The sequence below is a fragment of the Blennius ocellaris genome, assembly GCF_963422515.1.
Source record: "Blennius ocellaris genome assembly, chromosome: 14".
NCBI lineage: Eukaryota > Metazoa > Chordata > Actinopteri > Blenniiformes > Blenniidae > Blennius > Blennius ocellaris.
Window position 1 is genome coordinate 18,315,265 of NC_137663.1, and position 71,908 is coordinate 18,387,172.

Genomic DNA, 71,908 nt, shown 5'->3' on the forward strand with positions numbered 1-71,908 from the left:
CAAACAGTCAAAATCAAATGCACATGTTCACATTCTCACATTCCCAGTAGAGTCACCCATCAACTGAACTGAACACACCATGTATTTTGATTCTGGGTGTGGTGGAAAGAACATGCACCTTGGCCTGAATTTGAACGCCGTCTATTGGTTTCTCGAAACAGGCTAGTTCTTAGAACCATGTTGAACCAATGTGGAACCCAAATTAAGTCCAAAAATGCTTTAGTGTGTTGAAGGGGTGTCATGTGTGCATGCAAATTCAGTTTATGCAAACGGAGCTCTTTTATATCCAAATTACAAGCAAACAAAAAACCGTGTCGCCTGGAGGACACAGGCTGCACTGATGCATCTGGCTCTTTATACAAGGGTAGAGTGTGTAATCAGAGGGACCGTTTCAGGTGTGTCGGCCAGCCGCAGCTCCAGCATGCAGCTTTAGTGCTCATGATGAGACAGGAAGGACAGCAGTGGTCTATCCACCTGAGGCCTCTGACAGAAGTTGAGGAATCGATATAATAACAAGCCTGTGAGAAGCTTAGGATTTTTGTTAAGAAGAAACAAAGTTGCAGGTATTAAACACTATCGGATTCAGAATCTGATCGGGTTATTAGTCAGAATTTACTTTATTCAGGTTAGTGAAGGTTTGTAGAAAGGCATTTTCCCGACTCCCAGAGAAATATCACCGGAGAAATGTGCTCTGCCTCCCAGGATATTTATAGGAGTCATTATATAAACCTGATCACTGACAGCAGCCCTATGGATACTAGTAAATCATCATCCTCCACCATGCACCTGCAAGTTGTCAAATCAGCCTAAGCATTATGAAACCATCAGCATCACTCTTGATATTTAGAATTTTAACAGAAGCTAGCATGATCGAGTGCATCAGTGAGGACTGAAGGGGATATTGGATCAGTAATCGAGATATACAAGAAGAGATATAGGTAGTGGGCCACTATGAATGCAAATTAGATCCCCCCCTATATTGCTGTCTGGTGTGCAAGTCCTAATTAAGATGGTTCACACATTCTCATCTATTGTGACTTACAATGAGGTCTGTGTTCTGAACGCTAAAGGGCAAACCAACAACACACATGGCTGCGAACTGAACATGCAGGATTTTCGTGGCGAGCCGGTGCCCTTTCTAATCATTGTTGCCATCACAGTTTGCTTCTTCCTGAGCAGAAAAGGCCCACTCTGCTTTCAGACCACTCCCTGTGCATCAACTCAGGTGAGATGGCTAACCTTCTGTCCATTTTACTTATCAAATCCAGTTAAATGGAGAAAATGAAGGTAAAAGAAAACGAGATAAGTGCCGTTCACATAAACAGGTGTGATCTCATTCCTTTGTTGGATATTAGAATGTTTTGTTGTGGATAAAAACTTAATCTAAACATCGGTCCATTAATGTTCTCCTTTAGCCCTTTACAGGACAAACGCATATCGACAAACACTCACTGTCAACTTCCATCCATCCATCCACCCATGCTTTGAGGCGACAGTTCTAAGCACCACATGATGAGTCACTCTTAATTTCACATCCCAACGAATTGTGCTACAATAACCAACTAAAATCTGTGAATTGTTCGATGAAAGGGAAAAAATATATAGATAATTCAAAGCAGGAAATTCAGTGTGGTGGTGCATTGGTGCTTTAGTGTTTCGCACTGACATCTCAGACTGAGTGAATCTTCTCATAGTTTAAATTCCTCTTTGTGTAAGTGGTTAAGACAGGTGAGTGAGCTCACAGCAACTCAGTGAAATGCTTCGATGTTTGAGATTGTGTGAGACCTGTAACTGACAGCGGCCTGGTCCAGGACGACAATGGGGTACGTTTCTAATTATGGCCTCATCGACATAAGTCATCTGCATTGGGACAATATTGAATCAACTGATGAAGTCGTCTTAAACATGTATTGTGATTGAGTTGGAAAGATTTGAATGTCTCCGTCTGTGTATCTTCCTGCAAGTATCCTTGGCTTGTAAAGCTAAAATTCTTATCTGTAGTTGTTGCTTCATATGTTCCTCTTTTTTCATTATGATGTAAAATGCCTTGAGGCAACAATGTCGTAATGTTGTTAAAACATCCAGTCCCGCCCATACGGGCCAAACGTGATAGCGCTGCATTTTAAAAACTTTGTTCCGCTGATTGTCTCAGGTCGAGGAGTGTTTTTTAGCTTTTGCCTCTCAGCCGTTCTGTTAATTCACAATGTGGCACTGCTGAAACCAACTCGCATTACCTCTTTTCTCTTTTGTCATAGCTGGCAGTGTTTGATCAGGTTTCAATATATCCAAACATTTATGCATACAAAGTAAAAAAAATGTTTTATATGCATTAGATCAGTGTTTTTCAACCACTATGCCGCGGCACACTGGTGTTCCGCAAGATGTAGTCAGATGTGCCATGGGAAATTATCCAATGTCACATTTTTTCTGAAAAACATTTGCTCTCACAGCCGCTGTCAGCTGTGAGAGCAGTGTGCAGAGTGATCGTGTATAAATACTGTGGCGAGCGCCGAGGAAGAATTGCTCTGAGGTGAAATTATTTTCTGCCAGCTGATCACCAGAAGCTTTTATTTTGACATGAACTCACACAACCGGAACTTCATAACAGGATGACACTCCACACAACACATTTCTCACTCATGGTTGCACACCAACATCCAACAAACCAAACCAAACTAGACAAAATAATTAACTATCTGAACCGAGGAACAAAAACACAACACAATTACAAATCAACACACAAAACAACCCCAACAGTAACCCTCGATAACCTCCGGCAACACATAACCTGAACTCCCATCATGCCCTGCAGTGACCAACTCCATGATCGCCACAATACTCTTCGCCACTAGATGGCAGCACAGAATTTTACCAGTGAAATCGAAACTTTTAGTGCGGTGGAAACGGGGCTTTAACTGACAGTGATGGAGAAGTTTTTGAAAAGGGAGGATTTAAACTCCGAACTAGACATGTTGGTGTTTGTCTGTCTTCTATTCCTGCCAGGATATCAGCTCTGTGTTCATCCATCAGGCCCAGGTTTCACACTGAGTGAGTGAAAATTAAAAAAAGAAATTGGGAAATACTCTTTTCTGTAATTATTTGATCAAGCATTGATGATAATGACTTTATATTGTTAATATAGGCTACAGAGTTTAAAATTTTACCATTTTTAGGTGGAGGTGTGCCTCGAGATTTTTCCAAAGAAAAAACTGTGCCTTGGCTCAAAAAATGTTGAAAAACACTGCATTAGATTATCACTTAATTCAAAATATACTGTATACATTAAGACATAAATAATAATAATAATATGTCCCATTTGGTATAACCCAAATTGTTTACATCTTGACTCACATTTCTCCCGCTTCTAATTATTTGTTATTTAATATATAATAAAGTGCAATTTATTTCCGAGATCTCAAGAGCCACGGTCTGGTGTGACTCAAAGACTGAAGAGTGATGTCGTCTTCCTCTTATCATCAGGTCCTCCATCGGAGGGAGCGGTGTCACAGAACAGCCATATTACTCTCCAGCGAGGAATCGACATTACAGGGGTTGTCAGGACAACCAGCCATGATTCACAGAGCCTCAGATCAGCCTCCACCTTGGGCAAGAAGCACTAGCCATGAGACTGAGCAGATGCTGTGCCAGGCAGCCAATCACAGGTGAGCTAGAGGAAAAAGATGACATCATAGGCAAATTAGGGCAAACGCACTGAGCTTTTCGTTTGTCGTCTCCGCCTGCTCACAAGAGCAAATGTGGAAATCACATGTGGGAGTAAAACTAAAAGCTTATAAAGCAGCAGTATTCCTGCAAATCTGTATATGAAACAAACGACTTTATTTTTTTTTGCTCGGACGTTAAAAAATACATTTGAAAATTAAAAAGGACATTAACTACATCAAGCACAGATGTGGGCCCGAAAGGCACAAAGCAACACCCGAGTGACAGGCACAAATATACTTATTGATTACTTTATGGTAATAGTCTCTGCTCCTTCGACCCAATAATTCAATAATTTACTCATTTCAAGATATAAGTCACCATTTAGTTTAGCTTTTGCACAAATAGCAAATAACTTAAAAGGAAAGCATGATAGTACAAAAATAGGTGTAACCATCTATTTAACAGAGAAAAATGTGTACACAAAGGATATTTTATCTGGCCTGTATTATTTCACTGGAATACATCCCTTAAAAGGAAAAATTTTTTTTGCATAAAAACCCACTTATATCAACTTTGGTTTTGGGAAATATGTGCAAAGTAGCAAGTAGCTACTATAGTAGTTCAATTACTTTAGTAGTCAAATAAAAATCATAATAACAGCAATACACTAGACCAGGATCCAACAAAGTGAAGTGAGTTAAGAAGAGAATTGGAATTAAAAAGTGGTGCAGACATATTGTGTACCATTGTATTGTTTTTATTTTTTACTTTTCATTGGCATTCGGAGAGAAGCATAGGCACAAGTATTCATTTATGTTACAGTTTAATTAATACAGGTTCCCCAGGATGTGTTTTCCCCTTTTCTGAATAAAGAAAAAGGGAAAAAAGAAAAAGTAGAGACAAACACTGCATAATATGGACATGAACCTATAGGGTGTGGTCTTCTGACATTTATTCATTTTCCTATTTGTATACACATATCTACACGTACTGTCATATTCTAGAATATTCTAGGTTTGCAAAACAAAAGTCTGTCCTGTGTGGTGTTACATAAATGCACACAATAACATATAATTTTGCCTTTCTTGAGGTTGACATACACTGTTATCGTCTCTATCTTGTTCATGCTCATTGTAATGTCCTTCCACATCTTTAAAGTTAGGCCCTCCTGTGAAAGCCATTTTGTGTGATGGCCTTTTTATTATTGTGTTGAATTGTATGTATACTCTTGTACTTCTACCGTATCTTATTAAGAGGTTATAAACTCTCCTGAAACAGGCGTGTGAGTGAAATCCTCCCTGCCTCCCCACTCTGCAGGTTTTGCCTGTTACACAGAAAACCAACCACGTCTACCCGTTGGCTGCCTCCTCCCCTAGACCTGCTGCCTGCATTAATATTCACCCTCTCCACCAATCGGCAGAGCAGGGTGGATGACATCAGGGGCTAGGGAACAGTGAGCAGCCAGTGAAGCATCCAGCCAGCCGAACAAGCTTGCTTTTAGGGTCAGGAACTGGTCTGACAAGAGAATGGCAATCCTGCCTTTAAACTGTCACTAGGACTGTACGGCTGACGATGAATCCACCGCAACTGGAGGCCCAAAGGCGAAATGCTGAGGAAGAGAATGTGAAGACATATTTCAGGTAATTCCCTCTCTGTGTATGCAATAAGGGATGCAAAAGGGGGAGGCAGAGGAGGGAGGAGAAGAGAGGAGGAGGAGGAGGAGGAGGGGGAAGCTGTGTATGTAGGGGTGCTTTGTAGCCTTTTTTTTTTTTTCTCTCCCTTGCTCCACTCTGCATTCTGCTCTGCTAAGGAGGCAGCTGTTTCATCAGCAGTCTCTCCAGGAAGGCGAGATGCAAATGGATGCCTGCATCGGATGGGCTGGACATGTTTAATGTTATCATATACCCTCCTGTGCATCACATCATCTCTCAATACACTCCCTTGTGCCTCACAGATAGCATCTGTATTGATGGGGAGGTGTTAGAATCAATGGTGGCATTTGTATGGGCCTTGTGTGTGTGTGTGTGTGTGTGTGTGTGTGTGTGTGTGTGTGTGTGTGTGTGTGTGTGTGTGTGTGTGTGTGTGTGTGTGTGTGTGTGTGTGTGTGTGTGTGTGTGTGTGTGTGTGTGTGTGTGTGTGTGTGTGTGTGTGTGTGTGTGTGTGTGTGTCTTAGTCCTGGAGAAATGCAGCAGCTGCAGTGGCAACACAAGAACAAAAAACAAGCAGTGCTATTTTGGGTTTGAAGACCTGGGGCTGAGGGATGGGTCTGAGCTGCACATGCAGTGGATGGTGAGGTGATGGATGCTTAATATGCCGATGGATGCTCTTTTGTTATCTCTGCACCGCCTCACGTATGGCCTTGGTAGACTGAGCTTCGTGAAGAAGTGGGCTTCATCTCCATTTTTTTGTCTTTTTTTTTTTTTTTTTTAAACGGTCACATTCACATATTCCCATTGAGCTAAGACGTGCCGCCGTGCCCCGGCATTAACATGGACGTGTGTGTGTAGCGGCTTCATGGCGGCTGTAGTGACAGAGAGATATACAACATCTGGTCACCTGACTTCATTGGGGATCGGAGTGGGGGTGGGGGCCGGTCCTCTGAGAGCTGAGCCATTCTATCTCGTCTTCTTCAACAGCCCACAGTGGTGGAGGAGGATGGTGGAGTTGGCTCTGGCACCAGCTGGATGTGTGCTGCACCTCTGCTCATTTCAGTCGCCGTGTCGGAGCCAACGCGCAGGGAGTGAGAGATTCCTCTCTGAGGCGGCCGGCGCACTCTTCCTCTGAGCAGCAGAACCTGATGGGAGACCTGTTGTCTGGCCGCTGTAGGAAAGAGGGATGTGAGGGAGTCATGTCAGTGATTGAGGGAGGGCGAGATGATTGTAGAGGTGAATTGGGGGATGGGTTAGTGAAGGTGCTGCTCCCTAGGAGCCTTGGCTTGGTTATTTGGAGATGTGATGCATCTCTTTCTATTCACCACAGATCTTTCTGTCCAAGCCTCTAAACACCACGGCTGCCATCCATTTTTACTGTGGTCATCCTGTCTCGTGACTGCTCAATTTAAAAAATATATATATATCTTTGTCCCATTCTCAATCAATCCACATCATAACCTAAAAGAAGGTAAGCCAGATGTCACTTGGAAACTCATTAGGAAATAGTTTGAGCCAGTTCAGCACAATAAGCAACACTGAGCCTGACACAAAAGACATCACAAATATCCAGATGTTGTGTCACAGGCAGAAAGCTCAGAGACAGTAATACTTATATGCTCTGATAGTGTTTGGTATTTATGCACCCTGCTGTTCGACTCATCCATGAAACTATCGCCGGATAATCAGTCTGCATTGCTCTCCTGGTTTTAGACTCCCAATGCCAAGTTCATTATCTATTCATCACACTTCTAGTGACAGAGATCTCACAGGCAAATTTATAAGGTTCAGCTCTGCATTTTGTTCCTCTGTGTGACTGCTTACCATGGAGAGATGCATACCTCTTTTATTTATGTGACTTGCATGCACATTGATATGTGAAGGGAAAGAACTGAGGGTGTTGCCAGGTAAATTCACAGCTCAGGTTTGAGATGCACACTCCATGTCCTTTGTTGCAGAAAATCAAATTATAATTGCGCCTTTCAGCATAGATTGTTGGTGACATAGAAACATAGATTGTGCAGGCAGAATTTCGACACGGAGTCGCTGGTCTTTGAAGGCAACTTGTTGAAGACCAGCACACCCAAAACTACCATTAATGCTGTTTTTTTTTTTTTGTAATCACTCATTTGTTTGTGGAGAAATCAAACTGACTTCGCTAAATCCCTCCAATCATTGTCTGTATCAATGTGTGTTTGCTATGTACTAGAGTCTTTACAAAATGCTACAAAAGTTTGGATAAATGCCTCATTAGTTGTTCATGTTTTTAATGGAAACATCTTTCGAAAACCTTTAGCCAAATTAAAGTCACCAGTTTCCAGTGGATCAACACTCAGACATAAATCATGCTCCACTTATAGGGTCATCGTCAACATGAGGGCACAAGCTGCACTTCATCTGAACACTCGAAACAATTTGAAACATTGCTTTTTGTCCCCTGCACCCGCCTGTTTGTCTCCATGTGTATTAGTGAGCTGTTCTGGGCTTCCCCATGTTTTCCATTGGCCGCTGTAACCCAACACACACAGCTTCCCTTACCTCACCTCGGCTAACAAAAGCAGTGGACACAGAACCTCATCTTGGCCTATAGCCTGCAAACTGGGCTGCCTGAAACATGATAGTACCACACACACACACACACGCAACTCATACAACTCGGCCTCCCATCTGTTGACGATTTGGCCTGGGTGAGTTATGGCGCTATTGTTGCGTGGAGATATCGTTTGGGACGCATGTTGACGCCCCGTGTGTCGTGGCCTCATGTGCGACGTGCATGCCTCCTGTGTGTTTAAGGGCATCGATTTCTGAAGTGGAGTAGGTAGTCCTGTGGTAGGTGTGTCACAGCTACAGTCTGTGTGTTGTGGATTAGCATGTAGGATTGGAAGCCATCTGGCCATTTTGTCTCAGAAAGGGGAGGGGGGGGGGCAGTAAGTGAGAGAGATGGATGGAGAGAGACAGAGGAAACACTCACACACTGACACATTGACACAGCTCCCTCGGTAATCTCCCTACTTGATGTCTGTTGCTACTTAGAATGAGGTTCACTTGCATGTGTGTCTAGTGTTTAACTGTTGTCTGTCTGTGAACACTATAAATACAGACAGTGCTGAGGATTTAAGCGCTCTCCTTCTCGTGCGTTAAACAAAAATGGCAAGCGTGGCTTCGAGATGGTCGAGAGGAAATATTTGAGGGAGATTTAAGGTGCCAGAAAGTGGGAGGTGTTAAATCTTTACGGTGAGATGATGATTCCAGATGGAAGGAGGCCGTGGTGAATAGAAGGATGATATGTAGCCGAGGAGCAGGAGGGTGGAGAGATTAAGCAGTTTCACTGGGTCAAGAGTTTGCAGAGGGCTGCAGGAGGCAGCACGAACTTGAATTTGTTTGAAGATGAACAGGGCGAGGAATGCAACGTGTTGACAACTATTAAGTGGGAAGAGTTTCAGGGAACGGAGACGCTGCAGATGCATTGCAGATGCTATCGGTGTCTGTTTCTGCCGTAACAGCAAAATTATTTGGTTACGCATTACCCAATTTTTTTCTGTTCTGTTTTGTATGCGCTGTGTGTGCAGCGCTGAAGCTTTCACATCTGCTGCTATCCATATTGGCTTCAGTCGTGAGGCATCCACTTCGATGGCAGCGTGCTTGATACTTGGATTAAGATTTGTCAATAACGTAATTGGATTATACTTAAAAGACGTAACAAAAAAGCTGAATTACTGCAGGAAAAAAAACCAACCCTGGCAAACATTGGTGCAATATCAGTGGAAAATCTGTATTCATTCTAGCAATCCTGGTTGTAATGCAGTTATAAGGGAATTACACTTACGCTACCAGTAAATAACACCTTCGAACTGAGGATCCGATCCTCAAGAGCAGAGTTGATGTGCTGTTCCTTTGCCTCCAAAGAAACTACAAACTGTTCAGTGTGTTTTCTCAGCTGCCTGGAGGTGCAACTACTGTGTCTGGCAACATGCTCCCTCTCAGTAGTCCACTTATTTAAGCAAATATTCCCCCGATGCTTCTATATGCAAAACGAGCAAGCAGCTTTACATGTCAGGTGAGAAACGTTGGTATATGAAAGCACAATGAGCTGTAAGGTTGAAGCAGTATGACTGTTTCGTGCAGATTTACTTGCAAAGCGTGCCACAGAAGCACACCTGATTATTCTTGCTTTAATTCTAACCCCCCCCCCCCCCCATTGCCACAACAGAAAGAAAAGAGCTTGTGATATCTACAAGCTCTTTTTTTTAAATGACATTGGTGAATTTGAACTCTCACAACTTGAATTAGTGCAGGTGCACCAGCTGGCATGGCAGGAGGGAATCCACTCCCCTCTCTGCCTCCAGCTGGCACTCAGACATGCCCACCCATGCCACACGAACACAAAAACCAAGGGGAAAAAAACAAAAAAACCCACGAAAGCTGACAATACGAAAGAGAGGCACTTACCTGACCATGCAGAAGGTGAGCACAAGAGACAAGAAGCACAACATTCGGAGAAAGACTCCCGACTGTGGTTCGATCTAAGAGCGAGATGTTTTAATTATTAATATTATGAAATTCAACTCATTTAATTGTGAGTGACCATACATTTATAGTTTTGGACCTCATGGTGAGATATAATAACCTTAAAGTCAAGCTGCCTCGTTTTAGTTGTAAGCAATGTTAAATTGCTCGTTCGTGTCTCAGTTCGCCTTGAAAATAAACATAATTTGATTAAACAGATGGATTGATGGATTACAATGCTTAACCATGTGAGGTTTTCTTAAGTCGTTGCTGTACTTAGAATTCACTTTGAGTGTAAATGTAACATTGTTGGTTTGATTATTCATCTGTTTCCTTCAGGTGGTCATCTTTATTCATTAAAATGAATCATTATGTGAAATCGTAACAGTCATAATCTGTCATTTGTAATTGATTTTTCACCCAAAACTGTCTATGGGTCTCCAATGAAAGTTTCACAAATGTTAAGTCAAGGTTTTATTCAGGTGAAAGGAAAAATGTTAAAAATAAATCAAAGCACCTGATGTGAATGTTTATGAGATATAATCTGTTTTATGCCAGTATTTTTTTAGTTAAGAGGCGCTCATTGTTGTTATTTCCTAGGAACCTGTATAGAGAAGTGTTTTTTTTTCCTTTACACAAACAATGATTAAAGCATACATTTTAGAGCTGAATGTAATGTAAATATAATGGAGATGAGTTGCGATTGGTGGGTATTTACATAAAATTGTTCCACTGACTGGCCCCAAAAGCACTTTACAATGTTTGTCACGTTCACCCATCTGCACCTTCACACATGGTGACAGCTGCCATGCAATGTTCTCTCCATTCATTGGAAGCAATTTGGGTTTCACTGTCTTGCTCTAGGACACTTCTGCAGATATGGACAGGTGGAATTGGAGGATGGAACCTGCAACCTTATATTATTTCTACCACAGCACCCCAGTTTGTTGGAAATATGTCAGATTTTTTACAATGAACTCTTGCCTCCCACGGTCCTCTTCATTCTGTGTGTAACTTTAAGCCCAGTCCTCTATTTTGATAAGAGAGGAAGTCCTGTAATTCAGATAATTCTCGCTCCTGTGAGTTTAGAGTTAATTTAGTGAGTAATGGCTGTAATCACAATGACGCAGCAATACATTCTATTCCTCTGTGTAATAGTAATAACTATAGCAGAAGTGGGAATATGTAGGTAGTTTCAGATTCTGATCATGTATTGTAGAATGCAGCTCAAACTTCAAAGAGAAGTAACTCTGATCAAAGCACTTTTGTGATTGAACCGGGACTTTTAATATTTCAGTAAACCTGTCAAGGACAACTGCACATTCATAAATGAGCTTTGTCAACCCATAGGAGGAAGAAGAAAAAAAAAAAACACTATCAGAAATTTGCGTTGAATTAAATCGGGTCTTTCTTGTAAGAACCAAACAACACAACCGGTCATGAGTAAAAGCTTAAGATTGGGGTGGCTAATTTCTACATGTGCTTGATAGGTTTTGTTATCTTGACAGACAGAGCTGCTTTATTTTATTTTTTTTATCACACCGATGCCACTGGTGGTCCTGATGGAAATTTACCACCTGACAGAATAAACTGCTTCAATTAAAGAGTGTTTTTATTCATCCGGTCGCTCATCCATGCCGAGCAGCTCAAACTGCCGGGGCGTGCTGCGAAGCAGCTCTGTCAGCTCTGACTTCTCAATAGTTTTTACCTCGTGTCTTTAATTTAATGCTGTTTACTTTTGCTGCTGACATGTCATAATGGGAGAAAAAAAATCCCCAGCTCATTAAGTTTCTAAAGAACATAGACACAAACAAATGTCTTTAAATGTCGATATAAAACGAGACTGTGTACACGCCGGTATGTCTGCCTTTCCACCCGCATGGGAGCGCGGCAGTGGAGCAGGTTCACCATAACTAAATATTAAATGACAGAGCAAGCACACAAACCTCCCCAGCAGGGGCATTTGAGAAAGGATGATTCCTAGTAAAATGAGAACGTAGGCTGCAGGGATTAAACGGGTCCACTCCTGAGTGCCTACTAACCTGTTTTGTTTTTTCTTCTTTCTGCTTTGTCTTGAATATGAGGAACATTATACTTGCAGCCTGTGAGCAGAACGATACTGAATAGAAACTAAGGCAACCAGGGCGTATATTGTGTGGTAAAACCACTGAATCCTCTTTAAGTATAAGGGTAATTAGCCACTGAAAAAGAAAATAAGGCAGGTATTTACCATCATACTTCACTCTGGGGTTGTGTTAATTAACACCAGACGAGATCAATGTGGGACAAAAGGTGCACTGCAGTGACCTAATTAAACTCGGTTTGAAAGCAACATCACAACTTCAGTCTGTCAACGTGAACATTCTATTCTCTGACTTTAGGATCAAGAAAGAACTATTTCTCATGGAGAAAATAATTTTATCATTATGTAATCAGGTCTGTTATTACTTTGAAAAGTGCATTTGTGACACAAAAAAGTACATATTAGCTGTGTACTGTAGAAGCAACTCTGGAGTCTTCTGTGGATTTTGAATTGCGTAACAGGCGAAGAAGCAGCAATAAACTTCTGAGGGTCAAACTGAATCTACAGTAGCAGTGTTACTGAAGTCACATTTTAAGGATTAAACTTACTTTGAATGCACTGGAAATGAAATGTACAGTTTTGACTGTATGTAAAAAGTTATTTTGATCTCTCTGATGTGGAAATAACATTAACAGGTCCACACGATTTTGTTAAAAATGGCACAGTCATGTACAGACAGACTGTTTTGCGCATTCAAATAAAAGAACTGAGCAGTGTGCACTATTAAAGGATGTCGATTTGTTTGTTCTTTTTACCTTTTTTTTTCACTTTAATTCATCAAATAATTATTTTGTGCCTCTTTCACTTTTCACATTTTCTCTGTGAATCAGCAGTTTTTCTTTCACCGGTGGACCTAATGGGTCAGTGTGAATGGACTTTAGAAGTGGGAGGGCAGCCATTGCATTCATTTAGATTTGCCTTTGATATTGTGTGAGCATGCTCTAGTTGGCATATTATGAACGGATACAAGCCTTTTATAGTAACACGATTAAAAGATGTTCATGGCTTTCCCCCAAGGCGTGTGTATCGCTTAAAAATAGGAGCTGGAAATAAAAGCTTCACTTTTAAATTTAGGCTCTTTTTTTTTTGTTTCTTGCGATGAAACATGTGATTCCGCTGCTTTATCAAGGGACAACTGAGTCATTATATCAGAATAAACAACAAAGCTGTTATCAAGCTCATCTCAAAGCATCATTAATCATTTTTTTTTGAACAACTGCATAGATTTGTTTTTATAAGCAGACTTTCTACCAAGAAATATGAAGCAGGAACTCTTGCACTGCGAGTGAACTCAACCAAGCTTGAGATGAATGAATTGTTAGAGCACTGCCTCGCCTAACACCTGTTACAGTCCAGTGGAGGAGGGATCTGCAACTTTACCTTTTATGAACAAAATGTTTGCGCCTGTATACACAGCAGAGTAACCGAGTGTGGCAGGAGGCTCCATCAAACCATAGAGGTGGAGCCTGTAATGATACAAATCAAGGGGCGACAGGTCATGTGATCAAGCCCTGCACCCCAGCCCTGCACCCCCCCACTCACCCAGTACTGGGGGTTGTTTTTGTTTATTTGCATTTTTTAAGTTAACTTTGAGGATGGCCATGAACGTGAACAAAATTCTTGTACAAGATGACATTTTACTATTTGCTTTTTGCTGAGCTCAATGATTCAACTTTTTGCTCTCTTAAACATACTTTGTATACATATTCAGGTATATAATAAGATGAGGCCCCCCGGCGCCACGGGGCCATAAAGCTCCACCCATGGGTTTAGCCTCCTTTCGCCAAAGCTGATAAAACGGGAATCTTTAATATTGTACGCAACACCAACGCTTGTGCTGTTTTTGGGCCTGGAGTTTAGTCACATTTTGTGCTGGGTTTTTCTTATTCGGCATCGTCTTTGTCAGTGCAAAGGCAACATATAGCAACAAATAGATAAAAGTAGATATAAGTTGTTATCATTAAAATGTTAGTTTTATCGGTGGTGGTGGTGTTCATATTGTGTGACTTACAGATAGAGCCATGTAACCTGCTGCCCCAGCTTTGGATTGATCTTAATCAGTTAAAATGCAAGACCGATATCGGACGTAGAATTTCGATGTGCCTTCTTGATCATTTACTTCCTGGGGGATTGGTGCATATCCGTTCACACATGGTGTCTGTGACCATAAATCTGTGTTGTTTTCCTGGAGAAAACCCCAGTTCTAATTGTAGTTGGAGGCAGATGCGGCATGATGGCAGTGCCTTTGTTGTGACAACTGTGTAAAATGTTCACGTCTGAGTGTCATTGTCTTGTACTGTTTTGATGTTTGAGTGAAGGGTCTCTATTGTGTTTCCGGTTTTCCTTGTGTTGTATCTGTTGTATAGAGATCGTCCCAAATGAAGTTGACTTATCTTTTTAAATCTGCGTGTTCGTAAAACACTGCTGGGGCGTGTAGAAATCCTGTACAGACATCAGCGAGATAAAGAAGATAACAATGGTCAACTGCAGCTTTGGAGTTTCCCTCCTCCTTCCCCCTCATCCTTTGAATGTCCTCTAGCTGTCTGTCCCATCCAAGTAATCAGCATCCTTCAAAGAAGCACGGCCAAAGCTAAAGCCAAGTCAAACAGAGACCGTGTCCTAATCAGGGGCATGGCGAGCCGAGCTTATGGAGCCCTCCCCCACTGCGGGGCCATTACTGGGCTGCCATGGGCTCAAGATTAGAGCCTCTTCCTGTGTTAGCCATTCAAATTCTGCATTAATGTTTGAAAGAGCAGAGAAAATGCCTGCTCTTCATGGATAGATTAATATTTTATGGCGGAGAAATGTGAAAACATATCCAGTAATATCTCAGTAGACCCGGTGTGTCTGGTTTTGTGTTTCTTTTTAGACACTTGTACCTTCCTGTGTTGCTCTCAAAAATCATATTGTACCAGAACAAGTGAAACCAAAGGGATCTGAGGTTTCGTTCAAGATAACAGCTGCGGTTTTATACGTTATAAAGTGAGATGACAGACGCGAGCCTCAGAGGAGTGTTTTTGTTTTACTTGTCCGCTGTTGAAGTTCTCCCTGAAAAGAGTAACTCTGATATCGGGCAAAGACAGACCTGCAGTTGATTTATAATGTTAAGAGAGGAGCCTGTGTGTGTTTTAGAAAGAGGAGCAGCTCCTCTTTTTCTTTTTCTTTTTTTCAGGGACAGTGCACTCAGTGACTGCCTGTCAGACTGCACAGTAAATAGGTCAGTGTTTTATGTGAGTGAAGAATCAGTAATGTCTAGGCCTTCATGAATCTGCCATCCTTAGCTGTCTGACAGCTCAGCGAAGCCGCGATGAGGCAAGCAGCCGCAGTAACGAAGTAACGAAGTAACGTAACTATAGTTTTGATATCCGTAGTGTCAGATCAGTCCGATTTCTCTGTTTCCCTCTGTGGCCGCTGCTGCTTCCTGAAGCAGACACGCAGGCCAGTGAGAAGTTCTCCCATCACTTATTCATAAACACTACTCTCCAAAAACAATGGTTCACTCCCATCGTCATAGTAATGAGCATGAGGTCACCTCTCGCTTTTACAGTTTCCAGGACATGATTTGTGATGAAACCAGGGGGACGTTTTCCCAGCATGCCCGTATTGTCATTTTTGGGAAGCAATAGTAAAAATGGAATATGTGCACTGAATGTAAATAAATGTTTTGAAGACAAATTTAAAGATTAAAAAAAAAAGAAAAAAAGCCATAACTAGTATATGTGCAACTTGTGAGTTAATCAGTTGAGTTTTACTATCAGTTCATCAGAGTTGGCAGCCTCGCTTGACTTTTATTTGACATTGATGTCCACCTCACTGGTGAAGTAGCTTTAATTTCTTTAAAAAATTTGATAAAATTATTATTTCTATGTGTCCCGAACAACCCAGCGAATTGCACCACGGCTGCTTTTTTGTAGTGTGTTAGGGTTCTAGTCCGAGACAGTACGAGTGTCAATGAAGCAAAAATATACTATTTGACGAAGTCAAGAAAGTACTAGAAAAGGTTGATATCAGGTTTAAAAGATTCAAGACCTTCTGTCACTTTGTCAATATTTCATGTTTCAGTCAGTCATTCATTTCCTCTTCCTTCTCCTTTAAGACGATGATGTGATTCCTCTGTAGATGGTCCCGTGTGCTCATGTTCTGAATCTATGAGAGTAAAAGCTATATTACACAGCGTGTTAAGTAACGCTGTTCATAAGATTATGTTAATGGATTAACAGAGGCATCAGGCCCAGCTGCATTAGCCTGAACAAGACAGGAGCATTTGTGTGTGTCTTTGTAATGAATGCCAAGGAAGTTGGACGTGTGTGTGAGGGATTATGCATCCCAGCGTGTAAGAGCTCAATGTCCCTGTGTAAAGTTGAATCACTGAAGCTATTACACTGATTGTATTTTTTTATTTATTTATTTTATTAAACAGACTAAATAACTGCTACATTTATTTTGATTAGTTAGTGAGTTATTAGTGATCCATAACTGACATGGTAATGAAACTTTAAAAAGCATTTGAAGTCATTTTCAGCGTGATGGAAACTGAAACTCAATAAGTGTTGCTTAGGTAATGTTTGCATACATCTTTTTATGAGCTCTTTTTTTTTCCTTCTCTCGATCAGATTTGGATAAGATACAGATTCATCCTTTCCTCACATTGTTTGTCAGAATGTGTCGAATCCTGTTTTGAAAAAATGGACAACATTTCAGTTGAGAAAACAGATACGGCCCGATTTGAACCTGAGAGACCTGGAACAGTACGGAAACCTTTGAATAAAATAAATCCCTTTGTTGTCTTCAGATGCCTTCAATCCCTTCTGCCAGTGTTTCACTTCAGATTAATTTTTGTCACTTTTCTTCAAAAATGAATTTCGGGGCCTTCATCTTGCTTATTTTCACAAATGCCCTTCACAGTACGGCTTCAATGTCGATGCTAGATAGGTAGTAATAATGCAGATAGCTTGAACTGAGTCTCAAATAAATACAAATAGATTAACATTTATCAGAAAATAGTACTTTTGTTTACTTTTATAGTAATTTCTTTTACACTTTGCAAGGTCATCCAGTAGAATCCAATGGACCCTCTAATGGCCTGCAGTCCTTTTGTTTGACACCCTTGTCCTAAAAGTTCAGTTTAACACACACTGAGGCCCGATGATGCAGTATCAAGATATGTTGGTGGATAAAATCTACGATCCTCTCACTAAAAGCAGACTCATGGTGTCAGGTGACTGTCACAACATCCAGCGACCTTTTCGCTCCTTGTCTGCTGCTCTCGTCTGCTTTTTTTTTCTATGTCAACATCATGGCTTTACTCTGTAAACAGCAGTTTTGCCAGGTTTTGTTGTCAGTGACACACCTAAACTCCAACCTGAGCAAACCAGTTCTCTGCCGTCGCTCGGACGCTCACGTGGATCTCATTCAGTGAAGATCAAATGCCGACACAGCAAACCCTCTCCACCGGCGTGGTTTTAAAACTCCAGGAAACATCAAGAATCTGAAAGATTTATTGTAAGTTAATTGTAATCACAGTGCTAAACTGGAAGAAAACGTACCTTTAGTAAACCAAACTGTCACGAATGATTAAATTATCTTCAGAGATGGTGTGAAACTAATGTAATTACTAGTTACACATGTATTATTTTACATCTCATATGTGTGTGTGTGTGTGTGTGTGTGCGTGTGTGTGTGTGTGTGTGTGTGTGTGTGTGTGTGTGTGTGTGTGTGTGTGTGTGTGTGTGTGTGTGTGTGTGTGTGTGTGTGTGTGTGTGTGTGTGTGTGTGTGTGTGTGTGTGTATATATATATATATATATGTTCAATGTTCAATAATATAAATCCTAAAATTTAAAACAAAATTCCCAGCAAGCACCGCTGAAGCATTTATTGAATTAATATCACCACACAGTGTCATTCTTTGTTTAGGAACAACACTGTTGAATTCATCTTGATCATGTTGACGGTGTTTTCTTCCCTATGCTTGATCAAAGAGAGTTTCTCCGTACATCAAAATCTGATTGAAACTTTAAAATGATCCGATTACATCGTCCACCTTCTACATGTTCTTTAACAGAGTCCAAGCGCCCTGAAGCCGATTCCAGCTCTATAGTACTCATGTACTCAGGGAAAAAAAAAAAAACATACATGGAGAGAGCATGCTACTCTTCCCAGAAAGGCCTTCAAACTCCAACCCGAGACATTCTACACCAATGTGCAGCGCCACACAATAATATTGTTCTAACAAAAGGGGACGTCACGTCGCAGCAACATCTGTTCCTTTACTTTGGAAATCAGATTACACTTATGCAATTAGGTGTGAAACATTAAAACCCATAGTTGCCAACATCTTTGAGAGCTATGAATGAAATGTATAAACAATGTAGTAATATTAAGTATGGCAGAGAGTGTACGCTAAAATGCTTATTATTATATTGCTTTTGTTTTGTCTTTTGCTCTCATGCATTAAAGTCAGAGTCATTGCACATTTATTCAAACATACTTAAAGCTCTCAGAGATCGTCTTTCGGTTTTGGCTTCTTTTTTTTTTTTTTTTTGTCCTGCAAATACAGGTTTATTAGTAAGTGACACATTACTGACAAATTTGTCTCACAAGGAGACAAGTTTCACTGCCAAATCTGATGCAGCAGAAGGGAATGCACGGAGACCTCGTGTAATAATTCTGTTACTGGAGCCTTATCTGATTAAGTCGTGGCTTCTTATCAGGTTACACTTTTTCTGCTAATCTAATTCATTTATTCTTTTGGAACGTTAACAAACAATATATTGTAACCCACCACATTTTTTCCTGCAAAGAAAACGGTCGCGTAGAGTGGAGTCACTGTGTAGTTTGTCCGAGGCGCGTGTGTGCGCGCTACGCAACAGTCGAGGAGCGCGTCTTTGTTTGCTTAATGTAGGTCTCCACTGAGGGGTCGGCCTGGATGGCCCGCTTTTTTTCTGGGATAGCTGTGCTGCACATCACATGATGGGCTTGGCCTCAGGGTGAGGCAGTGAAGGAGTCTAAGATGGTCGTGAGATGGATAGATGGAAGATAAAAAGGATGAGTGATGGAAACGTTTAAGAGTTGCCAGATTCTCTCGGAATCAATTCCTGGTTATGGGCTTCGCAGCTGAAAGGGTGCAAAGTGTCCTGCATTTTGATTGCAAAAGGGACTTGCGGTGTCTATGTTGATCTCTGTTGAGGTTGCTTTTAAATCTAAATAGTGTTTAATTTCTCTGCTGTGGGGGAAAATAGCCAGTCAGTAGAGTCTCTAATCATACCACCTCCGTAACAACAAAGCTTGCAAAGAAATAAACTGCAACAGATTTTTTTTTTTCTTCTATAAATCGTTACAAGCTACATTTTCTGAAGGCGTTTTCCTTGAAGTCTGGTGTCCCCGGCCTTCTCCCCTGCCCCACACTCGTTGGCTAATGCGCTGTACAAAATGGTTTGCTGCTTGTCTCGTTGTAAATCCTCTCTCCTGTGGCCTTAAATTATTGGAATGAAGATACCCTGAGCTGTTGGAAAGTATTATAGCCCATTTTCCTCTTCTTTCAGACATTTTATAGATTATTTTATAGTTACAGGGAGCCCAAAAGAAAATAATAAATGTTTTCTCTTGTCATGGTGCATCTAAAAAGCTATCTCAACAAGGCCAAGACCTCTGCCGTTTGCTGTTGACCTTCATATTGACACAACCATTTCTTTCTTCCGTTCTGTCTCTTCCAGGACATTGTGAGTGCTACTAAAGATGTCTGATAGTGTCGATATTGAAGAGAAACCACCAGCCCCCCCCTTGAGAATGAACAGTAGTTCCCGAGACTCTTCATCAGTGAATCACGCATCAAAACCGCTTCCAATGGCTCCCGAAGAGAAAAACAAGAAAGTCCGCCTGCGCTCCATCTTCCCCGGGGGAGACAAGAGTGAGTATCCCTCCCCACATGTCACTCTTACACTCTGCGCCCCATCGATTCACCAGTTCGTCACTTCCCAGTGTTTGAAAACATGACAAATCAGCCTGTGGCGGCTTTGATTTTTGGTTTATTATTTAATCTCCTGCAGCAAACAAGAAGAAGGAGAAGGAGCGTCCTGAGATATCCCTACCCTCGGACTTTGAACACACCATTCATGTCGGCTTTGACGCTGTAACAGGAGAATTCACTGTGAGTATCCCTTTCACTTTTGCAATAAGGAAAATAAATGAGGACAGGCATGCTTCTAAGATCCACCTCCCAGCTGAGAGGAAAAAAACTCCCAGGCACGTATTTCTGAAATCGCAATTCCCTGAGGTGGCAGAGTCAAATAATACCTTATTTCTCCTGCGCATGAAGTTGGTAATACAAGTGCTTTGAATGACAATTGCCCTATCTTACCTGTCAGACGAAACCTGCAGTAGATGCCTTTAAGTGTTGCTCCAGAAATTACATTTCGGCTGCGCTTTCACTTTGCACTGGATGTTCTCATGCAAACCCACATACAGAGAAATCTTACTTTACTTTTAAAAAGTTCAACTATTGGACGTTCACAGTTTGTGGCCAAGTAGCACCAAAATACAACAATCTAAACACTGAGAATCTGTGCAAAGATCCCTCAAGAAACCTTCTCTAATAATTTGGAGGCGCTTTTTAGTACTAATAGTTATATATATAGTGTGTTATGTGTAGCGGAATATGTTATTCTTTCTGTATACTTGAATAGTTCCTGCGTCAGAGGAGTTTCATTATCTTTTGAGTTTAAAATATTGTTTCACACGTCTTGGATTATCCTTGATGAGATCTTTTTGTCAGTGGATAAATTATAATCAGCATTCACACAACCCATAGTGACACTATGTGGATTTCACAGTTTTAACAAATGTATTTTGTAGTGTAATTGGTGTTTAGTAACCATGATCGGTGACAGAGGAGGTCCTTGTTCGTTTGATAAGCTGTGTGAAACACCGAGCTCCTACTAAATAAGTTTCAGCCCAAAAACTAGGCCTTCACTTGTTTCCTGGTTCTCTCAAAGAATAGACTACTGTTGACTTACCGCTTTATCTCCCTCCAAGTATATTTTTAACCACCTCGTGTCACCAGTTCTGCTCAGCAGGCTCTGCGACTGCATACTGACGATGTAAGTTCAAAAATGTTCGCCAGTTCACAAGGATGACCTGGAAGAACCTTGATGAGTGACACACACCCCCAAGAGAGAAACGTTTGGCTCTATTGTCACAATTTCAAATGAAAGACACTTAAGTCCACATTAAGACACTGTTGCTGTAATAACGGCTCAAATCAGTTGTACCTTTTTCAGCTATAAATTAGTATATTTTATATATTTTTAAACACTTTAGGTGGTTATGGTATGCTTATATCTTGCTGTTATGTTGTATCTAAAATGACCTGTCACGTCCTGATTATATGTCATTAATGCCAGAGATGGGAACAAAATCTGAATAAAAATCACATAAACAATTCTTTTCGAGAGAAACATAGATATAAATATGTACTCCTTCTCCCTTTTTTCCTTGCGATGATAAGCACTTCTTCTAACTTGAAGCATTCAGACATCAGATTTTAGCAAAATAAATTATCAGACAATAATAGTTTTTCTCTGTTCAACAGGATATCGTTTTCTCTCTATCAAAGTAGTGTATTTTGGCCACTCTATTGAAATACATGAAAGCTGTGGCGTATTATATAAAAGTCTGGTTCAACCTCTCTGCAAAATACAACTCCAAAACATGCACATGGCATGAAATTAAAGTCTCTGAGATGATAGCAAACAAAACTGAATGTTTAGACGCTGAGTTCATTGCTGCATCATTTTGTCAACCTCAGATTGTACAAAGGTACATGAAGTGGTTAAAGATTAATATGTAGTGGCTCCGGATCAGGTTGTAGAGCATCACTGTGTTCACGGGTTTCGATCCCCGGCTCTTGCCTGTCCATGTGCCAAAGTGTCCTTGAGCAAGACAATGAACTGATCCTGATGGCATGTGAGTCGGTAAACATGATGGACAACGTAAAGTATTTTGAGACTGAACATGAATTCAGTGCATTTATTGGTAATTTTACGTTTTTTTTCCTCGTGGCAAAGTTTGATGTTTGCAGCTGAAGTTTGGTTTAAATAGTTTTCAACAAGTGAGCTTTGTGTTGTGCAGGGCATACCGGAGCAGTGGGCTCGGCTCCTACAGACGTCCAACATCACAAAGCTGGAGCAGAAGAAAAACCCACAGGCAGTGTTGGATGTCCTAAAGTTCTACGACTCCAAAGAAACCGTAAACAACCAGAAATACATGAGCTTCACCTCGGGAGGTACGACTACAACACCCACACTGAGATAAAATACGCATCCTCAACATGAAATAAAGAAGAAATATTTCCGGTGTTCTGCTTCAGTAAGAATGATTTCTTTCTTATTTCAGACAAGTCAGCACATGGGTACATAGCAGCAAACACTCTGGTAAGTTCATCTTTGTCTAACGTTCTTTGATTAGTGTTGGCTTGTATAAAATATCAGGTGATTATTATTATTACGTTTTAAAGGGAAACACCATACGTGGAAAAACTCTTCACTGTTTCTATTTATTATCCCTCTCCTGTCTGTGTTTCATAGTACTAAATATTGTATAGTATTCAACTACAAATCTCTCTTTACAATACTTAATTTCATTAGAAACTCTTGGTAATGTATGGGGATGGATGTATTTCCTCATGATTTATAAAGGGGTGTGAAAATTAAACAGGTAAGTTATGGATTACGTGGTCTCCGACATTGCAGTAAATCTCTCTGAATTTGCTCTCACCGAGTCGTTCAAGGAGCTTCTGGACTAGGCTGCGTTTTTTAAGCAGACTCCGCCTAATGGGTGAATTATACGTTCCCCCTCTCGAGTCTCACCGCCTTCTCTATGTAACATAATTCCCCCAATTTTACATACATGCCAAAGAGTTTTGCAGCTCCCCGCACAGTAACGGTGGCTGCTGCGAGAGCGACCGCAGCTCATTGTTTACGTTTCCAATCTACTTAACCAGATTTTGAAATACCCATAGACGAGCTTCACTCCAGGCTCAGCTGCATCTAGAAGGACTCCTGCTGAGTTGACCTCATTCCTGGCTTTGACCACAGTAATCTATGCTCTGAATGCCTTGGCCTGCGCTCAGTGGGTGAAGAAGTGGAATCTAAGTCTGTTCAGTGGGACTCGCCGCCCCGGGGGCAAACGGCAGTGGGATCTCTTCATGCGGGGGCTTTGGCTTGAAAGAGTGCGAGATGCCAGTTGGGGGGCGAAAGGGTGGTGCAGACACTTATGAAAGGTTGCGTGGGTCCAGTGAGGGCATTCGAGAGCATCGCAGTCTTGGGCTGTCACAGAAGTCTACAGCATGCAGAGGTGACTCAGCTATTGGCAACGCTGCAGCAGATTTTATCCGAAGATTGCGCCGCACTGTCTTAATCAGACAGAAGTACAGGAAGGGTGCCAACAACGGGTCGAACGCAAAAAAAAATCCCCCAAAAAACTGTCGCATTTCTGAGAGCAACATGACCTTATTCTCACAGCCAGATTCTTTAGAGCTGACTCGTAATGCAGGTGAATATTGTTTGATCTTGTCGGGTGTTTACTATCTATTACACGCGACACTATTTCACCTCAACATGCATCACTTGGTAGAATTTATCAGTGTGTCCCGTCATCACTGTTACAACGGTTTCCGATGATTTGTGCAATTATCGTGAATCATCCAGATCCACTTGGAGGCAGTGCATCAAAATTTCCTCCTCATTGCGACATGAGCTCTGCATTTATTCAGAGTCGCAGACGTTGGCACTCGAGGCAGGGTCAGACCAGAAAGTCAAATTTCAGTGTGAGTTTTTTTTTTTCCCCGATTGCAGAAGAACTCATAAAGGTTTGCTGTTTGCTTTAATATCTTGTCGTATAGTACTCAGACCGGCATCTGTGTAGCGAAAAAAGATGAATGGCAGTCAATAGTCTTTTGTCACAGACATAAATCAGGATGGTAGAACTATAAGTAACTCAACACATCATTAAGAGACAGTGGCAGCGCATGTAGACGCCTCTTTAGTGTTTCCTGAAATGAACAATAACTCTATTCTGTCATCTTGTAACACTTCAGGAGGTTTGTCCTGTTTCAACAACCAGTTAAGTCACTGTGTGATCATTTCATATTAAGCTTGACTTGACAAACGCCGCAGTGTTTGACTTTACTGTCTTTGCCTGAGTGTCAGACTGCACATCTTTCAACAACTGCGCACAGAACTACGCTGCTGCTCGATGGTTTGACCCTGCAGATGCAACAGATTGCAGCATGGCTGGGACATGCTTTATGGTTTTAAGATGGATATTTTTGTGTGATTGATTTTAAGGAGAGACATTTCACTAAGTTTAGGTCCACTCACACAATTCATGGCTTGGTGTTTATTACTTACTTTGCTTCTAATAAAAGCAGTTGGATAATAAAAACATGGTAAACAGGATCTCACAATGCATCACTTGAATTTTATGAGATCCAGTTGATTGGCATGTGCTGAAAAAAAATGCAGGAATTCTGAAATGTTGCTTGACGTTTTCAAGAATCAAAAATTGATCATTTTCAAGGCAATTGCTGTTGGGATTTAGTGCCACGTTCATGCTTCATTAGTCCAACAAGGAAAAATTACCAATCCAACAGACCCAGATAAACGTAGGGAAACTTTTTCAGGAACTAACAAGTTGTTTGCCTAAAAGGTCGTTAATAAGAAGTACAGTAGAAACAGCTGGAAGGAGAGCTCAGTGATGCTGTAACTTCCACCTGCATGAAAGAAAAGGGAAAGCAAGATTTCATTCAAGGAGTCGGGAGTGACGATCTAAAGGCTGGAGCCACAGACAGTCCTCAGGTGACATGAGTTCTCCCCATCGTGTCATCTTCTGTTTTATGTTAGGGGATCATTTTTGGACCCCTCGTCCGCCCCTTCAGGAGCGTTCCTCTGCCTCCATCCCACCCTCCCTCCCCTCCCCCCTGTAGTTCACGTAGTCTTACACTCTGTGTGGGTTTGTTTTGAGTAAATCCTCCCATTTTCAACCTTCACATTCAGAACCGACTGCTGTCATCTGGGCCTCCTGTCAGCCTTAGAACCTGCAGCGCATTATTTGACAAGGTAACTCCTCCATATTACTTTCCACATAATGTATCTCTGCATTGGCCTTGAAGCTAAATTCAGCTCTTTGACCTCCTGATATTGATTATGCCACCTGACTGATGCGAACATACAAACGTTCATTTTTAGAGGCATCATCACTCTCTGTACTAAAATTTCATCGGGGCATGTTTGGATCTATTTGTTGATTTCACACATGTGTTTGTTATAAACAGCAAGAGCACCTCCTGATCTTTCTTTTTTTTTTTTCTTTCTTTTTCTTTTAATGGACCATGTCTGAGATAGCAGGGCAGTGGCAGGTGCCACAGAGGGTTGTGATGACTGTCAAACTGCATGTATGACTTCATATTCCTAACAATTTGATTCGCATTGCCAAGAACGTGCCTGGTAACTTCATCACCATTGTAGACATTACCGCATGGCTCTTTCAAACAAAAGAAAACACACACACGCCCCTAACTGGCTAACAGCTTACTGCTTCCAGTTCGCCAGACACTCCTTTCTGCACTGCAGTCTTGGCCCGGCCCTCCTCTGGAGCAGGTCAGAGGCCCAGTGTTTCTAAATGAAGGACTGGGACTTTTCTTCAGCCAGACCCTCTCCCTTTAATCACTAGAACTAAGCTGCACTGCTTCATTTATGCATGACAAGACTGGAAATAGATGAAGTGTTTCCATTCCATAAGAGGAAGACGATCCAAGGCAAGCAGAGTTTTTGGATGGCCGAGGGGGGAAAAGGCTGAGCATTAGCCATTATAAATACGACTGACTCTATAGAGTGTCACACTTTGTAAAGGTATCGTCCATATCGACAGGATTTCTACACTTCAACACCGTATTGCGCACTGCAGCATGTCAGATCTGATAGTGCAGTTAAATATATAACAGTTACTTCAACTTTCATTCTGACACACCTTACCAGACCCCACAGCTTCAGACCCTCCAGATAAGCTGCACTGAATTCCCCCTCACGCTTTCCTCTTCAGCTTTCACGTGGCTCAGAATGCTTTCCTTCGCTGTTAACAGTTTTTCTTGACAATAAACCCATTTTGCAGGTGTTTTTTTTTTTGTTTCTTAGAATATCATTGCAGCTAATGCAATTTATTTTTTATACTTATCACAAGATTTTTAAATTTTTTTATAAGAATGTGGAATAGTAATGTTTGGTGATTACTAACTAATTCACAAATTTCTGCATGTTTCACAAACTCCTTCTCAACCTCAACTGGTCAGACTGTGCTCATGGCTGGGTTGGGGTTTGCAGATCATTTTCAGCAGGTGACAACACATCAAAAGAGAGAAAATACAGTTTTTGTGTTGAATTTGTGGAGAAATGTGGGGGATATGCACATATTCTTCACTTCACGTTCCACGTCCATCCGAACTCATCACATCTCTTCCCCGCAGGGTGCCAAAACATCATCGACAGAACCCCCTATCGCCCCGCCTGTGTCCGAGGAGGAGGATGAGGAGGAGGAGGAAGAGGAAGAGGAAGAAGAAGAGGAGGATGATGATGACGAGCTGCCCCCGGTCATCGCACCTCGGCCCGAACACACTAAGTCTGTGAGTGGGGGGAAAAAAAAGCATGAGTCAAATCATTCTTCAGCTATTTGAAAAGAAAAATCCCTCTTCTGCATTGCCTTGATTTCTATTTTCCTGTTTGCAGATCTACACACGCTCTGTCATGGACCCACCAAAGCCTCCAACCCCTGTGAAAGAGGTTTTAACTCCCCCGGAGTCGCAGGTCCAACCGGAGAACACGTCCAACACAATGTACCGCCACACTGACCGGCAGAGGAAGAAATCCAAAATGACAGATGAAGAGATTCTGGAAAGACTCAGTACGTGTCTTCAGAGCTGCATGCTTTTATCACATTCTACTTTTTTTTCCACCAAATGTTCCTCCGCTGTGCCTTCAACACATTTGAACAGCAATACTTTGTTTTTAATTCTTTACAGTAAAACATTGAATTAAAAAAACATGAACTTCAAAAAGAAAATCTGATCAAAGAACTGCATGACGCATTCCAATTCGTCCTGAAATGATCCTTAGGTCGTGGCCTCTGCGGCCTCAGCGAAAGTTCTGATATGTATCCGTGTCGATCTGTGTGTGGTTGTGTGTATGTAGGCCGAATCACTCGCTCTGCGTTCATTCAAAAGACAGGCTGGGTGTTCGGTTTCCAGTAGCTGCTTTCCACGTTCCACATCTAGTGAACCAGTTCCCTGAATTCAGGAGAAAAGCAAAGATTAGGGAGCTGCAATGTAAGAAAAAAAAAGAAATAAAACAAAAGTAAAGAAGAGCTTTTCTAGATGTCTCTGGCTCTGCAGGGTGACTACAGCATGAATTACCAGAGTGAGTCACAAAGTAGAGATGCATGTTCTCACTACAAACCCACAGTCTTATCTGTAGAACAAAGGCAACAAAAAAAAAAAATGAAGCTCTGCAGAAATGTTTTCTGTGTATTTGTATGCTTGTGTGATGGCTGCCCCGACACTTGTGTGCCCACATACTGTAAGGACAGTCATTATTTATCTGTTTTCCTCTCTGACTCAGGGAGTATTGTGAGCGTGGGGGATCCCAAGAAGAAGTACACGCGCTTCGAGAAAATAGGACAGGGGTAAGTTCTTCCGTGATCATCGACCGGCTCTCACAGTTATTGAAATAGAGCAATTTCAGGCACAGCCCGTCTCTGCAGGAGACGTGGAGCTGCAGTGACCACTTTAGGAAGACGCAGGCAGAGGGAGGGTTAGCCTGAATGACTCGGAGAAAAATAAGTCAAGAGGAAATGAGATGTGTATCCTGAAAGGGCCAAGAGCCAGATTATCTCAGCCAATTCTCTCTCGCTCTCTCCCTCTCTGCTCCTTTTTGGATTGAAGGCCAATTCTTTTTCTATTTCCTTCTCCTTTTCACTATTTTCCTCTCAAAAAAAGCTTCCATTTTTAACTGTAGTTACCTACTTATGATCCGCTGGCTTGTCTTTTACTCATTAGTAGCTGGAACTGTGCTTCATTATTCATCGCCTCAGACATTACACAGGTGTAGCTGACAGCAGGAGCAAGGGAGAGAGGGAAAACCAGGCCTAAATTCATAGCAGATAATGTTTTAGCATCATGGCTTACAGTTCCAAATAAGGACATGTCGACTGCATACCATTCCTGAGACCAACCTTTTAAAAACTGGACGGTTTGTGCTCATCACATATAAATATGAACAAGAGTATCTGGAAGTTTTTAAGCTCTGTCACTCTGTGGTGGCGTTGAGGTTTAATAACTCCAAACATCAGTCCCAAGTTGCTTAGTTTGCGATGTCTTCAAAGACAAACCGTTAACCTGCATGCGAACTTGTCAGTCTCCTTTAAATCTGCCAGATTATTTCTATTCTGCTTCGACGCGCCATGTGTCTGCTGTCTGAATAATAGAAATGTTTTCTCTAAAGTACTGTAAACATACATAGATACAAGCTCTTGTTGATGTTACACAACAGAGGTTTCAAGTAACCTAGCGCCACCTTCAGGTTAACATTAGGGGTCAACCTTTTTTTGTGGATCTGGCCTTTCACAGCTTGTCTTTTTTCTTGTTATTAGTTATAATTTTTGAGGAATTTGAGGCTGCATTTTATTTAAAGGAGATGTTTTCTTGAACTGAGATAGGAATAGAAAGTTATACAGCCACTACTTTACATGCCCAGTTTTAACTCTGGAGGGCTTTTAACTTTATGATTTTCAAGTTTGTTCGTAATTAAAAAAGGATTAAATGTTGCATTATTGATGTAATTATTCTCTTGTGTGTCATCAGAGCGTCCGGAACTGTGTACACTGCCATCGACATCGCGACTGGACAAGAGGTAATCTAGATTTGATTTTAGGTTATTCTTTTTCTATACATGAGTTTAGTTCTTAATAAGGCCATAATGGTATCTTCGCTCTAATACATGGTTCTTTCCTCTACATTTCTCAGGTGGCCATTAAACAGATGAATCTGCAGCAGCAGCCCAAGAAAGAGCTGATCATCAATGAGATCCTGGTGATGAGGGAAAACAAAAACTCCAATATAGTCAACTACCTGGACAGGTCAGTTTTTGAAAGTGGTAGTCACATGTTATACAAACAACAGTGTCAACCTGATACAATGCAATCATTTTAGATTCTCACGTCTTTGTCTGAATCGCTACAATATTTTTTTGTGAGTTATATTAAAATAGCTGCCTTTAAATCCCACAAAAATGGAAATAGCCAATGTAATTACATTAAATGACACAGCAGAGCCTTTAAATACCTCAAACACCCGATACAACAAAAAAACATTAACTGGTTAATGCTCATGCTACCATTCTGTTTTTCTAACTGGATGGAAAGAAATTTGAAATGTTTATTAGATCATTTACAAAAATTTCCGAGTTCCCAGTTTTACTTGTGCCCAAACACTTGACTTCTGATCAGAACAAGCAGAACGTTTGATGCTCTCGGCCTGAAGGATGGCGCTGGACTGGGCCACGCATTAGGTGGAGTGTGGTTGTTAGCGTGATGTGACATTGAAGGATCCTCTGAGCCACCTTTTCAGCTCCACTGCTCCATCTTCTTCTTTTCCCTCTCACATGTCTGCTTTGATCTTAAAGTCCATTACTGCCACCTACTGTTGCAAAAAAAAAAAGAACCCTCAGTACATTATGACATTCAGTTTCTGTGGATATTTTTTATTTATTTATTTGTTTTGGGGGCAGTTGTTTCTCTCATCGCTAATTTAATAATATTGAATTAACTACTGCGGTTCACGTAATTGTGGCGTAATTGATCACACACAAAAACAAAGAACTGAAACATCAACTGACCTGTAAACCCGCGAATACTAAAACTGATGTTTTCATGTCTTTGTTTTTCTTTTCTCTCCCACTGTTGATCAGTTATTTGGTAGGAGATGAGCTGTGGGTGGTGATGGAGTATTTGGCCGGAGGCTCGTTGACAGATGTAGTGACCGAGACCTGCATGGACGAGGGCCAGATTGCTGCAGTCTGCAGAGAGGTAAGACGCCAAGTTTAGACATCAGCAGTGCCGCCCTCTTCACCGGTGGCTGTGGTGGGGGTGACCCTCACATTCAGGTGGGAGTTTCTCCTGCAGCCAAGAAACAGGGCTGCTTCTAGTTTATATGGATTCGGTACAGGCCATGTTTTAATAAACTGTCTTTTCTTTTCTAATAGTGTCTTCAAGCTCTGGACTTCCTACACTCCAACCAGGTGATCCATAGAGATATAAAAAGTGACAACATCCTCCTGGGTATGGACGGATCCGTCAAGCTCAGTAAGACTTCATGATTTAAGTCGTTACAATTTGGAAAAACTAAAGTGCAAAGCAACATTTGCTCAACAACAGGAGCTGTTTTAATGAAGGGCACGTTGATGAAAGACTGAGGTAAACATACGTGCATTAGTTATTATAAAAACCTCTCTGCTTCTCTCTGCAGCCGACTTCGGCTTCTGTGCTCAGATCACTCCTGAGCAGAACAAGCGCAGCACGATGGTGGGAACGCCTTACTGGATGGCACCGGAGGTAGTGACTCGGAAGGCTTACGGGCCAAAAGTGGATATCTGGTCTCTGGGAATTATGGCGATAGAGATGGTGGAGGGAGAACCGCCTTACCTGAATGAGAATCCTCTCAGGGTAAGACTTAACAAGAAGCCAGGGCTGCAGGGATCATGCCTTAAGATAAAAATATTCCGAATGATGTTTTGTTGTGACCTCATGTTTGATCTCGATGGTCTTTCCAGGCGCTTTACCTGATAGCAACCAATGGGACTCCAGAGCTGCAAAACCCAGAGAGACTGTCATCTGTGTTCAGAGACTTCCTCAACCGCTGTCTGGAGATGGATGTGGACCGCAGAGGCTCCGCCAAGGAGTTGCTTCAGGTAAAACAGATGCCAATCACACACAATATGTACTTTAACGGGGAATAAATTGCCGCACAGTGATGTCGTGGTTAGTACGCATAGCTCTCAGTGAGAAGATTCCTGGTCCAATGTGGAAAATGAACTTGTACAAAGGCAAAGAACACAGAACATGTCGCTTCTGGAATCACAACTTCAGGATAAGAAACACACAATTTAGTCTCCCTGTTTTTGCTTTCTTTATAGTTATTTTATATTTAGGTATCTGACACTCTCCTTACAAACGTTTGATTTCATTTCTACCTGCAGCATTCCTTCCTCAAGCTGGCAAAGCCTCTATCCAGCCTGACGCCTCTGATTGTAGCTGCGAAGGAAGCCATAAAGAACAGCAGTCGCTAGGGTGTGCTGGCTGTCCGCACCCGTGGATGAAGCCCTGTCTGTGAAATGTGCGCTCGTGGCAGCAGGGGCTTGGATGAATTGGCGGTGGGTGATGTGACAGTGACAGCACAAGAGGGGTTTGTGTGACTTACAGTGACAGCACAAAGACTAACGACCCCCTGGCCTCATATGTAGGAGGGACATCTGGCCTCGCAGCCTATCAGCCCGTGCTGCTGAAAAGACCTTGTCTCCTCGTTTACTTCTCCAGCACTCTGTACATGTAGAGCAGTCTATCACAAGTATGCTTGGGTGTGTGTGTGTGTGTGTGTGTGTGTGTGTGTGTGTGTGTGTGTGTGTGTGTGTGTGTGTGTGTGTGTGTGTGTGTGTGTGTGTGTGTGTGTGTGTGTGTGTGTGTGTGTGTGATTGCGCGCGTCTTCAAACTGTGCACTTCTCTTTGTGTCATACGTCTCAGTTTGGGGGCAGTCGTTACCAAAACTGAAAGGAAAAAAAAAAGGTGTGAATGAATTGAAAATAAAGTGTGCTCTCCTTCCGGAATAACCTGCCGGAGCGAAGAAGAATAAAACACAAAACTGTGATCCCTCCGACGCTCGGCCTCAGGCCCGGTTTGCTTTCTTCTCGTCCTCTCGCGGAGCACGAACAGGCCACACCTGCACCTGCAGAGACCAGCCGATGTGAGAGAGAGAGAGAGAGAGTGACTCTGGACCCGTCCTTTACCTGCATGACTCTGGCTCTGTGGAGAAACACTGCTACTCCCCCGCAGAGCGTCGCATCACGAGGTGATTTAGTCTGTGTGTGTGTGGGTGTGTGTGTGTGCGTGTGTGTGTGAATGTGTGTAGGGGTGCAGCTACAGGGGGAACAAAGTCAGGAATAATTTCTCATAACTTATGCCAGCTTTAAATACCCTTCAGTGATCTCCATGTATTTATCACAACGTGAAATGCTTTTTTTTTTTTTTTCAGGCAGTAATCACTAGAGACAGATTTCTTTTGGTTATTTTGTTATTTTCTGCATAAAATACCTGCAAAAACATCATGAATTGTATTCAACATTTTCTACACTGTTTAACCAACCAAAAATGTTCTGCATCATCTATCAGTGCTGAATATTTGTGTTTCCCATTCAGTTGTTTTTTTTTTTTTTTTTTTTTAAACATGGTTACAATGCACTGGAGGCAATGTTGTGCAAATTCAAATCATCATTTGCTTCTTAGTACTGGACTATTAGATATGGTAAGTATAACAATGGATGCTGTCCAGATCATAGGATTCACTCTCTGATGGCCAAATGGTGTAAATGTGAAAATCACTGATGCTGACTAACATTTACAAACCAGATAAAAAAAAAAACCACTGTCATTATTTGCCTTCAAAAACATTTGTTTGCATCAAAAGCCAACAGATGTTTCGGCCTACAGGAATATACCACATACCGAATATACAACAAACTGTGCTGATGTCCAACGAGGCTCTGACCACCAACTGTGCTCCTCACCCATCTGCCTCACCCCCCCCCCCCTTCTGTATTTAAGATGCTGCTCCGTTATCATTCAGTTTTAGTGTTCTTGTGTCTTACATGACTTTTCCATATGAAACACCTTGTTGTGAATTTAGCTGTGTGACAGGTTCCAGAGGGGGATGCAATCCATAGATCTGAAGAGTGAGTGCCATTTTTTTTTTTTGTTTTTTTGTTCCGATTGTACCTTTCTCTTTGCGAGCACCGAAAACAGAAGCTGTAGTAGAAGTAGTCGGCAGCAATCGTTAGCGACCATTCCCTGCTCATCAGGTTCCAGTTTAATCTTATTCCTGTACAGGAGCTCTGTTTTCCGTCTGTATTTGTTAGCTTCGTCAGACATTTTTCCCATGTAGCATCCCTCCGTGTGTTAGTTTGTGTGTGTGCGTGTGAGCGAGCGAGTGAGTGAGTGCGTTTGAGTGTTAGGGGGCTACCTCAGTCTGCACTACAAGATGCCTCACTCATGTTGTCCACCTTGACTTTTGGGGTGCAGGGTAGCTGCTTTAGTCATACTGTACCTCCATTTGTACAGCAAATGTACAGGAGATGAAGGAGTGATGCTAGACAAGAGGATGCAACCGAAACCATGCATGTAAAACAGACTATACACTGTATCTCATCTTCAGATAGGTTAAGATTGTTAGAAAATGTATGTACGTATGTAAATATGACTGGGTGGGGGGGGGGAGGGGGAAGCACCTTTTTTGTTTTTCAGAACTATGTAACTTCAAATGACAATATTCAGGTTGCTCTATGGTATGTATCAATAAATGTTTTGCACCCTGGAAAATCAGAAAAGAGAAAAATACCAAGTCACACGCTGTCGCTGCACTCCTGGATCCACCTCTCCTGTTCTGGCTTTATCGGACGCTCCTCCATCCGGACGGAGAGCCCATGAATGCAGCGCTCTGTGTGCGGGCCCACACAGTCTGTCCCGAGTACCACTGCTGAGTGTTAGTTTGTGTGCGTGCGGTAGGTGTGGGTGGCCAGTCAGGAAGCTTCGCTGGCCCCGGGACATTTGGCCTCTGCCCCATGTACAGGTCTGAACTATGAGCACAAAAGGTGAATTTCGTGACGAGAGACGCCGCTGACGTGCCCCTTTTCTGTGGTTGCTCCTGTACATTCCTATCTTCTGAATGTGTAAACCTGTACACGTGGTGTGAAAATTCCTCTATTAATGTGTATCAAGAGAATGGAACAAAGACAAAAAATGTTACTTTTTAAATTATTATCTTTATTATTATTATTACTCTTATTATTGTCTAGCTTTGTAAAACTGCTGATCCATCTGGCATACCTCAGCAGGCCCTTCCCCATCTTTGAAAAGGACAAATAAGTGACGGGGAAATGAGGTTTTGGATAAACTATTTTTAATTGTGGTTGAAGCAATAGACTTTTTGAACTTTGAATTGTGCATGGCTGTGTCTTGAGTGTAAAAAAATGAAAAAAACATTGCAGTTTGGGAACTGGACTGAAATAAAAAGAGGAGGAAAACCAGAGTTGTGTCATGGTTTAATCTGACGATATTGTTTTCGTTCAAGAATATTCAATTTGTCATCATTTTACAGTGGGAAGTAAACCGGGTGAAGCCATTGACAGGTTGATACATACCGGGAGCATAAAGCTTACTTCAGGTAATTAGTAGCAATTGTCATCATAACATGCAAATTACAATCATTCGTGGTTGTGCTGTGAATAACTGCGACACAGAGTTCAGTTCACCTGTGATTGGCAGAGAGGAAAGAGGAGGATCTTCCAGGATACTAATTATGATGACTGGTGGATTTCGCTATTTCCAGATTCTCGTAAACCTCAACAACTCAAACACAGTAGCATAAAGAGACCAGCACAACTATGATGTAGTCTGTATTCAGTGTTTATTTCCCTCAGAAGTGTTTCACCTTTTTATTATTTTTATTATTTCCAGTAGGAAATCATCGAATAAATATGTGACTCTCCCTGTGCTTCATATTTGGTAGTCATGGAAACATGATGCTCAGATGGTCCTGCTTCAAGTGCTGGAATAATGTGATAAAGCTGACAAGTGATCAATATTGATTGCATCGTTATAGATAAACATATATTAATCTAAAACAATGCACATCCGAATTAATAGTTTGTAATTTTTTCTCTGTTCTGAGAATCACACACTCGAAGCAGTCTTACTTTAGTTTGTTTTAGGTTGTTGCACATGTTATCTCAGCTCATTTTTGATTTTCATCTGATTGTATGCAGCTCGTTGTATGTTTATATCCATCGCATCTCTTACAGTAGCCATCGTGTGATGAGTCTACCTCTGTCCTCACAGTATCATGTAACATTGTCATACAGTTTATAAAAACATAAACACTTTTAAGATTTTAAAAAATAAGGAAACCAGCCAGAGGAGACATTCAGTCCGCCCGCGCACCTCTCAATGTTCACATAGTTCGCCAATGTGCAAATAACAGCATTCATTCATGTAAAAAAACAAAAACAAATCAAAAAACAACACATCATCCTGCGGCTGGTTTTGCTGCGTCGATGATGACGCGTGTCAGATAAGTCACACGTGACTGTCAGAGCTGAAAAAGATTTCCCCAGGTCACGGCGGAGGTCAGATGGCAGTCAGCTGAGTGGACGTGGCGATCCTCAGAGTGATGGCGCCGGGCATCTCGTCGGCCATCTGCCGACCTCGCTTTCTCAGCTGAAGCCTCTGAGGGGCGGCGGTGTCCTTCACTGCCCCGGACAGCACAACCTGGCCCATGAACTCGTCCTTCACTGCGTTACTGTTCCACACCTGAAAAAGAGCAGTCAGGTTTACGGTGACTCACCGTCCCATCCATCTTGTTCTCTGCCCATCTCAGAAAAGATTTGGCACAATTGGTTTTGGCTAAAAGCTTCAGGCTTCTTCACATTCACAATTCAATGTACTTTTGTTGCAACCTGCTTCTAGTTTTCCTTTTGCTTAACGGAGGACTCCCTTGATAGCAAAGCACATGTCGCAAATCATTTTCTTCAGATTTTTTCAAATATATTTCTTTTTAAAAAGGCCATTGAAAGTCTCCTTTACACTTCAAGGATGTTTTTGTGAAAATAGAGCAACATATCCTCAACTGACGCTGAAGCTTAAACAGTGGACTTCCAGCACACCGTACATTGAGACTCATTCTAAACAAAGAAATGTATCTTTGCATATTCATCTATTCTGAACTCTCAATGCCAGAGGAGGTAAAGATGCTTCAGACACAAAGTAATACTTCACTATTAAATGAAGCTGCACAGTAAAGAAGTGTTTAGCAAGCTTGCCTGGCAATAAAAACATTTAAAATATATAAATAAATAAATGAAGAAGAAGAAGAAGAAGAAGAACTGGCGATTTGGTTGGTAAAGTGACGAAAGAATACTCTGACAAAGTTGGAGACTCATTGATTTATTCTGAGGAATAATCTGGCAAATGAGGTGCCGTGTCGTCAATACCAGCCAGTTAACCTTATGTCATTTATTTGATTACAGGCCTGCATGTTTTCAGTCCGTTCATTTGTGAGCTCTAGTTAAATTAAGCTTGCAGAATCTTCCTTGGAAAAAAAATTCATATGGAATTTTCCAGTTTGTAGCTCTGTTTATGTTCAATAAAATGTTATAATACAAAAAGACCAGAACAATAAATGTTTTGGTTTTTTTGCATAAATATTTGATGGGGTGTTTTAAAAACTAGTGCAGAGGTGAACTAACCACCATTATTTATATTTCATTTTTTGATTAAAGATTTAATTTGACTTGTTTCCGCTATGAAAAGGATGTTTTTTCAATTAAACTGTGGAAATATTTAAACACACAGACTGAACCACAGACATACCCGCATTGTACAAAAAAAAAATTCAGTTTTCTATCACAATATCAGGATGACTGATTTGCCCTGTTGGTCATTGAGCAAAATGACAGGAGAGATGAGTTTGTCTTACCTCCACTGTTATGGGCTTTCTGGGCTTTTTCCTGTAGAAAACACCGCTCGTAGCAAACTCTGGTTTCAAAGTGTCTTTTTTGATGGAGGACTTCACTGACTTGCCCTCACAGTATATAATCACGTAGGGGTCTGCGCCTTCATAAAAACAAAAGAAAGATGTATGTTAGTGAAACGGATTGCTGAATGCATTTCATGGAGTGTGTGTTTGTGTGAGTCCTCCAACCTCCTGAGCTGTCCTGGTTCTGTAGCCCCTCGGCTTCATGGACGTAAACATGAGTCACCACTTGAGGGTATCCCAGGAATGAACTCCAGCATCGTATCCGCGGCTTGTCCTCAATCATTTCCCTGCGAGAGGAGAGAGGAGAGAGGAGAGAGGAGAGAGGAGAGAGGAGAGAGGAGAGAGGAGAGAGTGGGACAAAGGCTGAGTTTATGTTTAGTGACATTTTGATCCTGAAAGGCCAGAAGTTAGTTGATGCAGTCACACTGAAGTATTATTTAGAATTTTCCCAGTCACATGTTTTCAATAATTTTAAATCATATCTGCATTTAAAAAAACCAAAATAAACAACATAAGTTTAATTGGCAATTTGAAACTGAGTTTCCCCCTTTAAAGCATGTTAAAAAAAACCTGTTAAATTTAACAGGAGCTTTACCAGGGGCCTGTAGGTCTGGCCAAATGGAAGCAAACACTGGAGAGGTCGTGAGCTGTTTCACTCAGCTTTTAACCTTAAATGTCAAGAATCCATGAGCAAGCAAACAGTCTTAATCTTCAGCTTGCTCTTTCTGAAAGTCTGTGTGGCTCCTTTGTGTAGTTTATGTGCCTAAGACAGAAAAAGGCTCCTGCAAGCACCACATCAGCCTGATAAAGACCACCGTAAAACAAGAGGCAGTTCTGAGCTTTACAGTTTCACCGTCTTACCGGCAGCTCGAGTCCACGTCGGTGAAAACTCGGAGCATGTAATCGCCCAGTGTATAGGGCTTGAAGGTGGTGGGGATGATGACATATCGGCCCTGAGGCAGATTGGCTCTCACGAACACAGTGCGGGCGTTGATGTAGGTGGAGGTCTCCTGATTCTTCTGCGTCAGGATGTCATGCAGACGATACTTCCTGTTGTTTTCCACCTGGAAACGGAGGGAAGCAACAATCGTTTACTCAAGTGCGACGCCCATAAGAGCACATGAAATGGCGGCGGCTCAGATGGAGGTGATCAAATCACTTAGATAGTAAATGACAAGAGATAAATCCACATTTACATTTCACTGCTGTTCACCAGGCTGTGTGCACCCAGCTGCAGCTTTTTTTTTTTTACGTCACCAGCTCCTTTTGGCTCAGTGTCTACTGCTGTCATTCAGAGCCCACCCCTCCCTCTGGCTGCACTTCTGTCGGCATGATAAGGCCGTGTGTGTTTGAACTTTGCCAGATCTCTGACCACTAAATCTCACTGCAGGAAATGTGAGGTCAGCTCTGCAGACTACATGAATAAAGGATTTATAGTGCAGCGGGTTTGACCACATGTTATTGTTGTTGTTTTTTTGTGAAGACTAATGTATAACCTTGACAACTTAAATAGAACTTATAAAATAGTCATTATCTTAAGTCGAATCTGAACTCCTCAGATTCTCATGGAGATTGTATTTCATATTTGTCCTGCGTATTGCACTTCTAATAAATCACTTATCTCACAACACACAACAATCTCACAGCACAAGAGTTATGATTAATAACTGTACAACTGAAACTGTGCACTGGCTACACCTTAGGGAGAGTTTGAAGAAATGATCACTTAAATTCATTGGCTCCACAGCACATTTCTCACTGTAACAATCAATACATGTATTCATATTTTGTGTGTTTGATCATTTTTGATTTAGTTTCTTGTTGAAATGTTTTGTTTAAGTTCTGATAAAACAAGTCAAGTCGTGTCTGCTGGTCAATGAAAACATGCATCCAAGATTTGTCAAATCCTGGTTTTCACCCAAAATAAGCTGAAATTCTATGAATATCCACATGACTTCATTCCAGAAAAAACACAATTTCCACCGTAATGATCACGGTGTTTATCAGCTTCATTCGAATGTTTGTACAAGATTTCTAAAGAACTGTCCAACCCTTTAATTTATTGTTATGCACTGAGTTTCATGCGTATCACACAGCTTTCTGCTGATAAACTCTCTCGGAAGATGTTGTAGAATCTCAGGGACATTTGGGGGTGCATGTTTCTATAAAGGCCGCACATCCATCTATTTACCTGGAGGACACTGAAACCGATAGATATATTTTCTCCTTGACCAAATTTCCTGTGTATCTTCATGTCTTTCTGCTGCAGGGAGATCAGGACCTCGTCCACCTCCTTTGTGACGTCAAAGACGAACTGCAACGGCAAGTTGGGAAAGAGTCAGCGTTGAGTGTGAATGCATGACCATGTGTTGGCGCGAGAGAGCCAGCAGTACCTGTGGGTTCTGCAGGAATGTCGGTTTGTGGTTAGCGCAGCCTCCGCAGCGGTTCAACAGTGGCTCTGCGTTTTTGGTCCAGCTGCCGAAGTGCATCACCTCGTGCCATGTCTTGTGGACGCTGATCACCGACGTGTTGATGACGCGGCAAACGTCTGCGTCTGTGAAGTACTTGCACCAGTCAGAGAAAGACATCCTGTGGAGGCAAAGTGAGAAAATGTTAAAAATTCTCACTCTGAAACAAACTCCACGGGAGGAATCCTACATGTCGTCCACTCACCAGAACTCTCCGTCGTCCTCCACTGTGATGCCGAGGTTTCCTCTCTCCATGTCGCCAATCTTTTCCCATTCCACCGAGCTAAACATCAAACAAAAACAATCCAAAATTTGAGTCATCAAATGTGACACATAGAGTATATTATACTCTGTAGTGAGATTATACATCAGTGAAAACACCTGAAATACAATCCGGTTGTCAGGCTTTCCCCGTATGCTCAGTATGCCCCACAGTGTGCTCACTTTCACCAAAAATGGTCAAATATTTCATTCAAGTTATCATGCAAAAGTCCTGGTGAGCTTTAGAATAAGAACATTTTCCTGCTCTTTACTCAGAACCAGATTTTTATGAAGTCAAAGTTTTCCTGGCTTTCTCACAGCAGGCCGAGGTGAATAATCCTGTTGGTTCTGCTCCAGTGATTCAACCACAGTAATCACAGCCTCGACCGCAACTTTCCGTGAGCGACCAAACACACAGTAGCAACTTCTGAAGAGCTCACAAAGTTAAACAAAAAGTATCAGCGAAAGAACTTTTTTTTTTTTTTTTTAATGTGAAAAAACAATGAAGTGAGGTCTCCTCACCTGTCACTCCAGGCTCCTTTCCACTCCGTCTTGCCCCAGGGGTTCCTCATGCGGATCAGAGGGAGGGTTTCATTTTTGAAGTAGGCCAGCAGCCCATGACCCAGACGTACTTTCTTCACTGCGGTTATTGAGTATGCGTGGCCTTTCACCAGCCCGTTTGCCATCTGGTTCTCGATCTCATGAGGTAGTGCCTGTGAGAAGTTGGGGGGGGGGGGGACCAAACAAAAAACAGTCACGATCGCCAGCGTCTCCGGAGGACAGAGACACGTTGAGACCACTGAGGCGGAGCACTGACCCTTATGGAGCAGCTTATGATTCCTCCACGGTCGTACACCTTCAGGAGGTCCTCAAACAGCTTGTCTTGTTTTTCTTGGTCCCTATAGTAACCCTCTTCCTCCAGCTTGATGGCTTCAGCCACAGCGCCACTGAAATCCACCACAGCGTCTCCGGTATTTCCTCCCTCCAAAGACTCATAGCAGCCCGAGAGCCTTGGGCACAGAGGGGACAGAGGCATGTTGAAAATACTGGGCAAATAATAGAATATAGCCAGACTAATATTGTGTCACCAACAGCTTGTTAAACAAGCATTCAACCTTACTGTAATGTTTTGGCAAATTATATTATTATACTTAGCAAAGGTATTAATAATGATTGTAGAAGTAGAAAAAACATCTAGATTTCTACCAGTAAGTTAGAATGTTTTAACTGACAAGCACAATGCAAGAGGCTTAAGAGTACAAAATGAGTATAGATATAAAGAAAAAGCAGAGTTTCACTGACTTGGCGTAGGCCTTCTCCAGCAGAGCGCTCCAGAACTCGTTGTTGTCTTTTGAGTGACAGTAGATGAGCTCTCCGCCGATCGTAGGCAGTCGGTCGTCCACCACCACGTCCACCCACTTCCCGAAGATCCAGAACTGGAAGTGAAATATCCCAGCGTAATTCTCCGGATGTTTGGGATCCCACTCCTGCTCCTTCCAGTCGGGAATGACCTGCAGAAGACAGAGAAGCAAATCCCGAAATGAAATGTGCTTCCTGACAGCACTCACGCCAAATCTTAGCGTGATCTGAACTGTGACCAAGTCCTGAATATTACATTATTTAGCCGTCCTGCTCTGTGGGAACTTTTAATCAGGAATAATGGAAGAGAACATATTAGTTTACAGTGGATACTTTCCAAGGTTTTTTGTTTTCTGTGATCAGTTTAATTTCACACGGTCAGTTCTCAGAAGAGGCGGGGAAAAAAATCACATTTGTTTCAAACAAGTTACTTTTTCAAGGAGTGCATGTAAAGCTCATAATTGGTTCTTTGTTTCCTGCTTTATAAGTTGAAGGCATGTCTATGGTTTGTAACTCATGAACTCATGAACATAATGAAACTTATCAAACATCCACAACAAGCATCATTGATCCTCTGTGTTTCTCTCTCAGAATTATTACGTTTTACTTCTGTTGATATTGGTGTATAAAAATTATATTTCCCTAAAATGCAACACATCACCACATTATGGTGTTCTCATTTAATGGGACTTTTGCTGTGAATAAGATGAATTCATGCTGTTTGTATTCACACTGATTAGGCATTCAGGTTTCAAACAATTGTTACAATACAGATGATAAGACAAGACAAGACAAGACAAGATAAGACGAGACGAGACGAGACGATACGAGACGAGACGAGACGAGACGAGACGAGACAAGATAAGACAAGACAAGACAAGATAAGATAAGATAAGATAAGATAAGATAAGATAAGATAAGATAAGATATGAAGATTCAACGCACTAGGAGCGATTGAGTCAGCAACTACAGATTGCATAAAGCTGTGAAAAAAAGAATATTAAAGAATAATAGAGAATAAATATTTACATGGTGAATAGTTTAAGATATTCTAATATTAAAGCATTGTGAAACATTGACAAGAAAATTAGATAATGATAGGAATTTACAAACAAAAAAACCCCACAAGTTATTATTTACAACAGTTACTTCTCAGAAACAGAAAAAAAACTTGATGAGTGACGACTTAGCTGGGAAAGTAACTTGTGAATTACTTTTTATGACCCCTTTAATAAAGTCTCTTCTTGCTATTCTGCTTTACTATTTTAGTGTTGCTGTGGCACGTCCTGTACTGTCAGCACTGTGTGAGTCATTAGAATGAATAGGTGTTTTAATAGCTCCCCGATAAAATTTAACACAAATCTGCTCCTTCCAAGGAAGAGAGATCAGTTCCTTGTGTTACACAAACATCCTTTATCTTATAAATGTCACCTGAGGTTTCATTAAGGTGCCTCGTGACTACTGTGGATACAAGCTAAGTCATTTCAGACCTAATTTTGCGTGTAAACAGGGCCTTAGTGCAATAGTAACCAACAGCATCTCCAGGCAGTATTAGAGCAAACAGCAGAGTTAAGACTGAAAGAGAGAGACAGCAGCTTCACAGCTTTCAGCGATTGTAACTGTGTTACCAATCAGCCTCTCATTTCCCACGTTCAGATTAAAGAAGGTTTTCACTCACTCTCTTCCAGAGATTTGGCTTCAAAGCCAGACAGGAGCAGGCCGCAACGAACCAGCAGTTTCCCACAACTCCTTGGTTCAAGTCATGGGCGCTGATGCCCTCCACAAACAGATGGGGTGCTTCACTTATTTCCTGCACGAGAGAAGAAAATCGTAAGATGCACAAAAACATATAAAAATAAATAAATAAATGAAAAGGCTCTTAGTTCATTTGCAGCCATAATTACACAGTGAGGTAATGGAAGCATGGCTCCGACCACCAATTGCACTTACCCGAGGACGTTTCCACTCCACATAACCAGGCGGTGCTTTTCTAAAGTACAGCGATGTATTAATGGCAGGGAACTCTGCGTCCTCAAACAGGGTCTTGCTGTTGATGCAGTCCCTCTTCAGTTCAGCATAGTGCTGGTTTTTGTAGGGGACAGCGGAGGAGAACATGGTCCAGACGATGAAGCCTCACAGCTGCAGACTGAGGAAGGACACCAGAACCTTTAGACCATATATATATGGGCAGGATAGCTCCCCAAACTCTCTCACTCTGGTGTTTCGGGGAAACATTTGCTGGAGTAGGTCCTGTAAATCTCGTCATTACTTCATTTCCAGAGCAGACTGTCCTTTGACCTGAAGTCCCTCCAGACTGCTAACGGATGTGTGTGCAGTGTGTAAATATAATCTAAGGTATTTCAAAAATCTGAATTGTTCACATTAATTAGGATGAGACATATGTTTACTGCTTATTTTATACAGATAAAGAGATGATGCTTGTTTCTGTCACATGGGAAAAATCAACAGGCATCTTGTGTGAACATTTATATTTCAATCTTCTATCCTGCTTATCCAGTGCAGGAAACGTTCTGGGTTTTGGTTTTTTTTTGTAAACTTTGAAATAAATTAAAGCTGAAATTGTATAATACAGATATACCTGTACTATAGTTTGCATGTGCTCCCTGTGCGTGCAAAAACATTCTCCAATTCTATCCCAGAGTCAAAACACATTTGATTTTAAATGACATTTAATTGAATGCACAGTTTGCGTGAGTTTGTGTGTGTAGTTTTTTGTTACTCTGTGTTTGCCCTGTGATGGTACCAAAATCCTCTCTTTACCTGCCCAAGCTACATCTTTTTTTTTTTTTAACCTTTATTGAAGCTCTTACCTATACCTACATATACTACAAGATATAGATAATCCCGCCACATCTGAATTACAACCGAATCAGTGATGAAGAAAACAGCTGTATTCTCCGAGGACAACTCATGAACTTCCTGCTGACTCTCTCATGACGCATGACGGAAAATAGTCATTGTGGATACACGTTATTGATGTATTCCTGCCAATAATAACAAAACCGAATAATATTCAGTAATACAGCAGGCTCTATATTTAAAGATCAGCCTTGTTCCAACCATTTCTTTAGAAGCTGAGTGAAGACAGTGTGTGGATGATGCCCATGAGTTTGCACTTTGTCACGTATAAGGTCTCAGGAGCCAGGAGATTTTAAACATCTGGAAATAGCTCTCACTTGAAAACTTGGCACGCTGCGAGGGGACAAAAAGAAAACACAGATGCCCACCATACCGCTTACAGAAATCCAGAGGGAACCTCATTCCTGCTCCACAATGAGGAAGTGTCCAGGTCTCATACCTGTTCGTCTCACTGTTCTACACACTGGTGGCCTTTTCATGCATGTGCACGATTAGGAACCACACCCTGACTGTGTTTGGTTTCACACACAGGTTCACTGCTTCACCTGAATACCTGTAGCTGCTGGATTATTCACATGAAAGAATAAACAAGCGTATGGCTCTGAGTGAGGACGTAAACTGGGTTATGAGTCTCTGTGTGATCATGAGAGTGTTATCTTTTTGAGAGTCCTTTGCTTATGTGCTCAAAGCAGGCTATTTTTGGCTGGTTGCTTAATTTACTCTCGTTCGAGGAACATTAGTTAATATCAGGTGCCAGGAACAGTTTATCGCAGTCTTTGGTCTTCTACTGTTTGGTTTCGCTTGTTAAAAGTGTGTAAAGGTGATACCAGGTCGCATTGCCACACATTTCCGGCTTACATGCCGACACAAGCAGTAAAGTTACAAAGACTGAATACAATAGGGCTTTCAGTGTTGCTACATGATTTTATAGCAGAATCGGATCTAATCTGTGCTTAGGAAATCTTATAAGGTTAGAAAGGGCCGGTGAAATATTAACAAATCAGCAGAGTCTGGACATGAGGAAATATTTATGACACAACAATGATGAGAGATAAGGATTTATCTAAAGCACATAAATCAGTCACATAAAACAGTAAGTAAGATCAAGCTTCACCCCATTGAAGACACATTCAAGAGAAATCTTAAAGCACTTGATTCCCAAAGCAACACTCACCTGGTGTGATCTGTTATCCTCGCATCGATGGACTCAAACACCTTCACCGTCCTGTGAAACTCCTCTGTCCCAGGCGGCAGATGTGAGATCCAGTACAGGACACGGCACCAAAGATCATCCGTTGAGTCTCAGCTTCTGGCTACGAGGGCTTTCCCAAAGATCAACACACAAACACGACCTGGAAACTGGTCTGACGAGCACCTCTCTGCAGCAGGAGGTGTTTCCACGGGCTGATACCAGAAGGAAGGGAGGGAAGGAGTGACTGAAACTGAACACCTTCAGTCCTGCCACACACTCACCCTCAGGTGAGACAAGTAAAAACCTGTCCTGGGTTTCAGTTTGCTTTTTTGTTGTCTATTGGGTTTTTTTTTGAGAATAACATAAAAAAAAATTCTTAAAAAACCCCAATCTTGTCTGTCTTTGTGACATTATTTAGAGTGTTTTCATTCACAGTCACAGTTCGGTCAAACTGCCCAAACACATCTAATGAGGCACATGCCTACATGCCACCCTCACACTGTCAGTGAACTGTGGTAATAAGACGAACTGGCTGACACACAGCAGCTTGGGCTTAACTTTTCAGAGAAAACAAGAGTCGCCCTGACCCCATCAAACAGACAAAAATCGTGTCTGGTTAATCCCTTTTTTTTCCTTTTTTCTTTTTTAATACGAGGGCGAATGAGGGGGCTGAGGAAGAATGTTTTTAGCGAGCCAACATGAATAAAGTAAATCCATACAGAAGTTAAGTAGACAGACCAAAAAGCAACTGAAGGACATCTGAAAATAGGAGTAAATCGTTTGGATTAGTTGTGACGTGAGAAAAAGGAAGGGAAAAGAGCAATACAGACTTTTGGATAGTTCATGAGAGGCTGAGTTGACAAATATCTCATAGCACTGTGTATGACCTATTAATAAAGATGGAAAGCAGCATTTCCTGTAGTAGAAAGGCTTCATGTTGTGTTGCTGTCAATATGAGAGTAAACATATCAGTGGGTAATTAAAGCCAAAGCGAGGGGGACCAGAGGGTCCTCGCTCTTTGTGAGAACATGCGTATCCTCAGATAGCCCTCCCGACTCTGGACAAATAAAAGAATTTGGTTCATCGTGAATAGAGCAAAACTCTACCGACAATGTTTCCACTTGGTAAACGAAGTAATCATCTGCATTATTAACACAATATAATTTTCTTTTTCTTTATATTCAACACTTTAAAGGCCCAAAACAATGAAGTAGTCTATAAATTAAATCAAAAAACACTGGAAAATTACTATGAAGAAATTTTTTGAAAACTATAGAACTACTCAATAGTTACTTTTTAACCTCAATAGCACTCAAATAAATTCACCTTTATAAAACGTGTACAAAGTGTATTTTTCAGAAGAAAAAAAATATGTAGGCAAAAGCATAAAGCAGGAATTTCCTCAGATAAAAGGTCTGAATATTAATTGCAACTTATGATTTCAAAAGTAGGAAAATAAATTACATGGCGTGAATATTAAAAGATATCCTGTAAAATAACAAGTACTTTGTATTAAAGTGAGTAGCCTAATGTGTTACCTTCACTCCTGATTGAAATACAGCATACAACATTGTATTATTGACGTTATAATGCAATTCTATTTTACTTATGAGTATAAAAACTAAAATATAAATAATGTCACAAGGCCCTTTTTTTAAATGTGTTTCAGTCACTCTGTGAATCAAACTTGACATGAATTTAAACTGTTATGAAATTTTTAAAAAAACAAAAAAAAATAATTCATTGATGTTAAACTCTTAAAAATCCATACTTACATTGACCTTTTATAGTTGAAGGCATTTTGTTTTCTGTGAAACAATAGAGGTCAAGGATGAAGATTACACTTATTGACTGAGAGGATTGTGAACTGACAGGAGTTGTAAGATTCCTTAAAGATTTTCCACAGCGGTGCGTCATCGCTTCAGCGCCACCCAGAGGAGAAACTTTGCACTTACACATTTACAACCTCATTGCAGCCTCAACATGACATGAATGAGACAATTGTCTCCATCTTTGGAGAAATTCTTGCATTAAAAATACCTCAACTGTTGCTTTGAAAATAGTTTTTCTTTTCTTTTCCTTTTTTTTCTTTTTTTAATCTTTATGGTGAACTCATCAGACCTTGCAGGGGAAATACAGTCAATAGAAACGTGAAAATAAATGTTGGGGTTTTTGTAAACTAAATTTCAGCTTTATTTTTGTGTGTTTTTTTTAACGCTGATTTCTGTGGCAACATATAATTTCTAGTGACGTTCATGAAAGTGAGCAGATAATTACAAACAGAGCAGGCCACAGCCAGCAGATGGCAGGACACTGCTACAGATGCAAAAACGAGCTGTGGTCTGTATGTGATGTCCTTCCCTGTGTCCTACAGCAGAGAGCAGCGCAGCTCCAGTGAGCTGAGGCTTAACGCCTCTTCATCAGCTAAACAGAACATTTAAATGTTGAGCTATACTCCTGAAACTCGTGCCCTGCATGTTTGACATTCTGTGCACGCTACACTATCAGTGGTTTGCAGGCTTTGGGGACTTTCTGTGTGGAATTTGCATGTTCTCTCCGTGCCTTGAGTTATTCGTTCCCATCTTTCACCCATAATTCAACAACGTGTGTTGGAATAACTCCTGACTTGAAATGGTTGTGGATGTGACTATTTGGTTTGTGGGTGACTGTATCTCTCTGTGAGCCTTGTTGACAGACAGGGTGTAACCTGCTCTTTGCACATATAGAATCGACTGTTGCTCTTTTAAATAGGCTCAATATTGAACATTTCTAGTTACAGTTTAGTCATTTATTACTGGGGGTCAGATCGATCTCAGTGTCCCGAACAATAATTACAGGATCACTGGAGACTAATGCTTGCATTTAGATGCTTGTGGACGAGTCTTCCAGGTGCATGAAGCATATGTCCAGAATTCCATCAATTATTGAAAGAAAGCCACATCTCCCACACATTATAAACAATTTACCAAACACATGTTTGAGGACTGTGGATGAAAATCCATGCAGTCAGGGGGAAGAACATGCAAACGCCATATAGAAAGGCCCTAAAGCTCAGGCTGGAATTCTGTGCGAGGTGCCAACCACTGCACCACTGTCATCTCCAGCAAATCAACATTCAAAATAATGACTCGTGATAAATGTAGTCAGTTGATGCTCAACATGTGAAATAACATCTGATACATGAACACTAAGTATGTGAGAGACACTTCCTGTTTCCATGGTGATGAAGATAGTTATGCAGAACTTGTCATCGTGAGCACAAATACTATTTTTAACCGGAAAATCTGGCCATGCTGCTGCAAATAGCGTTCCGATGACTAAAACTGTATCTTCACATGCATATTACATTTTTCTATGACGAGGCAAAAAACACTGACACATTTTGTATGTACATGTTTATAGACTTTGTACTATACTATTTATAGACAATTATGCACATCTAGTAAAACAACATTGCATTTATGTTGCTTTTCTGATATTTCCAGATTCAAAATGCTTATCAAGCAATGAAAGTCGACGTGACAGAAATAAACTGGAGATTAGAGAGGTGAAATACAGTCGTTTTAATTGCAAAAGGATACCGGTTAATACATTGAATGAAGCACTGAAACAAGCCACTGTGACGTTGCAAAATACCACTAAAAAGTACATTGTAAATTTCAGAGAGGAAACAAAAAGTCATCCATCATTTGATCAGAAAGGCGTACATATGCAAGAGAAGAGGGAGGGAGCATATTTACACTGTGATAAAGTGTCCCGTATCTCTACAAAACAAAGTGTCTGGAGGTGTCCTCATTTAAGACGCTTAAAAATGTTTTACAAAGAGTTAAACAAGTTGTCAATGTCCCGTTTCATTTTTTTTTTTTAATCTAATTTATCAAAAGACTGAATCCTAAAAAAAAAGGCACCACTGAAGGTGATGAATTGAGCCATCCATCTGAAATGGTTCACACAAAGACAACAATTGCTGTTAATGTTTCAAAAGGCTGTCGAAAAATTAAGAAAAAAAATGAGCATTCATGTTTTTCTAGAAATGACCATCTGAGAGAAAAATGACGACAAATGTTTATTTATTTTTTTGTTTAGTTTTTTTAAGTTTTTTTTTTTTTTTTTTTTTTTTAAAGGATGGGTACAGTAAGGTGTGCCTGCTGTTGGACTGAGCGGATTGTTAAACTGGTGTCACAGCGCTCCCTGCAGGAGAAAGGTGGATTGACAGCAGCAGAAAGCATTAGAGGCGGGTGACTCAAAAGCTCATCCAGAGCAGGGACGAGGTTTCTCACAAGACACAACTTTCATACCATCACATCATCACAATGAAATGACTGCATGGAAAAAAACGTTTGCTTTTGTTCTTAGTGTAATAATATACTGGGTATATATATATTTTTTTTTAAAAAGGCCATTCTTAAACCAGACTTTTCCTTCTATGATTCCAAATGCATAGATATCAATTAAAAAGCTGCTACTTGTGCAGCATTTCAGTGTGTTTAGAAATTAATTGTGGTCACGCATTGTAATGCTGGCAAGTAGACGGTAAAGCGTCTGTTTGATGACTACCTACAGTAGCTCCCTGCTTTGTGCTTGTCCAATTTAGAGATCTCTCAGGTTGAAATCCCTGCAAAAAAAAAAAAAGAAATCTGAGAAGAAAAAAAAAAAAAAAAATCAGTAGATTTTAGAGACGCGAGTTGCAAGTCGTGACGACGGATAAAATCGTTATGGCGTTCGAAAGCTGCACACACAAGCCCGGTGAGACAAAGAAGTGTTTAGAGCTCATGTGAGCGAGTAAAACTAGAACAAAAGGAAATAACTAGAAAGTACCCTTACTATAAATAATAAACTTTATATAAAAAAAAAACAAAAAAACAATTTAAACCCACACACAGATTTAGACAATGGTTATGTTTTTAATCAACCCCCCCACCCCCATATCAGAGAACGATGCTGAGCCATGCAAACCAGAAATCCCGCCACTGGTTGTGACCCTGATGCAACTAACCGCTTCGCATGAGCATGATTCAAATCTGATGCTTTTTATGTGACATGCATAAAACTCCAGGAGTGCTTCCTCCCACAATATCTTATAGCTATTAAAATTCCATTTCCCCCCATATCTATAATTCTTGGTCAAAAAACATTGGCTTCAATACCTTTATTTACTTATTCTCTATTTTACTTATAAAAATTCAGAGGTGAACTCCCCTGTCGAAGGGGCAGTGTAATAAAATAGCCAAAAAGGGAATTATTTAGACTTTGTCCAGAAAACAAAAAAAGGAGAAAACTGGTGGGAATTGGAGTTGGCTTTATCAAAAAACATAAAGGGCCTAACTTTTGTGTTTTTACCTTTGGTTATTTTTACCATTAGGTCCTTCAGGTCAGCTTGTTACATGGCCAAAGTTTCAACAACATCATGCACTGCAGTTTGTGACACTATCACACAGAGGGTATTCAGGATACCATGTATTGCCTACTGCCTTACACGCAGAGGGTCAAATTAGAGGAGACGCCAACATAAAGAGCAGTGGGATGCTTTTTCGTTATGCCTCATCTCTGACTGGACAAGAGGAATACCAATTATTTACAACTTAAGGACTTTGAAGACTCCTCGGATGTCTGTTTTTAAAAGTATGATTTTTATAATCTCATTAATATATAATAGTATGAGAACGTAGATTCTCGTTGCGATCAATAATCATCAATCAGGAGCAGCATCCCACACATCCCCGCCCTCCGTAGAAGAGAGAGGGGGTTTATTTTGGCTTCTTCTACTTTGACCATACCCTGAATCGGGTCGAGCAAATGATAAGACGCAACATGGTAGTGATATTATGGAAGCACGGCAATGGACATTGGGCCGAGATGTTATGGTGGGTATACACAGTATTTACAGCAGGTTAGAACAGACTTCCTCCGACAAGGAACAATTACCTTTCACACCTTTGGCCATCAGATCAGGCAGAAGGACACAGCGGGAAGATGAGGAACATCAAAAGTACGATAAGTGATACAAAAGTTGAGTCAGTTCTGACTAACACCCCTAAAAACACCCATTTGCTGCTTGGAATTGTGGAGTTGAAATACCAAAAGTCTGAGTGCATCCGGTACTTAAAGGTCTGAGACCAGAGTGAGTTATTGTTTTGAAATCGTGAGTCAGTGAACTCTGTGCCCTCTTGAAGGTTTGTGGCTTTCTTCCTTGTTTGAAGAGTGTTACAAAGCTATAGAAACAGATTTTTTTTTTTTTAATGAAAGAAAGGGGGTTATTCTCAGGCAGCAAATGGTGTCGTAGCCCCGGTGGCTAAAGGCCTTAAAAAAGAGACAAAAAGAGCGGTTCTCGAAAAACATGTGGCACTGTGAGTGAAGGTGGAAAGCAGCAGAGGTATCAAACTTCTGTGTTTCAGGCCAAAAGGGAGGCTTGGCTGCAGGTGGGAGGGGGGGGAGAGTCTACATGGATTCACCGAGGGAATCGTCATCATCCAGAGATAAGGGCAGGTAGAGATCCTGGAAACACAGAGCGGCACATTATGACTCACCGCATCTTCAGAGGAAAGGAACCAACGGGGAAAAAAACAAAAGGGAACGGTGAGGAGAGGAAGAAGAGGTGTGGGTACCTTCTGCTTGTTGTTGAGGCCTGGGCTGGTGGGGGTGGAGGTGGGGGAATGCTTGGAAATCGGGGTGGAGAGCTGGCTGCTGGAGCCGGTCCCGTTGGCTGAGGGGAAGAAAAAAAAAAGAGAGAGAAAGAATGGGGGGAATAAGGTAAACAGTAGTGTGGATTAGAAAGTGTAGAGAAATGTCAGCCCAGCACTGTGGCCTCACTTGGCTGCAGCACAAAGAAGTTTTTTTTTTTTTTTTTTTGCTCCAGGTTGGACGAGCTCTCAATTTGTTCAAATGGCATTTTATTCACTCGCTCTGCGTCTTGCCACGTTGCTAGGATCTTCTGCGATCACCATTGTGCTCATACCTACGAGCAGTGTGCACTAATGTAGCCGACTGTGTTCAGCTTTTTTTGTCTCGAAGTGATGAAAAGACTCGCGAAGACTATGAGCCAGATGGCCCGTGTGAAGTTTCAGCCATTAAAAATATAAACGTGGATAAAGTGTAATTGTTCAGTTGCTGGCTTCATTACATTACTCAGGCGAATATGCACAAACACAAGAATTTTAAACACTTTCAAAGCCAAAATGAAACTATGAGTGTTTCTGGGTGGAGAAATCAGGATATCTGTTAATTTTTTATTTTTTTTTTAGCTCTCGCACACAGACTGGATGGAGAGCGAAACATTTAATCAGAGACCAAACACTCGGCTGTAAGTAAGACAGATTGACCTTCTGCAAATGGTTTGTCTCTGGTTTTCTACATTTGGTTAATTTTTTTTTTAAAAACATCTGTGTTGAATACAACATCATAATACATCAGTGTTTTAATGACAGTAAAACAATGACGAAGGTTTTTTCCTGCCGTCGATAATATTAGATTCAAAGGTGTTCCATAAAACCAGAATGAAACACTTTCTGAAATGTAGATCGGACCCTACAAAACCTTCTGATTTCATATGTTGGCCAGACTGGATGTGTCAGTGAGTGTTTTGGCAAATCAGAGATGTGAGAGGGGGTCCAGACTCCACAGCCCTTCTTAGAACCAGTCTGGGCAGGTTTCTGGGAGAAACGCATTCAAGGAAGCAGACCTCTATTAAATAGCCCACTGTGTCAAATGTCTCCATTAAAATTGGATTCCACCTCTGAAATAGTTAGATCATTAAGTCATTAAGTTAACATTTTAATGTACGCAACATATGTGAATATAATTGATTTGAAATCGGTCATCGTAGCATTTCCTTTCTATGTTAATGTGGAATGAGGTCAACTGCTGACAACCAGTAATTCTTTTCTAAATAAGTCCATTAGGATTTAAAGAAACATTTCCTAGTTTGATTATACGTCATGTTTCATGTCTTATCCATTTCCGAAAGGGACACCATTATAGAAGTCAATCCTGCTTTTCGTGGGTCTACATAGGTCAAATCATAAAAATAAATAACCCCACGATTTCCATGCTGACCTCTGGAGCTCTGCAGGGGTGGTTAACACTCCGTTTACTGCCTTTCTGTCACTCTGGCCAACCATCTGCCATCTTAAGGAAACTGACAAAAAAAATGCCTTTCGAAGTGATTAAAACTATTTCATCCAGTAGAGGTGACATATTTAGATTATGAAGGAAGGAAGAGAAACTCGCAATTAACTTTAAACTCAACTCCTGTATAGACACAATGGTGGATCAGCCATATTCATTATATCCCTCCTTATTTCAGCTTTGTGTGTGCAAATGAAATAGGCCACTAATGGGAATTGTCCATGGTGCAGCCGTTACACTATAACTTCCAGGTACAGAACATCTCCGTTTCTCAGTGGTGGGAGCCATTTACATGGAACATTCAATCCACCATCAGCTGAGTCCCTGAGCTTTATTGCCTCCTGGATAATAGTTAAAAGTTCAAAATTCCCGATTGTCTAACAAACAGCTGAAAGCTGCTCATGTTGTCTTTGTTTACTTTTGATGTTTTATTCATGTTCTTCTCAAGAAAGAAACTTCATTAGCACTGATGCATTAACATTTCAACAGATTAGCTCCAATACACAAAGGCTGGGTTTTTACTGCTCCTATTCTGGAGGATAACAGGGTTTTCACGAGGTGTTGTCTCCAGATTAACGAGTCGGTGTCATTTGGACCATCCAGTAAAAACCGCCTGACTCCAGCTGTCAGAGTGCACAGACGGAAACTTCATCTCCGGATACAACCTGGAACTTTTTTATCTGCTAAACACAGACAAGTCACAGATATGATCAAAAATGGTTTGGGTCTGAATATGTCTCATTGGAAGAGGGCATCGGCCGTCTTCCATCAACCGCTGTTGGTCCTGCGAGTTCTACCGAGGTGTGGTCAGCGTCTGGCAGAGTGAACGGCGTGGGTGAGATAATAAACAGGCTCACTTGATTCAGCAGGAGACTTGCTGCGGATGATCTGAGCGGGACTCTTTGAGCCACGCTGAGCTTTGGCCTTCATCACTCTGCACTCTGTGGAAAGAAGAGGATGTTACAAATCCTTTGTCCATCTTTCCAATTGCATAATTATTGGGAATAAATCACTTAAAGAAAAACAACAAAACTGTTCTACAGATACTCGATTTTAATCGACCATTTATTGTCGTTATAAACAATAAGACCAAGGAAGGTTTCACGTTATTTTTTTTCCCTGAGTTTATTCTAATACATATAATACCAGTGTGTGTGTCACACAGAAATCATTATAAAAATATATTAATTTGAAAAACAAATCATATAAAAGAGTAAGTATTGTATTCTGGGTCACTGTATTAATCAGGATAGACAGACTCCAGACAATGCATCTCCTCCCTCTCCATTCACCCCCCCCCCGTTGGTACTGTCAGGCTCTCTCCCCCTCCTCCCTCCCTCCCTCTCTTCCACTTTTGATGCTAATTATACTCTCTGTCCTCCCTCCATCTCTTGGGATCGCACCATGTCTCTCTTCTTCCTCTCTTAACCTTCACACATGACTAAATACAGACGTGCAGGCGTGTGCTCTTGTTTGCAAGGTGTGCCGCCACGCCTTTGACGATACTAAAGACTGGCAGCTTGTCTGGTTTGTTCAGTGGTCTCAAAATAGTCTATCAGATTCCTTGTTGGCTTCGATAGATGTTGTGGCTGCATAAAGAGAGCTGCAGGTATATGTGTGCTTCCCTCTGTCAGCACGTCTGCATACTGTTATCAACATAAGGACTGTGAAAAGTAACCGCAAGGGATTGAAAGCTATTTTTGTAATCGTGCCAAATAAAACTAAAAAGCAGAAACCATTCGACTGTATAAGCATATTCAACCGTTTATCCCTCCCTGAGACCAAAGTATGGAATATCGCTTTGCTAAAATCTCTACAAATGTAACAATGGTCCTTCACCTCGGTGAAGAAACATGTTCCAAATCATCAGATCTCAAATATAAATCCTTGAGATTGATGGAGTTCTTTTATGCACACTTATTGTAATGTAATATCCATGTGATCTATCACAGAGAGGCTCCCCCCCCCCTCCAATTTACCAACTCAGACGTCTCCATGCTTGAGACTCTCTGCCATTTTATTCAGCCTTGGCCCCCCCCGAGGTTATTACAACCTCAGAGAAACAGTTTGGCTTTGGTTCCATCGGGGAGTATACGAGGAGCGACTGACCAACATCATTAAAAAATGATCTGGCGTCTCTATCCTGCCCTGATCTGAACAGGGGAAAACGCCAATATGAGGAAAAGTAATGACGTATAAAGCCTGCATCAGTGCTCCGTTTAGATTAAAAGGCATGAAAACATACGGAGGAGTCCAGGTTGAAAGAGCTTCTTAAAATAGGCTCTGCAGGGAGCAAGAAAGACTCTGCGAGAGGACTGGTTCTTCATTTTCTCCCCTCGACTTCTCAGCAGTATCAGCACCAAGCGATCAGACGGCCTAAACCTGTCACCGGACAGATTAATTGCTCCTCTTCTTCCGCTTTTTCTTCACCCTGCTGCCGGCTGCAGATAACAGGCCTCCCTCTCCGTTTGCGTGGGCCTCCCTTGATGTATCAGGATTATTTTGAGGGAATTGTCATATATGGAGACATCTGTGGGTGTCATTGCCTCTTACCCTCTTAGCACTAATGTCTTCCTGCATTCGCTCAATAGTACTGCGTGATTATTAGAAAGCACAATGCTTCATTTACGATGATAATATTGCACAAAGCTGATTTGGATATCAGTTCATACGATGCAGCCAAAAGTGGTCGTGCTCACCGTTCTCATCGAGAGAGAAGTCGTCCTGTGCGTAGCGAAACTTCTCCGGACCGCATGCGATGAAGACGTCGTCATCACCGAAGAAATCTTGAAGACAGGTAACCTGTGAAGACAGAACCCAGAACACGTTGGAATGCCTCTGGTACCATAACAATGCCTCCTTTCATCCATCCATCGTCTCCCACTGCTGCATAATGACTCCTATTGGCCACATTTCCAGCAAAAAAAAAAAACAAAAACCTTTATTTCCAGGCACTTCTATTAAAAGGACTCAATTATATTACAACTATTACAACATGGTATGTTGTTTTTGTTAATGTGACTCAAACTTCCTGGTTGATTATACCAGCATGCTCTACATCATCCCTGTCAGATTTTAAACTAGTCAGATTTTTTGACAAACAAACTTTGTTAACCATCTGGCACTCTGCCAATGGATTTTCAGAGCGCCACGGAAAGCTCCAGGATGTAGCAGGCAGCCTTTACATGTTGTGATGCTAACATGCCTTTAGCTACACTGAGCTCATGTAACAAAACACACACACAAAAGGCAGACAAAAGCCCACACAGAGATGATTTTGTTACTCGTTCACAGTAATGCCCAAATTATTCAACTTCCTTCCTCGGGGCCTTTTCAGTCTACAGCAGCTGTTGACACAATATGTCCTAGTTAGTGGACAGATGTCTTAAGGCCACACCTTCTCCGTTGCTCTCCATTTTAAAAGCCCCGTTACCAGCTCGGACACGCCTATTAAAACCCACTCAGGGAAACAGCTTCCTTTTTTTTTTTTTTTCTTTCTTGTGCAGATGGGATTTGTTAAAAAAGCTTCTGAGCTGAACTTACAGTTTGCCTTTCAACACCTGTTGACAGTTTTCATCCTCGCTTATAAGAATAATGATATCGAGACATATCGAGTAGTTCTACAGTAACCGAGCTGCAGACGACTCATTACTCACAGGGCATGTTTTTTTTCTCCTCCAAAACATGCTGATTTCACAAAATCATGACTCTCACTCCCGGTGTCTCACAGCAGTCTGGAGTTAGTAAGATAACCCTGTGTCGGGACGTATGCCAGGATAGTTAAGATACATCATGGGTTTCTTTGTGATACACATCTAAACTATGAGCTGCAGATAATTTGGGACCTCCCCACCCCAGCAGCTGCCATGTTGGTTCTCTATCCTGCTAGACAAGCTATAAGTGTGTGGTGGTGACTCTGTGGCGTGGCATTCAACAGCTGTACCCTCTCTGCGGCCCACAAGATTCCCCGGATACAGGCCTGGCCGATCTCTGCTGAAGCCTCAGAGATGCTGTTTTGACTCCAGGGAGCGAAATCTAATCGAGTTTTCAGCATGGGCTAATTTACAGGCTACGCATTTCGATCCTCTTCAGCATTCATTATCAAGAGATTAGATAAATGTTACTTTCATTAGGTTAAACTGCATAGCAGCAACAAGCGCACCTGACAGTTAATCATAAGATGGAAACATTACAAAGTGCCGTCTTCCCCCTCAAGGCCAGCGGGCAGAGGGAGGGAGGGGAGATGAAAGGGGGCTGAGATGTGGCGGGAGGCTGGTCCATGTTTTAATAGCTTTAAGAACAGACTTGATTAAAAGGATAAAGTGTTTATCCAACAGACTGCCACCTTAATCTTTCTTAACGGAATCTTCTTTTCATAAAAGGACTTTGCTTGTCGCACAGCCAAGTTTCATAATATTTGAACATCCTGTTGGACAAAAAATAAATATGAAAAAGGAAATACTCTAATCTTTCAAGTTTGACAAACGCCTTTGATTTAGCACAAGTGTCTTTTGTTTGGATTTCAAATCCAAACCTGCAAGCTCCTACAAATCTGAGATGGAAGTCTACATATTTGAGCTTTCTCTGGCTGTTTAGCTCTAAAGAAACATAATCTTCGATCCGGTCAAAGGCCTGATTTAGAAACAAGCCTGCTATGAGATGACCCATGTTTAACTCCACGATTTATAAAGCCTCCATCCTCCTTAAGAGTCCTTCGCAAAGACAATGAATCCCTTTAAGCAATCCTGCTAATCCTATTTCCCATCAGGGATCATTCAAGATCCACATTAAGCGTCCCATCACAGTTCTGATCTCCTACCATTTCTCACAAATAAGCCACCATACGGTTCATTCAGTCAACCTGCAGACACAATCAGCTGGCTTTAATGTACACATTCAATGATCATCAACCTATTTTTTATATATGATTTGTCAGTTAAATCCAACTTCTGTTACCTGTTTTTGTTATAGAAAAGTTAGAAAAATAGCCTTGTTTACATTCAACGAGGTTAATGTACATAAAGTATGTGAGAAGATTTAAAAGGACATTTCTCTCCAATGTGATAAACGTCATTAAAACCTGACCACAACATTGATGAAGTAATAAACAGGACTGGAAAGAAAACCATGAACCGATTTTCTTCTCATTTTGGGAAACAGACTGATGGATTAATAGTGACTGTCGCCTTCAGTGAAGTTCAGGCAGACGTCAATCTACACTTGGCTCTTAAAATGGCTCTGCTCTGCATACGATTGGCTCCGATATGAAATGTCACAGACCCTTTGAAACGCAGCAGGAATGTGAATATTTAGATTTGGAAAAAATCCTGACGCATCCTGAAAAGGTCAGCCTCACTTACGTGGTCATAGCAAAATCTATCTGCAACCACCCGATGCAATTAAAACTTAAACGTTACTTAAAGCTCTGTCACATTTCATACAAACTAAACATATGCAAGTCAGCTCAGAGTATCCGTCAGGGTTTTTCCATAAAACTGGATCTTTTCAGACTCCAGGTGCCCTCCACCCTCTGTCCCACAAAGCCCATCCCTAATCTCTGCCTCACCAGCTGTCAGGACCACATGACCCCCCCCCCCAAAAAAAAAAAAAGAAAAACCACCAACACCACCAGCAGCTATGCAGGGACCCACTGACTACAAGCAACTAAATTATTCAGAGGTCCTTCAGTCCATCTCGGGCCAATTGTCCACGTAACCCAGACATTTCATGAGGTGAAGATGGTCGCATTGACCAAGGAGCGTCGTGCAACTGAAACAGATTCTTTACTTCCCATGCGGGGCATTCATTAAACTTTAAGGCAACAAGTTCTTTGAGAGAAATTAAATATACAGCTCAAAATATTTTGAGGCAACTGGGTCTCAGCGAGCAGAGTCGGTCGTCTTCCACTCCCAATATTGGTGGTTCGATCCCCCTTCTCAATATCGCCCAATGGTGGTCCAGCACCCTGCATGTCCTGGAAAGACTGCTGGAGCAGTGAAATGCTGTTGCTGTAAATCCAGATTTAATGAAGTCACTGTATAATATCAGTTTTTTCCATCATAAAAGTCATTATAAACAAATACGTGCATGAAAACATTCAGAAAGTTGAAGAAAGAAGTTGGTGTCTGCGAGTGTCAAGCATATGGTATGATATAGGCAGTGATTTGAGCTGCGAAGAAAACACTGACTGCTCAATCACTGCTGCTCATTGTACAGGCGGCTTGTATTGACTGCAGCTCCTCCTTTCAGATGCACAGTTGGTGTTGAAATGAATGACCGACTGACGATTCCAGCATCCGTCTACCGTGAAAGCCGACAAAGCCTCATTTGATCGATCTGAGACAGGAGTGCAGCGATCCAGCTGAGCAATGACAATGTATTCACCTGCAAGCATTTACCTGACAAACAGTAAGGACATAACACAGCCTTTAATGAGACAGGAAACTGTTAACCAGAAGAATTAAATATAGGATTATGTGAGCGCGGAGGAAGAAGAGCAGGTTAAGAGGAAGGCGAGAGCCGTTATATCACCGTCTCACGGCACCACTGAAATACGCGAGAGGAAACTGAAGCAAAAAATGGCCAATGGTGGAAAAAATAAAAGCTCATAAGAGTTGCTTTGCAACCCAAGGGGAAACACCCACACCACTGCTTTCACTGTAGGCACACAGACCCGATCGATACGACCGCCTCTGCACAGAGAGGAACACTCCTCCGAAACACGCACTGTAATGTCTGAGAAAACCTTTGTTGAAACAGACAAAATGGAGACGAAGTGTGAAAAATATGCCCGGTTGTCTGGAATCTAGGGATGAAAGTCAAAAATCCCAACAAATGGAACTAATGAAGGCTATTTGTTCTACATGCCGCTGCCTCCCTGACCCCTATGTGACCTTTGTGCTGCAGCATCACGTCCGCGCGTTACTGGAGGTGCTCCGGATGCATTTGGATCACAGACGAGCGGGTTAGGCAGCAATATCTGCACAGTCATGGGGACCAGCTGGTGCCTGGTGTTGTTTTAACCCCCCCCTTCCCCTTCCCCTCCGCCCCAAACATCAAGGAAAGCAGGCTTTCCATTTGACTGACTGATGTGGCCTCTGCGTTATTAAATTGTGCTTCCTCCTCCTCTCCCCCTCAGGTCACGCTCACTTGTTGATGTGGTATACGTGCGGGGAAGCGGGGCTGCTGGGAGATTTCATGCAGCAGGGATGCACACGGGCTCCTGTGCCTTGAGACGGGGAGGGGCCACGCCCCTCTGTCAGCCTCATCGTCTGCCTCCGCTTCACCGCCTCTGCGAGGGAAACGTGGGCGCAGTGAGCCCTTGACAGATGAGGAAGACGAGGGGCAGGCAGGTAAGACCCAATGTAAAGAGCACACTCAGCGCATTACAGGCATTGTCACAAACTGAATCCATCACGGCGAAGCTCATTGCCATGACAACTGCTTCTGCAGCGTAGCAAAGAGCAGGCAGACTGCAAAAGCCCCGAAAACCACCGAAAAGCGGGCTTTTCTCGCTCATTACTGGCCGTATTTTACTCGTTAAGAAGCCCTGAACCCACGCTGGCATCCATCGCTTATTCAGTGAAGAGTTTTCTTCAAATGTATCCTTTAACTCTTAAAGCAGATGAAATCTTTTGTTCTCTGACAATAACAGTGTGACCTTGTGCCTGAAGCACGCCTGAAGCATCCATTTATTTTACTCCGTGGCTCGTTTTTGACAAATCAATGTAGAGAGCGAGAGAGAGAGAGAAAGGCCATGAGCAAAATCCGAAGCTCAGGTCAGAATAACGGGCACTCGGATCTGTTAGACAAACCACTGCAATGCTGCGCACTCGTCCCCATAATACATCAGGAAAGACCATCCTGCAACACATTGCAGGATGCATGGTGACAAAAACTCTTCACCAGAAATTCTGATGTTAAATGTAAATCAGACTCCTCCATCCAAAAAAAAAAAAAGAAAGAAAGAAAAGAATGCAAAATGGCTGCCAGCAATTACACTCCCCCATTTAATGTAGGCTTTAGAAATAGGGGAAATCAAGTAATGCATGCTTTTTTTTTTGGGGGGGGGGGGGGGGGGGTAATTACTCACCATCATTAGTGATAAAATGATACTAATTTGCTGTAAGAATGGAAATGCTGAATCCACTGGCCCCACCCTTCCTGACTGAACTGAAAAGCATTTGAAGGGGAAAATGGCAGTGATTTTGCTCACAACACTGGCAAAGAGAGGAGGGCAGGCTGTCTTTAGAGTCTACACAGCACTAAAAGAAAAGAGGAGTGTCAAAGCGTGAAAAGTGGCCATTTTAAATATGCTAGAAAGCGCAACCAGAAACACCTTTTCACTGCAAATGGGTCGTTTAAAAGAGTTGACAGACACAGATACACAGAGATTGAATATAATGGGTGATTTATGCTAAAGTGTAAACCGGGTGGGATTTGTGAAGAAAGCAAGGGAGGTTGCACGACTGCTTTCAAGTATATTTTGAAGAGAAAAATAATCTCATTGTAATCTACTGATTGTAATTTTTTTTTTTACCATGTTACAGAAAAATTAAAGTGTGTGGAAATAAAACCTAAACAGTACAGCTGTAACATTTTATGTTGACTCCTAAATATAAAGCCTGATCACATTTTTTTTTAAATGACCTTTAATTAAGCACACAGCGAAATTATTTGTTCTATGCATCCAAAATGCTGTTCGCAATTTCTTTGAAATTTGAGACAGTCCATCAAAAATGACTACTTGGCATCAGACAAATAATTACCAGAATTGGCTGCTTCACTTAGATTTTAAAATCTATGAATTTGATGGGGTTTTTTTTTTTTTGCCTGGTCTTCTGTTGGAGGAGCTTCATTTGATCTCTCCCCGAGATAATTTAGCAGAAGAGAGGTTACCTTTTGGCCAGAATGGGAAGAATAGCACTCCCATCCCTCCCCAGCACATGTATACAGGTAAAAATCCATGACATGTGATCTTTTTTAACACCAAAGCCTTGCATTGATGGCAAACTCTCACACCCACTACAGGATGTGGTATCTGACAGACCGGTCCACACCAGCTGGGCTCTCTTTGTGCCTGGGATGTGGTCTCCTAGCAACCAGTCCCAGCAGCTCTCGCAGCAGAATAGGAAGCGGAGGATCGGCGCAGAGTCAGGGAGGGGCGGGCACTGCATCAATATTGCTTTCCACCATATCACCTCCACCACCAAGTAGCTGCAGTGTGCCTCTGCACACAAAGACACCACAATTATGTGCATGGCGTTGCTCACATTTCTGTGCATTGCAGTAGAAAAATCGGGAGTCTGGCATGGGCCAAAGATCAATACAACTGCAATTTAAAGAGAATCCATATCAGTGATGGCAACAGAATCAATATATTCTGATTGGGATGTTCAACATCGGTTGGCTGTTCTTATAATTGTGAGCAAACATGGGTATTAAGGACAAGCAAAATGAAAAAAAAAAAAAAATGTCAATCTTATTCGCATACAATATGATTACGGTGTTCAAGCATGGGCTTCTGCAGAAAGCCGGTCTGAGTCCTGGGGCAGCCACACTGCTCCCCTGGGGAGAGAGCATTAAAATCAAATTCCCCCATCTATCATTTCTCAGTGCCTCCCCCTCCTCCAAGACACGTGTGATTCGGCTCCTATTAATGAAAGTAAAGCAGTGCAGCACCTTAAAGGATGCCTGAGCCACAGGATGAAGGTCGGCATCGAAGAAAAAAGGAGCATTAAACCAAGACTAAAGAAAGGGCTGAGGAACAGATGTTTTCACGCCGGCTCCGCATTTGCATCTTTGTTCATTTGTTGGGGGGGGGGGGGGGGGGGGGGGGCGCCTTTACAATCGTCTGGAAACCATGTCTATGCTATTTCATGCAGGGTTTCAAAATCAAGAAAAGATCCATACGCAGGATAAATTTCACCAAGAAAGATCGCTCCACCTACTGACGATGAATAATTCTCACCAATGTTGACACTACGCAACAAATGTCACCCCAGATTCTCATTTCATCAGAGAGACGCATCTACTCAAGGTTATAGTAAGTGCAACGTCTCGCGGACCTGTCCATTACCTTCCAACTGGCTGCCCTTGCGTCGTGGTCAGAGTTAAGCTTCATGTCTGCTTCAATAAAGAGCGACGATGAATAAGTCATCATGTGTTCTTTGCTGAACCAGTCTGTTGAGAAAACAACAGTATTCCTGACAGATTGAGGTTCAGGAGGAGTTGAGGTGGTATTGCCAGCACGCGAGTCTCGTTCAGGCAGTTTTCATGAGCCTTTTCCACTTCAGCACTTGTTTATGCGGCGTTAACGGTAGTGGCGGACCAGCTTTCATTGGCAGAACAAGTCAATGCATGAAACCAATGTACTTCATAGTAAAACAGCTGCAATGCTTTTATTCCGAGGCTTTTCCCCTCAGTTTGCACTTGATTGTGTTAAAAGGCAAACCTATCAAAACATGGGCCGGATATTTGCTTTTTCCAATTGGATCCACGGGAATGTCAACATGTTTTGCGTTTACAGATGTTTCCGTATTTTATAAAATGAGATTAATTTGAAGAATGTAAACCTTTATTAATAGCAACATTAACAGACAATCTCTGTTTTTTTAGTGTCTCGCCCCTGTTGTGCAAAACCATAAATGTTTGTTGCTTGTTGAATTTTAATGTAAAAGACATGACGTGATTTATGCCCAAGTAACAGACGATCAGAATCTGTTTGGAGAGGGCAAGTGAAATTGAGGATGGAGTGTTCATCTGCTCGTAGAAATTCCAGAACAGTCGCGGTTAATGAGTCCCACGCGACGCCATTCGAGCTCTCATGGTATAAAGGTTTGTCTCCGGCCACATTCACACAGGTATTCTACAAACACCAGCAATAGGAACAAAGCCATCAGACATCACAATACAAGGCTTGTTTTGTTTTGTTTTTTGTGCACAACCACACAGGGCGGAAGGCAGAACTTCCCAGGACTTTCAAGCAATTCACTGACAGCTAAACCGAGACACGCTAATGGCCTAGAAAGACCACTAACTCCACAACAAAGGCTGGAGGACAGGACACCAACTGAACCTGCTGAGTGAATACGCCAGCTGAGAGTCAGAATAAAGACCAGAGGTCAGTGTGTGTGTGTGAAAGTTGTCCTAATGGACCTATGGTGTCATTGTTACCTGAACTTTAGGACCAACCAATAGGAAGCAGATCAAATGAGTCCATCTCAAAAGGGAATACAGTTGAAAGAAGAATGAAAGGGAAGGTTTTTGTCCCTCTTTTTCTACTACCCCCCCCCCCCCCCCCCCCCCACATATCATTTAGCTTCTCGCTTTCCTTTGCTGCTTTGTGATCCAATGTGCTGTAAGCTGGAGGCGTAACGTACCTGCTTGCCATCAAGCGTGTAGATCCTCTTGACCACGCCACTTTCCAGCTTAATGGCCTCCGTGATGTCGGTGAGCACCTGCTCAAAGGAGTGCGCCGTTTTCTTGTTGAGCAGGACACGGACGGCTTTGCGCGGCTTCACCCCGCTGCGCATCACCGTGACCAGTTTGGGTCGAACAAAGTCCTTGGTCTCTCTGGACTCTAGGGCGGCCTTGGCGGCCAGGGACTGCATGTTCTTCTGGCTCGCCGAGGCCTTCACATTGACGGACCAGTTGGGGTTGACGTTCTTTGTGTAGTCAACTTTCTTGTACAAGTTCTCTGACGCGCAAACATAGCTTTCCCCTGTGGAGGCAAAGAGAGAATTGGGTGAGTGTGTCGTGACACGCTAAGCTATTTAGCTTTGACACCTGAGAGTCCCAGAGTGGAGAAATTAAGTCTCAGCTTTCAAATCCTGAAATTAATCCCGATCAAAAAAATAAATTAAAAAAAATTCAAAAAGTATTACAGTTAGTATTAGTTTCGAAGTTCAAAATGAGATTTGAATGGTTGTGTGGGGGAAAAAAAAACAAAAAAAAAAACATGTGGCTATCTGGTTTCCCTTAATGTTATTTCCGATCTCTGGCTCAACACAAATCAAATTTCATTGATCGTTATTGTAGCAGGAGGAGGAAGAAGTGCAACAGGAGAACCAGCAGTCAATGAGTCAAAACGATTATTGCTGTATAGGATCGAAGCATTTGGATAGAAAATGGTCAAGAGTTATTCTCAAAGACTGGCCTTTGGGGAAATCAGAGCCATCGGTCAGATCCGATCTACATCCTTCACTGCACAAACAAATTCAGCAAATGCAACACGCAATTGCTATTTTCATCTCATATTGCCAACTTGGAACATTTTTACAATTTACAAAAAAGGTACAAACCTATTTTATTGTCTATTCTTACTAAAAGATAAAGACAGTTGTCCAAATGTATTGTCCAGTGCATTCCATTAGGTGAATCCATGATGCATAACGGAGACACTGAATTACACTTTTACAGCTTCGGTCCAGACAGGAGCAAACCTGAAAGGAGTCCAACAACACCTGCTTCACGTCGTACAGCGATGAGATGCATCCTCAAACTCAACATTTTAAAGTTTTAGGCTCGAGCTTGTGTACATTTCCAAATGAACCAGAATAAAAGGGGTTTTGAGAATGACTGACATTAACGGAATTTTGGTAGTAACAATCGGGTGATGAATCAGGTCAAGAAATCACATTTTTACTATTTTCTGAATCATTTAGTGTCTGTAGGAGAGCGTAATGGTTTTAACAGGTATCCTTTATAATCAACCATGGTCTTTATTGTAGACTGTGCTGCTCTAGTTTTTCAGGTAGGTGATAAAGAGCACAGACAGCAGGGGGAACAAAGATGGAGAGAGAGAGAGAGAGAGAGAGAGAGAGAGAGAGAGAGGGATTTTGGCAAAAGAAGGAAACCAGAAGGCAACAATTAGGCCAAATGTGGAAAAATCACTACGAAGACAAAGACACAGAACCGGATTACACTGTGCAGAGGAGATTGAGCAATTAATTATATCCCACAAGAGGAAGCACAATGAAATGCCCCCCCACTCTCCACAGGACTTACCATACTTCCCAACATACCCCCCCCAAGACACACATACACACCCCTATCTTTTTCTAAGCAGCTCGGGCAGTAGAGGTGAGCTCCTCATTTTATCCATATTAAGCTTGAGTTTATCTTCCAGATTTACCCAAACTCACTCTGTCCTCCTCCTGCTGCTTCTTTTAGGAAAGCCGACAAGGTAAGCCCTTCCTAAAATTATTCTGGGGAAGCAACTAATCACCGTTCGTCTTGACTGAGGACTGCGGGTGGAGCGGCAGTCAGCAGCTTTCACCACCCACTAAAACACATTTAGGATCAATACCAAAGAATGTTTCTCTTCACCGACATAGAAGCGTCCTCAAAAGCAATACATGGATCCTCATCCCGTCCAAGACTTCATTTAGTTGCCAAAATGAACACACAAATTTATTTTTTGGCACCTTTTTTCAAAAGCAGGCAAATAAATTACTTCTGACTGCAACTTTCCTCTGTCCCGAAATTTGGACTCTTGAAGACACACAGTCAAAAATGTTATCTGCTTCTTAATGCTTCTCTGTCCATTATTCGTACGGTCACATCCATCTGAAAGAAATACAAGGTCAACTATTTCACTCCGTGCCATATTTCTCCCAAAAGTGATGGATTGCCGATCCCAGTTTACGGTGCAAGTTCAGCGATGTGCAACTGTGTCAGACTCCCTTTCTGGCGCGCGTACAGAAGGACATTTTCAAAAGTTCAAATCTGATCCATGGCGGTTGTGGCTGGCTAATGATTCTGTGAATTGAAAACCGACTTTACATCCGAGCTTGAAGTCAATTGACAAATACGAGGATCTCCTGACAGTTTCATCGTTGCATTTTAAAGTTAACACAAGAGCTCATTCACGAAATGCCCGGTGGATCTGGTTGAAGCAGGCCTCACCTTCCTCCAGCTCATCCAAAGTGGAGATCTTGCGCATGCCGTCGATGGTGAAGATGAAGCGGACGCCCTGCGGCAGGTTGATGTGGTCGGAGAGCGAGCGTGTGAGGTCAGCCAGGAGGGCGTCAAAGGTGCGAAACCGGTCGTTGGCCACGGCATACACGATGCCCTTGAAGTAGCGGTCCCCGTTGCGGTAGAAGCGCACCTTCTTGGCCTTCTTCTCATTGGTGAGGGCCTGCAGAGTGCGCGTGCGGTAGAAGCTGCAGTGGGCGCTGTGCGTCGGGCTGGGGAGTCCATTCATGCGCCCGCCCCGCGCGGAGCGGGAGGACTTGTCCCTCTCGTCAAAATGTCCAAAGTCTAGCTCCATGATGAATGAGTGTTATGGTGGTTCTGGCAGATGTGTGGTGGCGAGTCACCTCCTGAGACTCTGAAAGAACAGGAAAGACGAGAAGTCACACTCTGCAGTAATGATAATGATGTTAATAGCCAAGACTTTTTTTTTCAAAAATATGGAGGATATAGTGGGAAAAAAAAGTACTTCTAAAACAGGGAAAAGTCCATTATCATTGACGATATGTATTGCAGTAGATACAAACTCTTCAATATAAACACACATAAGCCCTTTGTCTGAACTAAGTTGGGGTTTTTTTTTTTTTTTGGTTCTTTTGTCCACACTTGAAATCAGCGACTCACATCTGCCCAGGAAGTGAGCAACTGGGGCAGCAGGATTTCATGCGATTGGCCAAAAACATTGATTGTTCAGTCAATCGGATGTACAACATTTCAAATTGTTCATTTTCAAATGATGGAACACTATGCATTTCTGTTTCATCAAAAGTCTCTTCTGAAAAATGAAAGAAGTATACCATAAAGTGACTCAACCCCCTTCCGGAAACACCCATTTTCTGGTTTTTGCTGTGAAGCACACCCTGAGTAGTACAATGCTGCAGCGATAGCAGGCCTTCATGAGCAAATGGCTAGATGATTGTGCATTATCTGTATTCATAAAGACCTTGCTTCATACAATAGTTTTCAGGCTCTGGACAAATTCAAACTCAACTCAAACCATGGAACACAGGTTAACCACAGACAGTGACACAACCCAACCACTTCAAAGAACATTGTGTGTGAATACACCGGGGTCACGACTGGGTGTGGGAAACAGTAGACTGAATATTACAATGCTAATATAGCTTCACGGAGGACAATAACATTCTACTTTACTGTGGGTTGTATGCTTCGGCAAATGTGAATCCCTGCAGTGTCGCAAAATGTCACTGAATGTCCTTTCAAAGCTGTTCAGATGACCGGAAACCAAAGATTTGAGTCATTCAGGGGTTTATTGATGCGGATTTACTTGAGTAAAAATAGGATTATACACCAGGATGAGATTAGATGATAACTGACTCAACAGTAAATGGTAATTGAGGTTTTTCTTTTTTTTTTTTTTAAGTGGAAAAGACGATGATGACACAATCATAAACACATTGCAAGCTTTTAATTGATTACGCGTCAATGAAGTGGGAGGTTAAAGAGGATTGATCGGGTACATCTATACAACTGGTATGGGTCTACATTGCCACGCAGCAGAGTCATACTGTCTCATCTGTTATGCGACACCCACACCATACGTCTCCGTCTCATCTTCCACCACCTACACACACACACGCACACGCACACACACACACACACACACACACCTGTGAACAGCTGTTCACAGGTGTTTGCCAGGTACTGATGAATCAGTACCTGGCAAACGGCCAACTACAAACTTTAGCTGTGAAGTATTTATAAAAACAAAAATCTTCTGATCAAGCATTTTGTCAACTTGTTGATCTCTGGTTCAAGCAATTGATCTTCAACATTTCACCAAAGGTATGAGTGTGGGTTTTTTTTTAAGGGTAAATGTGTATACTCGCCCCACCAGTGCCATCAGCAATGTAGTTTTTAAACCAGAAAAATTTGTAGACATTTATAAACACCGAATCTCTGCAAATCTACTTTTTGAACCTCACTCTGTGAAATATTATGTGAAGAAATCACTGAATATGGAAATTTGTGGATCTAAAATATTTGAGCCAGTCATGAATTATGTAAAAACTGTGAACAGTGAGGGGTGTTGGATCTCAGTGTGGAGTTGAGTAGAAGTAATGGATTTATTGAGCGATGTTAAATATTAAATCAAAGTGTTAAGAGTACAAGGGTTTTCTATCTTTATTTCGGGGAAATACAAGGACAGATTTAAAAGCCATAAGAGCGCCAACCTTCTTGAAGTGATATGCAAATTATGAACCTGTTTGGCACATAAATAAGTCCCTAATGCCATGAGAAGGACTGGCCGTTGTCTGGACGGGGAGCAGTCTCTCTTTCTTCTAACCTCCTGTCTGATGACCACAAACGAGTCTTTCCAAGCCACAAAAACTCAGCGACCTACATCTTTACAATTGGATCTTTCAAACACTGACAAACAATCAAACGCCGGGCCACATAAAAGACGAACCTAACCATGTAAATTGTAAAGCCCTGCTCCAAAGAGATGATGCTCGTTTTCACAGTTTCCAACCAGGGAAAAGCACAATGGTACAAATGTCAAAATGAGGCAGGCCTGTCACTCACTACCACCACAGGTCATGGTATCTTCAATGGATTTCATAACATTTTCTGTGATTTCGCAAGATACGCCACGACTCAAGATTCCTCTGTCATGTGTAAAAAACATTTTGGCAACTGAAAAATGTATTTATACATCTTCAAATTAGAAATGAAAAGGAAAAAAACAGGAATTTGGTCCATTTGTTGTGATGATTTTTTACCAGCCATTTGGGCTGTGAAACATATAGACCTAGAGGAGGATTAGACATTAAAGTTGTAGTTCTGAACCTGAAATATTGTGTGTGAGGGAGGAAACATGACCAATCAACATATTGACCAATAAATCACACAATGCATTATGTCGGTCATCATGCACGGCCCTTTAATGTCTTCGATCTTCCATAGCAACAAACGAAGCCTGCCAACGAGCATCCATGTGGCTGGGCCCTCCCCATCAGGCTAACCCTGTCCAAGCTGCTGATCTGGTGGTTTTATGACAGGCGTGCTGACAGGGGTGGGACCGTCGCGGAATGGGTGCTCCTCAGCTGACAAAGGCCAGGTTTCCAGCCCATCTGCTGCACTGAAGGGGCAGAGCTAAAAAAGAGTGACCCGTCCCCATGTGGAGCATCAGTGAGGACAGTCCATTGTCTGAGGCAAGGGTCCCTGCCTTCAGAGTGACATCACCGCCCCCCTGCTCCTGCTGCAGCCGGCCCATTCTCCACACACCGAGTCCACAAAGTAGCCTGCACCTCCACAATACACCCATTTCCAGCAATAAAACACGTGGCACACATGTAATGTGCTTTAGATTTGTGATTTCAACAAAAGACTGCATCTCAAGAGTAATCCCCACAGTAATGCATTCAGCCCATCCAGTAGCACTGCAGCAACAAAGTGTGGTGTCATTGATATTTTTTGGGGGGGGGCTTGATTTTGTGTTCTTGACTGAGCCACCCACACAACATATTATCTTCCTCCAAACACATTCAGCATCTCCCACAGATGAGCCTCAAAAAAACAAAAAAAAAACCCAACCACAAAGGGAAGAGGAAACTTTCCTCACACTGCACTTCTTATTTAGGAAATGCAATGAATCCACATCGCAGGAGCTTTAATTGCAAGTTGGGCTTTTTTTTTCCCCCTTCAGGAGGAATTAAAAAAAAAAAAAAATAGGCAGCTTGGGTGTGCGCGCACACACCTACTCACAATCCACCTGCTCCAACGCAAATCTTCCAAGGGGAAGAAAAAAAAAAAACCCGAAAACATCTCAAACAACCTCATCGACACACAAAAAAATAAAGATACAAAGACAACTTACTCAATCAAAGTCCGGATCGTGACCATTTAAAAGTCTATATAAAAAGAAGTAGTGTGTGGATAATCCCACCCAGTGGCGGACTCACCTGCGTCGCGGCTTGCAGAGTGAAGGGTGTGTGTATGTGTGTGAGTGTATGTATATGTGTGTGTGTGTGTGTGTGTGTGTGAGGGGGGGAGTGGATGTGAGAGTCGATGCTGCAGGATAGCGGCACGCCGTCTCTCCCCTCGCCTTTGTCTGCTTCAAGTCTGAGAGCGGAGCTCACTGCTGCCTCGCTGGAGGAGCCACTGGGTCCTAAAGAGTCCCGGACCCGCCCACTGTGGAGAGAGGCCGTGGAGCGGTGGAGGTGCCAGTCAGCGTGGGCTGGGTGGAGCTCACGTCCACATGGCCGGAGAAGGGCTCACACCAATCAAAGGAGATTACTTTACTGAGATGAAAGGGCCTTTTAGGGGACAACGTGACATGTGAGATATATCTCTCTCTAACAGAGGTAACAGAACATTGTGGTCTCTGGAAATCCTGCAGGGATTTTAGGGATTGATTGGTCTTATTGATTGAAAAGGAACCAAGAGGATCAAAACAGTCAGGCGCTCCCATGAGAGAAAAAAAAAAAAAATTCACCCCATAACCAGCTGGGATGGGCTCCTCACCACCATCACCCTGAGTTGGATAAAACTGTATGTTGGACCGATGAATGAATGAATGAATGTTCTGCGTTTGCGTCTGCGTTCAGGAGGCCTTCCTGTAAAAGTTGTCATGTTCTCCTGGATGGATGGATGGATGGATGGAGTTTTTTTTTCTTCAACAGCGAGCTAAAATCTGGAATAGGTTTAAATTAGGAGGTTGTTGGGGTCCTGAGAGAATCCGTTGTAATTGAGGCCAGAGAACTCTGAGGGAAATGATTGCACCTCAGTGCCACGTGGATTAAGTTTAGGATGCCTTGTCCCTCAATGTTTTCGACACACTTGCGTACAATTTCACATTAACGTACTTTATACGGAGTTTAAAGTGA

The 71,908-nt window shown here is 41.9% G+C and overlaps 3 protein-coding genes across 4 annotated transcripts; 1 reads left to right on the forward strand and 2 right to left on the reverse strand.

Moving 5' to 3' along the window:
• Positions 1-5,169: 5,169 nt before the first annotated feature.
• Positions 5,170-32,398, forward strand: LOC308139920 (serine/threonine-protein kinase PAK 3). Its single transcript, XM_080509522.1, has 16 exons — positions 5,170-5,303; positions 19,615-19,808; positions 19,948-20,048; positions 22,028-22,181; positions 22,292-22,329; positions 24,952-25,014; positions 26,418-26,573; positions 26,677-26,851; positions 27,565-27,628; positions 28,806-28,854; positions 28,968-29,080; positions 29,911-30,028; positions 30,205-30,304; positions 30,468-30,664; positions 30,772-30,909; positions 31,198-32,398. The coding sequence occupies exons 2-16, from the start codon at positions 19,637-19,639 to the stop codon at positions 31,285-31,287; spliced, it is 1,728 nt and encodes a 575-aa protein (XP_080365648.1). The 5' UTR covers positions 5,170-5,303; positions 19,615-19,636; the 3' UTR covers positions 31,288-32,398.
• A 1,103-nt stretch (positions 32,399-33,501) lies between these two features.
• On the reverse strand, positions 33,502-45,103 carry LOC308139473 (calpain-5-like). The gene is made up of 13 exons (XM_080508933.1): positions 44,943-45,103; positions 42,839-43,034; positions 42,567-42,698; positions 40,832-41,040; positions 40,347-40,539; positions 40,052-40,242; positions 39,474-39,551; positions 39,194-39,389; positions 38,992-39,114; positions 37,662-37,864; positions 36,966-37,087; positions 36,741-36,877; positions 33,502-35,575 (listed from the first exon to the last, which is right to left on the reverse strand). The coding sequence occupies exons 2-13, from the start codon at positions 43,001-43,003 to the stop codon at positions 35,393-35,395; spliced, it is 1,932 nt and encodes a 643-aa protein (XP_080365059.1). The 5' UTR covers positions 43,004-43,034; positions 44,943-45,103; the 3' UTR covers positions 33,502-35,392.
• Positions 45,104-51,398: 6,295 nt separating this feature from the next.
• On the reverse strand, positions 51,399-67,356 carry LOC308139015 (neuronal migration protein doublecortin-like; the record flags this gene model as incomplete). Of its 2 annotated transcripts, none has more annotated exons than XM_080508325.1 (6): positions 51,399-51,455; positions 51,566-51,663; positions 53,942-54,025; positions 55,784-55,886; positions 64,466-64,806; positions 66,993-67,356. In XM_080508325.1, the coding sequence occupies 6 exons, from the start codon at positions 67,354-67,356 to the stop codon at positions 51,399-51,401; spliced, it is 1,047 nt and encodes a 348-aa protein (XP_080364451.1). The 2 variants fall into 2 exon arrangements, with proteins under 2 accessions (XP_080364451.1, XP_080364450.1); XM_080508324.1 differs by having other exon boundaries at positions 55,757-55,886.
• Positions 67,357-71,908: the final 4,552 nt, after the last annotated feature.

What these genes read in the sequence shown, in the direction of transcription:
- LOC308139920 (XM_080509522.1), top strand. Translation starts at nt 19,637, where the DNA reads ATGTCTGATAGTGTCGATATTGAAGAGAAACCACCAGCCCCCCCCTTG. An exon ending in CTGTAACAGGAGAATTCACT is followed by an intron (nt 20,049 to 22,027) that starts GTGAGTATCCCT and finishes TGTGTTGTGCAG; the next exon opens with GGCATACCGGAGCAGTGGGC. An exon ending in CCGCCAAGGAGTTGCTTCAG is followed by an intron (nt 30,910 to 31,197) that starts GTAAAACAGATG and finishes TTCTACCTGCAG; the next exon opens with CATTCCTTCCTCAAGCTGGC.
- LOC308139473 (XM_080508933.1), bottom strand. Translation starts at nt 43,003, where the DNA reads ATGTTCTCCTCCGCTGTCCCCTACAAAAACCAGCACTATGCTGAACTG. An exon ending in AAAGGAGCCTGGAGTGACAG is followed by an intron (nt 39,552 to 40,051) that starts GTGAGGAGACCT and finishes TTTGATGTTTAG; the next exon opens with CTCGGTGGAATGGGAAAAGA. An exon ending in TCGGTTTCAGTGTCCTCCAG is followed by an intron (nt 37,865 to 38,991) that starts GTAAATAGATGG and finishes CTCCGTTTCCAG; the next exon opens with GTGGAAAACAACAGGAAGTA.